General features: G+C 38.5%; 4 protein-coding genes across 4 annotated transcripts in view; 1 reads left to right on the top strand and 3 right to left on the bottom strand.

Annotated features, from left to right (window-relative positions):
- rnf34b (ring finger protein 34b) overlaps nucleotides 1–1,812 on the bottom strand; it is a 22,886-nt gene extending 21,074 nt beyond the window's left edge. Inside the window, exon 1 of the mRNA XM_059357313.1 lies at nucleotides 1,722–1,812. Within this exon, the coding sequence (XP_059213296.1) occupies nucleotides 1,722–1,727 (6 nt within the window). The 5' untranslated portion in view covers nucleotides 1,728–1,812. The remainder of the gene's footprint in view (nucleotides 1–1,721) is intronic.
- A 10,745-nt stretch (nucleotides 1,813–12,557) lies between these two features.
- On the bottom strand, nucleotides 12,558–42,304 carry lrrc75bb (leucine rich repeat containing 75Bb). The gene is made up of 4 exons (XM_059358607.1): nucleotides 41,714–42,304; nucleotides 34,609–34,737; nucleotides 30,685–30,797; nucleotides 12,558–14,609 (listed from the first exon to the last, which is right to left on the bottom strand). The coding sequence occupies exons 1-4, from the start codon at nucleotides 42,002–42,004 to the stop codon at nucleotides 14,006–14,008; spliced, it is 1,137 nt and encodes a 378-aa protein (XP_059214590.1). The 5' UTR covers nucleotides 42,005–42,304; the 3' UTR covers nucleotides 12,558–14,005.
- Nucleotides 42,305–49,006: 6,702 nt separating this feature from the next.
- ggt1b (gamma-glutamyltransferase 1b) lies at nucleotides 49,007–60,211 on the top strand. Its single transcript, XM_059358241.1, has 13 exons — nucleotides 49,007–49,220; nucleotides 51,082–51,286; nucleotides 51,512–51,642; nucleotides 51,760–51,849; nucleotides 52,125–52,317; nucleotides 52,420–52,580; nucleotides 53,426–53,575; nucleotides 55,692–55,828; nucleotides 57,010–57,200; nucleotides 57,303–57,430; nucleotides 57,945–58,057; nucleotides 58,177–58,290; nucleotides 59,128–60,211. Exons 2-13 carry the CDS (start codon nucleotides 51,120–51,122, stop codon nucleotides 59,272–59,274), a joined length of 1,722 nt encoding a protein of 573 aa, XP_059214224.1. The 5' UTR covers nucleotides 49,007–49,220; nucleotides 51,082–51,119; the 3' UTR covers nucleotides 59,275–60,211.
- Nucleotides 60,212–62,328: 2,117 nt separating this feature from the next.
- On the bottom strand, nucleotides 62,329–71,131 carry ggt5b (gamma-glutamyltransferase 5b). The gene is made up of 12 exons (XM_059358667.1): nucleotides 70,882–71,131; nucleotides 69,177–69,304; nucleotides 69,001–69,099; nucleotides 67,966–68,161; nucleotides 67,088–67,248; nucleotides 66,718–66,864; nucleotides 66,432–66,565; nucleotides 64,972–65,159; nucleotides 64,773–64,864; nucleotides 64,547–64,659; nucleotides 64,353–64,463; nucleotides 62,329–64,079 (listed from the first exon to the last, which is right to left on the bottom strand). Exons 1-12 carry the CDS (start codon nucleotides 71,058–71,060, stop codon nucleotides 63,933–63,935), a joined length of 1,695 nt encoding a protein of 564 aa, XP_059214650.1. The 5' UTR covers nucleotides 71,061–71,131; the 3' UTR covers nucleotides 62,329–63,932.
- Between the last annotated feature and the right edge of the window lie 958 nt (nucleotides 71,132–72,089).

The raw sequence follows: 72,089 nt of genomic DNA, 5'->3' as shown, positions 1-72,089 counted from the left end.
TCATTTGTAGGCAGTGTTGAAGGAGTTTTGCAAATGCCATAAGAAGCCAGTGGGATGAGATGTTTTTTGATTCATTTTAAAGAATATGCAAACCTTAAAGGGATAGATTACTACCAAATGTTTCCTTTGAATCTAATCTGCAGTACTGTTTATCGGTCTGGATTGTTTTGGTGCTAGTTGCCGAGTGTTGGAGATATCAGTTGCAGAGATGTCTGCCTTCAATCAAATATAATGGCACTGGATGGCACTTAGCTTGTGGCACGCAAAGCTCGCTGTGAGCAGTTTCATGCAAGAACTATACTTGAAAGAAAATATATGAAATTGGTCAGAATAAAATCTTTGGGTTATCTTGAGTAACCAGGTCATGATGTCTGCAAAGAGACATTGCTAGAGTTTTTTAAAATGTCTTTTTGGGAGCTTTAGCACTACAAGCAGAATACCATTATATACAGAAGACGGACATCTCTACGGCTGATATCTCCAACTCACACCAAAACAATCTAGATTGGTACACAGCACGACAAGCAAGAGGGAAAAATATGTATTTTTGAATTCTGGGTAAACTGTCTCTTTAACTCCATGTCATATTGTGACAATAAGGTATAAAAAGGCACCTGACCAGTCGGAGCTGAGTAACTGGCTATTCAGCTTGCAGCAGCAGCAGCAGCAGCTGCTGCTTGGGGAAACCCTCTAGCCTGGCACACAGATCTCAATATTTCACTGTGAAATGTAGCACGGTCTCGCAGTAAAAACAGTGTTTATGATAAGTATTTGCAAATAAATGTAATTAGCTACTTTGCAACTCCTCATCGATGCATGCAGTCACCTTTAAAGAAGATTCAATGTGACTGCAACAACATGTGATTAGCCTTCTTCATATTAAGTGCACACAGCACTAATGATGATGATGATGATGATGATGATGATGGTGCTGGTGCTGGTGGTGGTGGTGGTAAGGCAGTCCAGCTCTCACCGTGACTGTCCCCACAAACCTGCCGCCACCAGAGCAGCACCAATGACATCATCGCCATCATCTTCATCATTATCCGTCCTGAGCTCGAGCTGCCAGACAGCATCATCACCTTTTCCCTCCCTGTGCTGCTGCTGCAGCCTCCCTCTCTCTCTCTCCCTCTCTCTCTCTCTCACACACACACACACACACACACACACACACACACACATACAACACACAACACACACAGAGGAAGGAGACTCCTGACACAGCTCGGACCTGAGAGGTGAATCTCTCTCTCCCTCTCTGTCTCCCAAACAAACATCCCCTGCACTCACTCTCTCTCTGGCCGCAGTCTCTATCTCATTAGACCGGATTAAAAGCCTTGACGATGAATGGACGTCGCTCCAGCGGCTTTAGTCCACTGAACTATCACTCTGGGGTCAAAGCAGGCTCATTAAAAGGCTACACACTGTACCTACTGTTTATCAAGGGATGCAGGAAAACCGTTTCCAGGTTTGCAAGCTAGTCGGGGAATCCATAAAGCAGACTGACAGATCCGGAAGGGCAGCGGCGAGATTAATATTAAGCAGTGAATGGTGCATTTAAACGCAAGCCTGTTGGTGTAATTACATCTCCAAACACATCTAATTGACATTAGCACGGAGGTATTCCCTGCCTCTCGGTGCAGCATCGCGCGTAAATCACAATAAAAATCTGCATCGTAAGTAAATCCGGATCGTGAGCGAGCTGCAGGTTGATCACGTACCTTCATTGCACCTCCCGTTAGAGGAATTTGCCGAGTAATGTCAGATTGAAGACCATTGCAAGTGCACAGGGAATCAAACCATTACGTCTTCCCTCTCTCCAGCTGCCTGTGTGTGTGGAGTAAGCATAACGTAATGGCCAAGAGAGCCGCAGCCAACCACAGCGCGCACACAGGCGCTGGTATCTATAGCAGCCAATCCGCATTAACACATCAGCGGAGTGGGCGGTCGGTGGCGTGCGTACAGACGCATGTGAGAGCCTGACAGACGCATCATGCTATTTTCACAGCTTCGGTTTATTCCAATGAATTGGCTTTTTTTTTTTTTTTATAACCCCCACCAACACTTAAATGAATAAAACAAGGTGCTCTGCTGCATCAGACTTGAATCAGATTCTGTAATCAAGTTATTTTTTATTCTATAACACTAAAGTGTTCTGCAGTATTGATTTAGTTGCAAAAATGTTTTAAAAAACGACTACAGGAATAATTTAATTAGTAATTATATTTTATATCACTAAAATATTCTGCAGTATTGATTTAGTTGCAAAAGATGTTTATTTAATCAACTTGAGGAATAATCTATAATAAGAATAATATGTTATATCACTACATTTTCTGCATTATTGATTTAGGTGCATAAAATGTTTTATTTTAAATGAACTTAATAAATAATATAATAGAAATTATATTTTATGTCAATTAAATTATTCTGCAGTATTGATTTAGTTGCAAAAGATGTTTATTTAATCAACTTGAGGAATAATCTATAATAAGAATAATATTTTATATCACTATATTTTTTGTATTATTGATTTAGTTGCATACAATGTGTTTTATTTTAAATCAACTGATGAAATAATTTAATATAAATAATATTTAATGTCAATAAGATATGCAGTATTTATTTAATTGCAGCAACTTAAGGAATAATTTATAGGAATTATATTCTATATCACTAAAATAACCTGTGTAATTAATTTTATTTTTCAAAAATTCGTTTTTTAATCAAATTGAGGAAAAATATATTATAAGAATAAGGAATATTTTAATTATTAATTATATTTTATATCACTAAAATATTCTGCAGTATTGATTTAGTTGCAAAATATGTTTATTTAATCAACTTGAGGAATAATATATTATAAGAATAATATGTTATATCACTACATTTTCTACATTATTGATTTAGGTGCATAAAATGTTTTATTTTAAATGAACTTAATAAATAATATAATATAAATAATATTTTATGTCAATTAAATTATTCTGCAGTATTAAGTTACTTGCAAAAAATGTTTTGAAAAAAGTCAACTACAGTAATAATTTGATAGTATCATTTAAATAGTCTACACGATTAATTTAGTTTTTAAAATTTAGTTTTTTTATAAATCAACTTGAGGAAAAATGTAATCTGAATAATATTTAAGATCAATAACATATTCTGCACTATTGATTTAGTTCAAAAAAAGTTTTTTTTTATCAACTTGAGGAATAATTTATAATAACAATAATATTTTATATCATTATTATTATATCTTTAAAAATCAACTTAAGAAATAATATAATATAAATTATATTATTTGTCAATAAAATATTCTTCAGTATTGATTTAATTAAAAAAAATGTTGGAATCATATTCTATGTCACTAAAATAGTCTGCACGTTTAATGTAGTTTAAAAAATGTGTGTGGTTTAAAAAAAAAATCAATTTGAGGAAAAACGTTTATGTCACAAAAATATTCTGCACAATTGAATTAGTTGCAAAAATGTGTTATTAATCATCCTGAGGAATACTTATAAAATAAATAAGATTTTATATCAATAAATTATTCTGCACTATTGATTTAGCTGCAAGAAATATGTTTATTTGATTTGATAAAATAATAGGAATGAGAGTTTGTTTCACTAAAATATTCTACACTATTGATTTAGTTGCAAAAAAGAAAAAGATTTTTATTTATTTTATTTAAAAAAACAACTTTATTTTTGTCATGCTCTTACTTCAGTCACAGGAGCCAGAACCTGAGATTATCGTGGCACCCACAGTGTTATTTCTGTTTGTTTTGTACCAAAAGTAAATGCGTCTACAATCTTATTTACCGCCATATTTAGCCTGTGTGTGTGCATGTGTGCATGCCTGTGACGGTGCGCGCGCGTGTGAATGTGCACGCGCACGACTGCTGTCTGCAGTAAGGAGATTAGAGGGTTTTTTTCTCTTCCATTACATGGCCGGTACCGCTGGAAACCCGCAGGGGGCAGCAGATAGCGCTGCCACATCATTATTATCATCCAGACATAACTGAGCCTCAGGGGAGGAAGGCTGCTCATGCTGTCCATTATGTTCTAACTGTATAATGCTGCTGAAATCATGCACAACGTATAAGTTATGCAGCTGTTGCAGCAGTACAGCAGGAAACAAAAAGTGTATTAAAGTTGTCTGCAAATACAGTATTATGCTGCAGCCTGCAGAGTCGCTTTAAATTCTCTGCCATTTCCAGTACATCAAACAGTGACCCTACTATGTTGATTTTATTTCACACAACCACATTAAAAGATCTGTGCAGGCCCTCGGGCCACCAGTGACACACTTTAGAGCTTTAGACTTGGCCTGAATATTCCTCCAGTGTTAAAACATCAAAGTTGTATTGGAGGGTGGAAATGTGCTAAGTGCTAACTCTTTTTCACATTGAAAAATGCAGACAAATTAGAGAGACATTACCTTAAAGGGCCAGTTCACCCAATTTACAGCGTATATTTTTACCTATCTTTAGTGCTGCTGAGCAATGCAGATACTTAGCTTATTTTTAAAGGTGAATTCTTAAATTTCACTGACAGGGAATTAAGTTATATTTGTGGTGCTAACAGCTTTGAAAGAAAAAAATCAACATTAACATCTTTATTTTCTTCTTTCCATAAACAGTGTCCTCATTTCTCTGGATAATCCACATAGCTGACTGCCAACAGTTTTCATACAGGACTATTTTTCCTCAGTAGAAAGTAGATCCAATGAAAACTCTCAGCGGATAATCTCTAGTAACTAGGACACTGTTTCTCAAAAGATACCTTGCTGCTGATTTTCATAACTGCATGAAATCCTTTTAACGTGACCCCTTTCCTTCCGTTTAACCACGATTTAAGACTCAGTCTATATGACACTGAATAAATAAACATTTTACATAATTATAGAGAAACATTTAAGTCTTGATGCTTGATGGGAAACTCAGTTTTCAGTGAAATCATTATTGACATTCTTCTCTCCAGATGTTTGTAGTTTAGTTGTAAGAATTCCAGTAAATTGTTTGCAGGTTGCATTAAACAGAGGAAATCAGGTACTCTGGTGTTTATGACTCTTTGGAAAGAAGAAGATTATGATAGCAGACCTGAAGTGAGAAACAAACGGAAGAGGCTGGTGTATGAAGCCACATCATAAAAAAAAACAACACGATAATGATCATTATTTATCTCTCTGCCAAAATATAAACAGAGAGTACAAACATCTGTCTCACTAAATAAAAATAACACTACTGTCCATGTCTCCACTCTGTCTCTTGTCTAGTCTTGACCTTCCACTAGAGTGGGAGTTTTGTTTGTGTTAACTCTTCATTTTCTTCCACATTTGTTTGTTTTCTTCAGCTGTGCAGACAGAGTTGCAGTTTTCTCTCAGGCTTCATAGAAAATGTAATCTTGTTCTACATTGCTGGCTTTTTAACAACACATTCAATGTGTTGGCTTTTCTTTTTCAGCTAACAGGAATGTTTGAGAGCATGTTTCAGTCAGCTGCGACAGAAAGGCTGAAATCAATGACTGATTAGTCTGTTGTTGTTGTTGTTGAAATAATTGATTAAAGGTCCCCTCCAGACATGTTTTGTAAGGCATAGAAAAAGACTCTGCTTGTAATAATAGTTTGTGTCCAGTGTACCTTAAAAACAAGTGATTAGAACTGATTAGAGAAGTGCACTCAGTACAATGCAGATCTCCTCCAGGTGTGTCTCCCTTTCCCCTCTCCCTGAACAGCAAAGATGGCAGCAGAGATAACAAAAACAGGGATTTATTTACTCCAATTTTAGTGAAAATATTGTAGCAGTAAAGTGTAGCATCTACAGATTAATTCCATACTTTCACTGGAATTAATCTGTAGATGCGACACTTTACTGTGGATGTTTTAAGCAACGACAAATGACAAAATATAGCCTACAACAGACTAGGAAAGGCTTATTTTTAGTCTAAATAATTGCCAAAAGTATCTTTAGCAAACTGAAGCAGTTGTTGATCACCTGCAGTCACCGCTGGCCAATTAAGAGGAGTTAGCAGTCAATTTTGGTATATTAATTAATTAATTTTCCTTAACTGCCTATCCGCACTCGGGTCGTAGGGGCCTGGAGCCTATCCCAGATGACCTTAGGCGAGAGGCGGGGTACAGTCTATTGCAGGGCAGACACATAGTGACAGACAACCAGTCACGCTCTCATTCACTCCTACGGACAATTTAGAGTCACCTATTAAACCTAAGTGCATGTTTTTGGACTATGGGAGGAAAACAGAGAACCCGGAGAGAACCCACGCTGACACGTCATAAATGTCTAGAAGAGATCTAAATAAGGCAAATTTTGTAGAGGAAAATCTCTCTCAACTCAAAATATCTGAATGAAAATGGGTTCTATGGTTCTATGGATCCAGTGGCAAAAACAAGTTATTACAAGCTAAGGTTTTTTAGACATAAAAAGGTGAATAATTGTGATTATTGTACAACTAATTTGTTAAATTTAGAAAAAAAAATTAGACCATTGCTTTCTTCAATTTCTTGTTCATTTTAATGCCTGGTACAACTAAAAGTACATTTGTTTGGACAATTATAATGATAACAACAAACATAATTCATAAGAGTTTAATTTAGGAGATGATATCTAACCATCTTCCGTGGGTTTCTTGATAATGATTTTGGTTATTAAGAAATCCATGGAAAAAGGCTCGATATTATGAGCTATTTGTGTTGTTATCATTATATATGTGTTGTACCAGGCATTAAAATGAACAAAAATTGAATAAAACAATGGTAGTCTAATACATTTTTCCATGACATTATGTAATATTCATTTGAAAAATGTTTGACACAAGATGTCTCTGTCTTTCCTGAAAGGTCCATTCTCAATTTATAGGCAATGAAAAGCAACAAATATGCACAGAATCTTTGTCAGTTTTGCTTAATCAATTTTTGAGACACATCAGCATTGTTATTGAATAATTTTCTAATTATGGCCCACTGAAGTGTGTCATCTCCATACACCATTCAAGGCCTCAGATTTTTCTTTGCATACTGAGTGAACATGCACTTTTGAATATTCATTTTCTTTCCCACAGTCTCCTGTCAGCATCTGTGCTTTGTTCTCACAGCTGCCTCCCATCTTCTTCCTGTTGCACAACTCTGTATTATTCAGCTTTCACTCAGCTTCAAATTATGCAGTTTCTGACGAAGCGACTATGTCATGGAAACTACACTAGTATTCCCGGAAAATTTTCTGTGGGAAAATAAATGCTGCAGTAAAAAGGAAACCAAAACCAAAACCTGACACCTTATTGGGGATGATTCTGGGCCCCCCACACTTCTGGGGGTGGCTTACGGTCAGTTGGCTTCACAAACAAGTTTTGGATAAAAACCAGAAGACAAGTTTAAACTGTGTAAAGATTATTAGCGTCTCTGGGAGAGAGTCCAACACACATGTCCCTGCAGGATTGCGAAACTTGAGCAATAAAACACACAAAGAGCCTGAAGGATTACCCCCACTCACCTCACAGCCCCCGTCTCTCTATCTCCCCCACACACACATATAGAAATAAACACATGCAGGATGCATGGGCAAACACATGAACTAACTTGTAAACTTATGCTATTCCTCCGTAAATATTTTATTCACTTGGCTGCCTATGAACAGCTCATTACAACAACAATCTTCTTGGGAAGTCTCAGCGATGTGCTTTGAATTCATGATAAAAGAAAAACCCTGCAGCTCAGTGTTTCTCATGATTAGAGCAAACACAGCTACGAAATTTCCTCCAAATACTCTTCTCTTCTGTGCTCCCGCTGGGGTCAGGGATGCAGTCAGTGCAGATGAATGGAGATATTAATACAACTTTATAAAAACAGCTGCTTCTTGTTGAGACAAGCCCCCACTCTGTGCTGCCCTGCAGAGCCACTAGATGGAGCGTGTGTTTCAAAAAGAGCATCTGCTGCTCATTGTGTGTCTGATGGAAGCAGTTAAATCTTATTTCATTACTGGCTCATCTGCACACTACTGAGTGCATTACAATATAGGCCATACGAATAAGATATGAGGGGTGGAAGAAGAGTATTAAGATATGTTACTAAAGTAAAAGCAGTAATACGACAGTGTTGAAATATACCTCCAAATATACTAAAAGTAAAAGTAGTTATTATGCAGATGTCCAGTTTTAGAAAAACATTAATTATATTATTGGATTATAATTATATAATAATATATTACTGCATTCATTTGTTCAGCATTTAAATTTTGCAGCTGGTAAAAGGGAAGTTAATTTTAAGTCAATTTAATTTAAACTTATTTACAGCTGGGTAGTTTGTGTATTTTCTTCCCTGAGTATCAACAAAGTCTTATCGTTAACGATAATACATGGTAACTTAGAATATCTGAATCTATAATGTAACTAGTAACTAATTTTTATGTAACTAATTGAGTAATTACAGTTTTTGATACTTTTACTTGACTAGAAAAAGTTGTATTTATATATATATATTTTACTATTATAAGATTTAACATGAATAAATGTATACAAATAAATAATGACAAAAAGAAGAAGAAATAAACACAAATAAAACATACAATGTGTTGTTAAAGATTAAGCCAATTCTCACAGCCTGTTTGGCTTGATGTCATTTACTACACAGAGAGAGAAAAAAAGAGAAAAAGAAAAGAAAAAGAAAAAGAAAAAACCCCTGTGTGGGCTCCCCATCACTTCTCAGAAGTGAGTTGTTTGCAAACTTCTCGGATGGTTTCATTAAAAAAATTGTTTGAGGCTCAGAGAGTTCAAATAGTCACATTTTTCTCAAGAAAGCAAAGATTAGAGAAATGTCCAAAAAATGAAGATAAATTATTTGTAGTATAACTATTTTCTTCTTTCCTTTCCAATTAATCATCCCACAACCCCTGATCTTGTGACCCTTCAGAGGGGGCGAACTCTTCTTCTTCCATCTCTGCTACCGGGCCTGAGCAGCATTATGAGCTCCGGCTGTGGCAGAGCTTCTGTCATTAACAGGAAGATGTTTGTGTTGGGGTCAAACCACAGGAAGGAAGAAACAGTAGGGCAAATGAATGAAAACATTTCCTCTGCTCTGACATCTCTGCAGCACTGTGTGTGCTTTCCTGTGGCCTGTTACTGCACACATCTCAAAATAACCCGGTCACTGACTAATGACTGGACTGTTGCTTTCGTAACCGGGGAGTTTCATCTTTTAAAAAAAATAACTTTAGATGATCAATTTGGTAGTAATGCTAATTCGATTCTGCTGTGCCTTTTGTCTTGTGGCTTATGTCAATAAAAAGTTGTCTTTTAAACTATTTAGCAGTGTCACTATAACAAATGCTTGTATAGTATTTAGATCCTATTCAGTAAAAGTACTAATTCCACACTATAAAATTACTCTGTTCCAAGTAAAATGCATTGATTCCAGTAAATAATACAAATAAGTACATAAAAGGAGAAAATTAAAGCAGAAATATCAATTTATGTTACATTATCAATTAATGAATGTATTTAATGGCACATTCTACGGAAGCCGAGAACGGCCATGAATTGTTTTTTATTTTTATGCACTGTTATCTCGTGATAACGACTTATTATCTCGTTATAGCGATATAACAAAGATCTTTTTCTCGTGATAACGAATAAGATAAACTTAGGTTTTGAGGCATAATTAGGCTGTTTTGAGGGATGTGCCTGACAAAATGCAGCATAAACAGGCTTTCGTAATATTCACTTACTATTTTAATCATCTATTATTATTATTATTATTATTATTATTATTTTGGCTTCTTTTCTCTATATTGTTTCAGTTCAACACAACTGTCCTGCAATAAATTCTACTTTAAATGGAGGTTAGAATAACTTTTTGTTGAAAATAAAAAAGGCCTCTTTCTTACATTTGCTGTTCTGAAGGTTTTGATGACATCACAATCTTCCTCAGAGTTTGTTTAATTGGCATGAAACTGCTGTTTCTGAGCATTTACAGACTTCTCGCTCATGTCTCTAATGATGCAGATCATCTTATGCCTGAAAGCTCTGGGACTTAAGCCACTAAATGGACCTTGTGGTGAGACTGATTTCTTATCTGCTGTTTCCAAATCTGCTTTAATGGGCTGTACAGTCACCTTTATGCTCATTGTGGAGGCTGTAGTTTGTGGTACCTTAAAGCTGAACTCACTGTAATTGTATTACAGTATGAAAAGCGCTTTGTTACTCCCGAATGCTGCACATTGGACTGTTTATATCTGTGAAACAGCACAGACATGAGGTGCTTAAACTGCTAAATGTCTGCAGGGTATTTCAGTGTTGGCTACGAACCAGAAGAGATCCTCTGTTATCCGACACTCCTCCGTTTCTTTCACAGGGACGAGCAGGGATCGAAGATGGATGGCCTCAGGCTCTCCCCCTGTTAACATGAAAATGCCTCGCTAGCAGAGCAGCTACAAGTCAGCAGGATGTTGATATTATTCTGCCCCCGACAGGTCCATACAGGGCTCCGCTCTCATCCACATATTAAAATGCTGACATGGAAACCAGCTTCTGAAAAACCCCAGAGTCATCAGACCGTCTCTAATGTTTCCCTGAAGTATGAGAGCAATTACTAACTTTCAGAGCTTTATATATTGTTCAAACAATGTGTGATGGAGATATACAGGAGCATCTTTATCAGTATAAAATGTAATATCAACTCCCAACTCTTTAGTTTTTCATAGAAGATAATACAATATTAACATGTAATATATGAACTGGACTCGTGGTGCTCATTCAAAAGAACGGCACCTTGTTGATGCACAACAGATTAACAATTAAAACCTTAAACTATGACATCAGAAGTGCTAAATGTAGATTCAGCCTGGTTTCCTAAAAATTACATTTTCTTTCAACAAACTGCATTGCCAATTACATTTTGAGGGAAACATATTTTCCTCCAGGAGTTGGTAGAGACCAAAAACAGAGCTGAAAGAGAACTCCGACTTACATTCATCAGGTGGACAAACACGACTCTAAAATCAATATTAATGTTGCTTCGTATCTGCTGGATGTGTTAATAAGCAACTGTGGTGTTCACAGCTTATTGTGCTGCCAAAATATAATTTATGCAGTTTTACATTTATATCAGTAGATTTCAAGGTAAAATATTTTATCTTTTTTATATATAATGACTATTTACCATTATCAACATATTCTAAAGTACTTTTAGGTATTTTGGTATATATATATATATATATATATATATATATATATATATATATATATATATATGGCAGAAGGTTATAAAATTGATCTCTAATACTTGACATTTTCTCTTTGAAGAAACTCATAAAATCATTTCTAGTGAGGACTATAGGAGAACATGGCTCAGAGCTGTGACTCTCTGACAGCCTGGCTACAGTGTTGAAGTGAAACCTGAGGTTGTTCTTATTTTCCTCTATTAACATTGAACAATAGGCTGCTCTGGCATTACAGAGCCTTTCTTATATGCTTGAAGGCTGACTTGCCAGGCTAAATGAGATTCCTGGGACGCCATTTCTTTCAAGCGTGCTTGCTTGCTTCAGTTCTTGGGTTTGGGCGTTATAACATGGAGCTAACTTTCTGTGTTTTATTATTTTCTTTTTTAGGGGGTCAAAAGAGTCAAGTGTGCATTTTCTAGCATGATACTGAAGGTGTTGCGCAAAACAATTTTTACCTCGGACTTGCCAATTACAAAAACTCCACAAAAGGCAAATGTTATTCAAATAATGTTTATTTGGGAAGCAACAGCAGGCAAACATCACTTTCACTTTAAAAGCGAGCTATGATGGAATGGGCCAAAAGTCAAAATTAAGTAAATTTACAACTCATTTTATCATGGCGGTGATTTGCATGAAGGTTGATGATTTATCTATCAAATGAAACAGTTAAGATAAAACATGTGTTTTAGGATGTGGGTAACTCAGCGAGTTGTTTTTATATCAACAACAACAACAACAACCCATGAAAACAAAGCTTGTGCATTCAGGGACGCATTCGTCCTTAAAGTGCAAATGAGTAAACATTTCATTTCTGCGATCAAAGGTAGTAATTTACTCTGCATGTCCACAACACAGCACACGCTTAATTATGCTTTCATAGACACACACATGCACACACGCACAGACACACACAAACACACACACGCACACGCACACACCCACACACACCAACCAAGCATCCTGTTCATTATCCCACATCCCTGTAAACACAAATAAACAGATTTTCCTGAATAAAAGCATGGAAAGAGAACAGACCACATTATCTGTAGGCCGGATAAAGTGTGGGTAGTTGTGTTCACATGCAGCATTTTATTTTTTTTTACCAAATCCTCCCTAAAATAATCTGTAATTTATTGGAATATTGATGTACATGTAAACATGCTCTCTGTCTGTGGGATCTGATGCTGCGCTACAGTAAACAGTAATGCCCATTTTTAAAAAACAATACAAAAGGATGAGAACTATACATAAAAAAACAAGCTGTTGTAGTTTACTCATGCCACAACAAAGATTTAGCACCACAGAAGAAAAGATAAAAGCAGAGCTGTTTGTAATCGTTTCATTATCTGTGTTCGCCTTTAAAAACAGTGTGGGCATCTCTCCTGTTGCTTATGGTCTGATTCATAAATGGAATCATTCACACACCACCAGTGGACGAAATTATCTGGGGCTAGTCCCATTTGCTGGGGAAAAATAGATCCTCTGCTCACCATCTGTGACTCAAGTGGCCTAACAAGACCTGAGAGAGGCAGCAGTCGGTTCATCGGCAGCTCCTGCCCAAACTCTGTCTGTGTGTGTGTGTCAGGCCGAGGTTTTTCTCCACACAGCTGCAGCATCAGTGTACTGAAGCATCAGCGCTGGAAGTCTAAATTAAAATAGATTCAGTATGCTTCCCTTTAAAAATTGGAACTAACCAATTTAACTAATACAATTTATTTCAAATAAATTCCTGGATAAATACTAAAAAAGTAAGCATCTTTTATGTGAACCTAACCACTCTGCAGCTGAGTAATATATATGTCATAGCAAAAATGTCAGTTGAAATTAAACTTTTTTTCAAAGCAACTAATAGAAACTTGTATTTTCTGTTGAGTCTGGGAGAAAAGCAAGTTTTTCCATGTGTACCATTACCTCTCATTTTCCTGAAGCATGGTCTGATAGTTTGCCCTGCTCAATCCAAGTCCTGCCTCTTCCATGCCTCCCTTCCTTACAGCGAGCCCGGCAAAATGGCGTGGGACTGCAGCAGCGTGGTGTAAATGTTGGCTCCCAGGAAGCCGGCAAAGCAATGAGGCTAAGCTCCGCTGCTGAGTCTGATTTGAGAGAGAGTTTATGATGAACCTGCATTATTTTCTCTGATTTCATTGTGGCGGACATTAGGAATAACTACATAGAAATAGCCAGTCTCTGATGATCTTGTTTGCTTATGTGGATCATATAGAGGCATCAGTATTAACTTGAGACTGTTTCATAACCAGTTAAAACTCCCCGTGGTTGCTTTAAATAGGATATTTACTTATTCAGACTTCTCACAGAAATGGGGCAGCAGGGGTGAAGTTGTTGCAGGAACCTTCTGGTGTAAATGTGTTCTGGTGAATGTGAATTAGTAATGCTTTCCCTTCCTCAGCAGCTACTGTTGAAGTGCCAATGTGCAAGGCACTTAACCCCCAGCTGCTCGAGTAAACAATGGCAAATAATGGGAAACAACAGGCTACAAAACTTTAGGAACTGGAAAACAGCATGTTCAGTAAAAGTGAAGGTTAAATAAATCCATGAACAAATCCTTAGTGTCTGTACAACCACAGAACTGCCTGCCTCTCAGTAGTCAGAGCATCCACACAGCACAGTTACTTATTTTTAAGTTATTTTAAGAAACATGTGGGTCAGTGAAAGCATCTGCCACAATGGCAGCTGCTAACAGAGGAGGCTAGACTTAGGGCGAGGTGATACTGAGGGATATACGGGGCAGCCGGTCTAAAAGAAAGCAGCTCGGGGCGATCACCTCCCACAGAAGTGCACTGGCACATTTTTTGACATGTTTTCTCCTCCGAAGCCCCAGGCTCGAAGCTCCAGCCTGTCCTCCTCCTCCTCTTTATCATCTTCCTCTGCATCCCCCTCCTCGTACAGACTTGGCTCCTCCACAGATGTCTCCATGTTTGGGTTGTAGCCACCGAATGCCTGCGCTTCCCTGTACTCATAAATCGTTGGGAGGCTGCTGCGCAAACCGAAGCGACGCCGCAGGGCCACAAGCAGCGGCTGAGGCACGGTGAAGATATCCACGTTGTTGCCCAGGTCGACCCAGGCCAGACTGGGGAACTTTTTAGGATCCTTTACTGCGTCTGTCAGGTCTTTCATGATGCCCACCGTCAGGCGGTTGCCATTGATGGCTAGTATGGTGAGTTTCGGCAGGCAGCCGAGGTGGGGCAGCAGCAGACGAAAGCTCTCGTCCTGCAGCTCGGTAAAACTCAAGTCCACGGCGGACACGGCGTCACTGCTGCCCTGGAGGTAGAAGGCCACGCGGTGGACGTCGCGGCCGGACAGCGGGATGCCTGACAGGTTGACGACATCACCGGACAGTTTCTTCTTCAGGGTGGTTTTCAGGCTGTTTGAAAAAGAAGAAAACTTTGGTTACGAGTTGGATCTCTGAGTGGTCATTTGTTACAGACAGAATAAAGGCGTGGTAATTCCTCAGCAATGGCAGTTCATTTTCTAAAAGTGTGTAAAGACAAACGATCTTTACTTAACCATACAGGGGTCATTGATTTAAAGAGCTCAGTAATGGGGTGCCACTGTCCCACAAGTACAGGTGAATTGCAAAGTATGCAAAAAAAGAAAACAACATCCAAAAGTAGAGTCTGGAGAGTGTATCAATCAATAATGTAAAGAAGAGAATTTGCATTTAAATGTGTCTCAGTCTGAGGCTCTCAAGCCACAAATTCTGTCTCCTGGGCTGAATGTCCATTGAAAAGAACCAGCTGGTTTCAGTTTCGGGCGTCAATTCTTTCCGTAAAGCCATCTCTACGCCAGCTCTCTTAGTCTTTCAGATCGAAACAACCATCAAAGAAACTACATAAATCAGTGAACAGGCCAAAAAAAAAGAAAGAAAAGAAAATGTCTGTCCTTCTGTCAGGGCCAATTAGTAACAAATATGTCACCTTGTTTGAGCTGGTTGTCATTTTGGGATTCAGGGATTCAGGAGAGAGGCGCATCTTTTTCTTTGGATTTTTAAAAATCAGGTCAGGTGTGTCTGATGTATTGTAGGTGACACATGAATTAAGCCACTTGAGCTGTTGAGCAAGTCTGAAAAAACATGAGAACCCACTGGTGTGATCCCCTTCTCTAATGATGTGTTCACACCGCTGGACTATATTGGGAACACTTGTGTTTGATCACGTCTGGTGAAGTTTCAAATGTATCTTTTACCATTTCCCTCTGTCATGAACCATGGCCAAAGTAACCACTATTGCTGTTTTTGTACCTGGAAGTCCAAAATATGTTGAAAAATTGCAATTTAATGGCAATAACCAGGTTAAAACTATGTCAAAATAACCACATCCTGATGCAGATTTGTGAAAAGTCATGCTTTGTCACGTTCACAAGATGACAAACAAATAACTTTTAAAATGCTTGTTTTCTGAATGGACTTTGGATCAATCAGGGCTATGCTATATGTAGGAGAATATCAATGCCAGTCTGTTTCGTGATCTAGTGCCTGCAAATTTTGAAAATATGGTAATGGAGTGAATTTAGCATATTTGCATAATTCGTGTTGCTTTTGGCGTGAACTCACCATAATGTTGCAGCCAGTCAGTATCGACTCATACAACATTGTCCGACTATGATGAACAGTTTAAAACTTACTTAGTTTTAACTCCAAGCATCCAGATTTTTTTCATTTTCTAAAGAATCATCCATTCATTCATTCATTATCCTTAACCGCTTATCCGCACTCGGGTCTCGGGGGGCTGGACATTATCCCAGCTCACGTTGGGCGAGAGGTGGGTACACCCTGGACAGGTCTCCAGACTATCACAGGTCTGACACATAGAGACAGGCAATCACGTTGTCATTCACACCTATGGGCAATTTAGAGTCACCAGTTAAATCTAAGTGCATGTTTTTGGACTGTGGGAGGAAGCCGGAGTACCCGGTAAGAACCCACGCTGACACGGGGAGAACATGAAAATTCCACACAGAATCGTTAACTAACTAACTTTAGCTTGGAAGAGAAAGATCAAATTTCCCCAAAATATTAAACTCTTCCTTTAAATTTTGTCACAATTTGATAAATGTCTTCTGAGATATTGTGCGGAACAGACAGGAGGATAAAGGTGTGGATGACCGATGGACGAACACACTATAAAAGGGACGATAATGGGTGAAAAAAAGGAGTGATAAAGGTGAATGATCATCTATTTAAGTCTGAATGACCTCAGACAACAGGTGTGAGGTGAGTCCATCTAAAAGAAAAATACTACTATAACTATCGCACTTGTCAGGTTGGATCATTGTATTCCTCATTGCCCCTGAAAGCACACTGCAATCTGAAACTAAATGTTCTCCGTATACCAGAGTGCGGTTAAATATGCATAGGAGAGCTATAAGGAAGCTGCATGCATGTCATGATAGCACTGGAGAGTAAAGCAGAGCTGCAGTGCATTTAGTTTTTCTGGCATTTTGACTCAGAGGGAAGACATCTGCCTAACTAAAGGACAAAGGTGGATATGCAAGAGACTGTTTAAATAAGCAGACAAACAGGAGAAAACTGTTATGTTTAACTGGCCTCTGGTTTATCCTCCCTTTGTCTTAGTCCTGTTTGCATTTGCTCGTCCCCCTGCCTCCTCAGGCACAGCGAGGATTACCCCGCAGCTCTCTCAGCTCTCTGGTCTGCCTAGCAGCCTTAAAAATCGCCAGGCTTTGCTCTTAACATCTGTCACCATTTCTGCTCAGTTAAGGGAAAGAAAAAGATCTGTAGCATGCTGGGGCTGTGATTCACAAGATTATTGATTCCAGGAGTAGGCTATAATTCACCTCTCCCTCCTTCACATCCTCACTACTGCTCACTGCCTCTCACTTTCTTGCTCTTTCTATTACTTGGCCTATTTTCTTTTCTCTTCCTCTCTCTTACAATTTCCCTGTCTTTCTAGTTCTAAATTTGTTCCCCTGAAGCACCTGTACCGACTCTTTCATTTTTCTCCTTTGAATGGCTTACTGTATTTGTAAGTTTATTAAAATTCTCATCCGGCCACATAGTAGTCTACAAATTATTTACAGATTCAAATGTCAAGATAATTTATCATGTGGAAATGCTGAACCTACACTATTTATTAAACATTATTAGGGTGCAAATACCAATTGTTTTCATTATTCATTTTTCTGTTTAGCTCGATGATTTCATTGTTTATTCCAATGGTTCCCCTGCTGCATCTGAGGGGTTGTGGGATGATTAACAGGATAGAGAAGCAGAGGTCTTTTCTTTTTGCCTGTGAATTAAGGGATAACTTTTACAGCTTCAGGGTCTTTAAAAGTATGAATAAAACAGTCTAAGGCTAACAAAAAGACTGTAATCAGGAGTCACGAGTAGATGTAAGGTAGCGATCAAAGTCCTGAAGTTGTTTGACCCATCCACCTTCGTCGCTTCCTATAGTGCTATAGTATAGTCCTGTAGTATAGTAGTTAAAGTCCTAATTTCTATTGCCACTAGAGGCCGTCACCTAGTGATTAACATAAATATGGGTTGTATTAAGACGTATAACTATAAACGACCTAGTGTGTGGTCTTATGGGGGAGGACAGTCTCCAACAGACAAAACCTATAGATATATAATTTACAATCCTCGTACTCAGAAGCTGAAACCACTAAGTGTTTGACCTGTATTGCTTGACAAATTCCTTAAATGATTTAATGCATAATAAATTGATGTTGATAAATTTTATGTGGATTCGACTAATGTATTCATTGACCACTCTTTTCAGCACTCAAACATTATTGACTTTGACTGTAGCATCTAAAAATGCCAGGAAAGTCTGACAGCATCTGAAGCTTCTTGGCACACTCGAGCACTCCGGTGACTTCAGAGGGTTTACTGTACCGCCATGCAGCTTCTGCACTTTACTGTAATGAAACTGATTATGGACATCGACTTCTGTTCTCTTGGACTTATTTATAGGAGGGTTTTTCCTGCTTGTCCTGGAGCCCTCCACTCTCACCTGCATGCCTATTTTCGTGTAGAAAGAGCTGCTCCATGAGACACAGTGAGGAACTGTAGCTGAGTGGGTGGTGCAGGGGGAGGGTGGGCTCTAATATGCTTTTAATGAGACGGAGTAAAGACGACTTCAGACTTCCTTCCAAATCCTTTGCCTCCCGGCTCCGTGGGCAGAGTTCCACCCACAGGCTGCTCGGCTGGCCTCATGCCCAGGGGCACAGCTAGCGTTTACAAAGCCACATTGTACAGTGTAGTCCATCACCATGAAATGATAACAACATAAACAAAATGTCTCATCTCGCTTCCTCTGATGTGGCTGCCATGCTCGTAGGCAGTGGTGCATTTCCTCTTGGACCAGCTCAGACACAAACAACTTCAAAGGATAATGTACCCGCATAAACATGATGCGAATCAACATCGTCCCCTGCATCGGGACTCATTTAAAAGCAAACAACTGAGGGAAATCCATTTATTGACATCCTCAGGAGCAACTGATACAACAGTGCAGGGATCTAATAAGAGCAGACTCATATGTCAAACTATTGGCTGCTTAAATGTGGGTTCAGGCAGACTGTCTAATTGCTTTTCATAGCCCGTTTTTCCTCTGGGATGTTGTTAACTTTTACGTACTGAACAAGGGTCCTTGCTGTTCTATAGTTACGTAAACCCCAAAGGTGAGAAATAAAACATCTGGGGATTGTGCTGTTGAAATGGAGTGCAGGCAAAGAGACCGAGCTTCCAGGAAAGGTCATAACAAATCCAGAGAATGTGTCTTTTTAATGAATCCTCTTAATAAAACGGTGTTTTGAGATATGCAGCTGAAGAAGAGATTCAATCTGTATTTAAACTGCAGTGGATAGAGTTCAGTGGATAACAAACCTACAGTGGCTTGATCTATCTCGCAGTCTGCGAGTGTTGATACAGAGATTTACTCAGACAGCCCCAGCTGCCCAGCTACTAATGCAACAACTGCACACAAAACACTTCTGCAGCAGCGGTCCATTTCTACAGCAGAAGTGAAACTCTGTACCCCTCTAATTTCTCATTTCTAAACTGTAGATTCACACATTTACAATGTAAAATATGCAGCATTTATTTAAAGAACATTGTATAAACAAACTCTGAAATCTGAACTTCTGCTAAAGAAGAAAAAGTTGCCTGAAACTGCTCTGACTACTGTGACCAATGATCCCCTCCTCACTGCTTTGCCAATTTTCCTGTAATCTCAGACTTTTGTCAAGGAGCTCCATAAACAGTCAGCAAGTGGAAAATCAGCACGGTTAGTATTAACAACACATAAGCGACACTGTCGGACTTGCAAACACAGATCTCAAGTGGTTTATTTCCTACCTCACTCCTGCTAATTTTGCCTCATCTACTGCCTTTCTTAACTTTGGAGGACCTCAAGGCTCTATCATAGATCCCCTTCTATTTCTTATTTACATGCGTCCACTTATATTATACGTAACTAGATAATTTATTTTCAGTGCTATGCTGACATACAACTCTGTATCCATAAAATCAGGGACTACCAGCCATTTGATTTCATTAAAGCACTTCCAGACTGACATCCTCCAAGAAATAATAATACTATAATCCTGTTAAGGCCATTTAACTCATTAGAATTTAATGATACATTTGATACCCTGACACCCTCATTCAAGCCTAGTGTAAGCAGTTCATGGCCCAGCTTCGTATCTATATGCTTTTGTGCCCCACCAAACTAAAAATAAAGAAAGGTTGGTGGTTGATGGTTTCCTTTACTAAAAACATTATAAACTTGCATTTCTGCACTGAAAAGTATACCAATTACAGTAATTACTATTATCATTATTCTTCTGTTATTCCATCTTTATTATTCTGTGCCATATATCCACAGACAAGACGATAGCTTCTTCATTAAAGGTCATGGCAGGCTCATTGATTTCTGTATTCATTCATTTTCTAACCTACGTCTGGTGCCACTCTGTGTCAGGTTTGTCTCCACTCAGTCTAGTTTTCTCTCCTGATATTACAAAAGTGAAGTGCTCATCATTAGCGTTAGTCTGCACCTTTCCTACTTCACAACTTCCACTCGAAAGCATCCTAACACTAACTCTACACCCTAAAGAGACGGAAGGCTGGAGAGGTGAATATTTTAAAGAGGGCTGAGAGGGGCGAGCCAACATGTTTTGTTCTTCCTGATTAAAAGACAGCGACATCTTTACAGGGGGAATTGTAAAGCCCTTCAATATGCCACCAGGGTAAGATTTAAAAGGAAATGGCAGGAGAAACTTGTACACCCACATAGAATACATGTTCCCCTTCATTTACTCTCATGAATCTGTAATTCATCAACAGATAGGGGGAGTGTTGGAAGCCATTCTTTCCCTCATGTTCATTCACTGTGGAATTTAATATAACAATGAATTAAAAAACTAAAAATGAATCTAGTTTAACTCAGCTCTGTTACCGATTGTGCTGGTTACCTTCGTTGGTTTAGATTTTAATCATGCAGAGTGAGGTCAGGGTAAGAATTTAAGCCAATCAGAGGCAGAGTCGGGCTGGACATGCCTTTGTCCTTCTAGGAAGGAGGAGGCTTCCTGTAGAGAGGGCTACAAAGCACACTGGGTCATTAGCCTTGGTTTGCGCCATAATGAAGCACAACTTAATTATTTATTAGACATTTGTTAATCATTAATGCATATTTAACAACTTATTAACTTGAACTTGATAGTAATGAGTGAGAAAATAATAATATCTTTATCATTTGAATGTGCATTTTTCTTGCTGGTCTGGTTGCAACATCAATTGCCAACTGTCAGCTTGTTACTGATGAGATCAGAGATATATCCAATAGTATCTCAGCCAGGAGGACAAACTGTGTAATACAAATTCAAATTTACTTTCCGCTGAGCATGCAGAGAAACACTTGACTTATTTCAGGGGAATGAAATAAAAGCACTTGAGAAACATTGGATGTGGATGCTGTTCCAGGGACCCGTGGGATTGGTCAGATCAATGTCTGCTTCATCAACGCTTTGGTCTTGACCTGTTTATTCCTCAGATCGATCTAAGCTGTTTTGCCTCCAGGCATCTGTATAATACATGCGCAGCTCAGCCGTGGGAGAGCCTACGAGGGTCTGGTGTAAAAACTCATCCTTGAAAAGTGAACTGGTAAAGAACTGCTCATGTATTTCTGTGCTTCTGTGTTATCTGAGAGTGCCTTCAGGCCTGTGACTGCGTGCTACAGTGCTGAACATTTCCTGAACCAGTTTGTTTAACTCTACTCAGTTTTAGCATCAAATTTGGCCCGGTTAATGAGAATCCTTTACAGTCACTCTGAGCATAAAAAATGTAGTTAAATTTGCCTATACTTATATGACTGTCACACTGATACTACAGTTCTGCAGAAGATGTACTGGGAGACATGGAAATGGTGATTGCACACACCATCCAGTGTCCTCCGGTTTCATGGGGATAATGGCACATTTTCTGTGAAGGAAAAAATAGCCCCAAAGCTCATTTGGATTTGGATTAAATTTCAGTGAAACATTTAGCGGATGGGCTGATAAAGGCTTCCTCTATTGTACGTTGTGAATGCAGCAGCTCCGGGCCGTGCAGTGTTTTGACATCTCAGATCAGTCACTGGGTTCTTTGAAACTTTGAATTCGAAGTTTTCGGGGAAAATGTTGATGTCAAAACAACTGACAGCAGTGACGGGAACAGCACATGTGCCCTTAAAAAGAGAAAAGGAAAAAAACACAATACAAAATCTGACACAAGTCATTAAAAACATGGACCAAATCCCCAACTTGCAAACAGCTGAGGCAAAAAAAAAAGCTTGAAGACATCGCACCGTTATTCTCATCAGTTTGGCGGTTACAGCTGCTGCATCAAACAACTCTCATGGGATGTTGGACATGGCTGTGGGAAACATGTTTTTGTGAGAGAAAAAAAGATGAAAAGGAAGATTTCCTTTTCTTTTTTCCGTTTTATTTAAAGATCTCACTTACCACTCTCAGTTGACACAATCAGCCCAACATGGATGTGACATAACATGTGACATATAACAACATATTTGCGCTGTTGCCACCGATTATAAAACCTCTTCGTACAGAATGTACCATAATGCAACTGTGCAGCGTATAAAATGCAAAATGTACTCCATGGCTGAGCTATAAATTCACCCATGATTTGATTCGATGTGACAGACTGGATGCTTAGGAGAAAAGAATACTGCGACAGAACACAGAAAGCAGTTTGCGTTACATAACTGTATAGCATGGAGGAGTACGCCTGTGTCTGCTATACTATGTCAAGGCAGAGTTATGAAATGAGCATTAAAATGCAGGGCTCCGAACACAGACTGAGGGGCTTGATCATTGGGGACTGATCCGTATCAGCATTAAAGAAACGAGACCCACAGATCATCTGAAGCACAACAACCCTTGTTGCTGTTTTCCTCAAGCAGCAGCAGCCTTATCGCAGATTTACAGTTAAAATCCAATCAATGAGAGGTTAAGAGAGGTTCAATCCCTGGATAAAAACCTAAGAAGTCTTGAAATGGTGTAATTTAAAGCAGTGCTGCTCAAGTTTTTTTTTAAACACCTCGTGTTTACTGATCAACACATTGAATCAGTAATGGTTTCATTATGGCCCTATGCCCTGAAGATCGGAGCTATGGATACTGAGCGTCTATTCCTCCTCCCCCTCATCCTCCAGGATCTCCGTCTGTACCGCGGGAAGCCCTCAATTATTCATGGACGAGGATGGTGGCTGGATCTTTAAGTCTCTATTAAAAGTGGAGGTCAACTAGCAAGCAGATTGAGCAGACTGAGTGCAGCGTGCAGTCAAGTGGAATACTTTATCTCGGAATGGAAATATGAGGCAGAGAAAGCAAGACCTTTCAAAAAACAGACATCTGTGATTATGTACTCAGAAACTAATAGTTTTCAAATATTCTTTCCCGTGTTGTCAGATTTTTTGCCTTAAGGAGACGACCTTGTAGGGAAGTTGGAGGTCAGGCCCGCTGAGTCAGAGCCTGTTCGGCCTTCCAGTGCACACCTCAGGGGGTGACTGGCCTCCAAAAATAGGTCATGCACGTGTCAAAAGGCAGATACCACATGACTCAGTGGACGGAGGCTGCATGTACAGTAAATGCATTAAAGAAGAATTATCTGCTCCATTTTTCAGACACGGCACAGCAGCTATGTGACAGAGAGCAGATTTAATCAGATTATAGGTGACAGCTTATTATTAATATTATTATTATGGGGACATCACCTCAAGGTAATACTGAGTGGTCCACTGGCTCAATGTATTTTCTGCAGTTAACTGTTTTAAATAGTCAAACGCTTTGATGCCTCGAAGGTCATATTTTTCAGTGATATAAATGGATTTTGTCATTTAAATTTTCATGCTTTTCATGTTTCTCTAATGAATCTCAAGAGCCTGCCTTGATATAAATAAATAAATAAATATCTTATCCCTCTTATTAATTTTATTTTCTTGTTTTTTTAATTTTATCTATTTCATTAGTTAATTAATTCATTGATTATTTATTTATTGATATTACTTCTATAGCTTTTAAATGTATTTTATTGTTATATTTTTATATTTTCATTTATTTTTATTCTTGTTTTCTCCTTTTATCTATTTCTTTAATACAGATTTTATTTCACTCTGTCTTACCACTATTAATTTTATTATAGCTTTCAAATCTATTTTATTACACTTCCATCATCTTTATTGACTCATGTATTGGTCTCTAGTTGTTAAATTGTTTTTATCAGTTTTATGGTTTTTATGGTCGCCACTTTTTTTGTATTATTATTACCTTGTCAGTCATCTGTGAGGTGATTTGAACTGCACTAAACTGTGTGAAAGGTGCTAAACAAATAAAGTTTAAAAATTTTAAACAGGAATAGGAGTCTACAGCCGTTCTAGCGGCTGTGTGAGGCTGTTTATATCATTAGCACAGTGGTGCATTGAGCTATATGCTAATGTCAGTATACTAACATGCTCACAATTCCAAAATGTTTTCTTTCGAGCTGGGATAATGTTTAGCAGGTTCAACATCTGTCAGCATGCTAACATTCGAGGCGAGGCTGATGGTCTTAAGTTTTGCAGGTATTTGGCATAAACCAAAATATAGGACACATTAATGTTAAGAAATCAACTAATCTTATTACAATTAATTCTAAAAAGAATATAAATGTCTGTACCAAATTTTAATGCCAATCCATTCAGTTCATCCATTTCCAGTCATTTCACTCTGAGTCACAAATATCAGCCTCAAGCTGGCGTCAGCAATGTCGGAAAGATATAACGTCTGGAAAATTTGAATGTTTGTACAAAATTTCATGGCAATCCATTCAATAGCTGTTGAAGTATTTTAGTCGAGACCAACCGACAGGATGTCCCTGCCATCCTCGGAGGCTCACAGAGCTCGAGATCTCCCCCACAGTATAAAAAGTACATTCTTGTCTCTTGTTCATACTGTATGTAGGCCACTTGAGACAACAACTTTCCCATCTTGGTTTTGCAGCTCATGACCATTTTGAAGTGCTGCTGGTTTGTCCAGAATCTTAATAAGTTTCACCTCCATTTAATTATATTCACTATTATTATAATTGTACATTATATATTCCCAAGGACTCTAAACACTTTCATCTTCTCCTACTAAAATAATTTTCTTATTCTGTATTGTCAAGAAGGTTATGTTTTTGGTCTGGTTTGTGTCTTTGTTTGTCTGTTTGTTGGAAAAACTACTGGCCTGATTTGCCTGAAACATGGTGGAAAGGTGTCAAAAAATATGGTTTCACCAACATGCATCAAAAAGATTAATTTGAAGGAAAGGAATATGTCTGCTTGTTGTGGTTAGAAGACTAAAACAAATAAATAAATAATAGATTTTCTCATATATTTTAAATTATATCAATGTGGACATGCCCTTGATGGCCTGGACAGCAGAAAAAGCTTAAATTCACTGGTTATCAACAGGTATAATATTTAGGTCTGCAAAGGTGGAAGGTGGAGTGTGCCTTGGCAATATTGCTGTGGCTCTGGGAGGATCATGTAAGGGAGAAGGGCTCAAAATAACAGCGAGGAAGAGAGGTAGAGGGGATTTCTTCAAAGATTAGAGCAAATTAGCATGAGCAGAGCTGAGGAGAAACTGGAGAGAGAATCCCAGAGAGCACTTCTCCGGTGATTAGCCCGTGAAAAGCCGTCTAGGGATCTGGACTAGAAATACAGTTGTTGAAATGCAGTTAAAAAAGTGGTCAAAAGCACATGTATAAAAAACTTTCACTGCTCAGAAAATATAGTCATAGGCAAGATGTCTGGATGACTGTTGCTTGCTGGGTATGATTCAGAAGTGAGAGAAGGTGTCACTTGAGGAATGAGTTTTTTCTGCCTATGAGTAAACAGGAAAAAGTCCGTTATCTTGTTGAAGTGGGAAGAAAATCCCAACACTGCAGATAAAGGAGAAATAGATGCATTTGTAAACATCTTGATGCAGGTCACAGGTTGGTGTGTAGGACAGGCAATGGCCTGTAGGTGTTGAGTTGTGGTTACTGCAGAAGCCTCGTACTGCTCGTCAGCATCGTGGAATTTGAAAATCTGAGTAGCCACAGGAAACCACTGGAGGCAGCAAGAGGATGATTCAATGTAGGAAAATCTTGGGAGGCTGAGGAGTCAGACTGCAAAGTTCTGGATGAGCCAACGGCTGAGGAGAGTATTTCGAGAGCAGAGCGAGACAGGAGATGATTTAAAGAGTAACCACACAGTGGATTTTGGAAGGAGAAAAAAACATGGCAGCACTGGCCTCTATTGCTTGAAAGATAAAACTGTGTTCAGAGATGCAGTATGGTTCTACAGGGTGTGGAAAAAGCATTTGCCAGTGCTACCAGGGCAGGACAGATTATTAAACTGGGTGGAATTACTGTAAAATTGGATAATGAAAAGAGCAGAATCTGTCGAAGAAGTGAAGAAAGCTGGGATCTTATATATGTAAATTAGTGCAAACCAGCAAGTTTGGGCTTCAGCTGCAACACAGAAGATGGGCAATATGTAAACAAATTTCCTCTTATTTTGTATGGTCAAGTGCACTCTTACCAAGTTTGAAAAAAAACATCTTCTTTCTACAATCCATAAATTCTTTGTCCAACGAATATGTATTGTTTAGGGATCCCAACCTATTCTAATAAACACTTATGATCAAATGGGATTCATCATTCAGCACACTTGTGCAAGAGCAGATTTGAAGGGTTAAGAACATTTTGTGCATCCAAGAGAAATTTGATGGTGTTTGACAATACGACAAGCCCATTTGAAGCGTACTGATGCCTTTTGAAGTCTACAAAGGAATCAATGTGTTGCTTTCACTGCTGATGGAGAAGACAGGAGCATCTTTGCCGTGACCGGGTTTCAAGTCCAATCAAGAAGTCAAGCATCAGTTCGGCAGAATCAGGCAAAAATTGCGAACCCTTTTTTCACTCAAACATTCTCATCACCCTGCTTTTGTAACAGCTGTTTGTGCAATGAATATGATGAGGACAGGATATGATGAAATGGTTATTTAAAAAGTTGAAGACACAAGCCATGTTTTTCTTCTTCTCTGTCAGTATTGCTGTTGTATTTCAGCAACATAAATATGACGCGTAAACAGACTTGAATCATGCAGTTGAATGTTACCAGATGTTGTTACTGACGGTGAGATCAGCAGAACAGTCTGTTTTAGCCTCTGACTGTTATCGGAGGAATTTGTTTGTCATCTCACTATAATAAAGTCTTAAGATTGGCAGATTAGCATGTATGCAAACTACTTATATTTTTGGCAGGTAAACACGGAAGTCATGCCAAATAATAAATCAGGAAATGTACTGTTAGGACTGTTGGGACTAGCCTGTATAAAAAAGCTTTTTATGCAGATAAATAAAAGCAATGAAATGACTTTTGAACAGCTTTCGCAGTGTGAGTTGTGGGAGGAAAGGCACTTTAGTCCGAACAGTGTGAGGTCTGGGTCAAAGTTCAAGACTCAGACAGACTATCAAAGCTCACCCACTGCTGTTTACACCTGCCCAAACAGCTGTCTCGTTTCACTCTCATCATCAGTCGGCACGACCTGCACGACTGCATATTAGCACTTAACTGAATCCTATCAGCTATTCTGCTGAGCCGTATATTCTATGCTGACTCAAATAAAGCAAAAAAAAAAAAAAAAAAGCCAGATGCACTTAGAATTCCCTAAATACTTAAAGTGTCTTAACTCTACAAAGCTTAACTCTGAATACAAAAATTCAGTCATCTTCTTGAACCACAGTAATTTCTTTAAATGTACTGAAGATGTCTGTAATAGCTGCGGTAAGAGCCTCGCATCAATTACTGCCTCGCAGTAAAGACAAGCAATGAAATAGCATCTACAATCAGAGTCCAATCTCTTCAAAATGTGCTGGAAGGGCAATTTTAGCGTCATAAAAAATATGAGCTTGATTAATCTGAAATTCAATACCAATTACAATAACATTAAAAACTCCTCCGGGGACACAGCAATACTGTGCTTCTCAGAAACCTGGCACATGAAGCTGCAGAGAAAAAAAATGAAATTGCCTTGATAATATATAAAGTGTGACACACTTGCTTTGCAGTTACAGTGTTAGAAAAGCAAAGCAGGGGGGAGTAATAAAGCTTGAATCATGATTTATGTGCTATCTCTTGAAGATTTGCAACCAATTGCATATATTCCGTGAATTCAATTTGAGCCCGGCAGGCTGCAGCACATTTCTAGATTGATCAAATAAACGTTTCAATATCACTTGAAGAAAATAAGAATGTAATAACGGTTATGTGATATGATGCCTTTTCGTTCCCTAAATATGAAGAGATCAAATTCCCGATCGATTCCGAGCGAGGCGGGAAGGAAGAGGGAAATGCGCGACTTCTAATCGGCAACCTTGCAGTGATTCCACCTCCCCCCTTTCTCTCTCTCTCTGTCTGACAGAGCGTTTCCCCAGAGCCTCAGCTCAAACTGCAGAACCGCTCTGTGTGGCAACTGTTGAACAAAATGGACTCTCACAAGAAGGAGAGAAATCCCACAGGAAAAGGAGGAGAGGAAGAAAATCAATGCAAGGAAAGGGGGTTTTAAAATAGGAAAAATGGAGGGGCTGGGGGGGGGGAAGAGAGAGCAGAAAGGTGAGGAGAAGGAGACAGACTGAGAGGTAGAGAGAAATAACGAAAGGATCAACAATATAAAAGCATTTGACATCATGATAACTGCATCCTGATGCTTTATTCAATCCAAAGACATTCATTTCTGCTTGTTTTAGTGGGCGTCATATACAAAGAGAGAAGAAACAGTCTGGTTTGAGTCCCACAGTCGAGGCTGCTGCCTGGATGCTTGCAGAGGCTGGGAGAGAGACAGAGCTTGCTAATGAGCACACTGGGAGAGTCTGCCTTGTTGTTCTGTTGAGTGTTATTTCGAAATACTGCAACCAAGAGACTGGGGCGGGAAGTTAACTCAAGCTGTCAAAAAAATCTTTCAATCTGGGTTAATTGCTCAGGGAGAAGGAGCCTCGTGATCATCATTAGAGATGTTTTTTCTTCTTTCATAACGTCTCCACAAATGTACCTGTTACTTAATTTGAATTGGAGAGCATTTTTTATTCTATTTACACTCCACACTGCACTGCAATTAGCGTCTTTCTGTTGCTCTTTCTTTATTGCAGTAATGCGTGGTCGATCAGTATGATTGACCTCCAATGGCTGGCAGGTTAGTGACAGTTGGACATTATGCATCTTATAAGTTTCTATATTAGTTTCGGCTCCAGATCATTCTTACAGACAGTTTGCAGCAGTAGAAAAAAACATATTAAAATCTCTGCAAACACATCACACTTATGATGGCTGGTGTTTAAGATGGTGTGAGGCTGTTTTCTCACAATAGTGTCAGGCAGGAAACAGTTTTTACAGCAGAAGGCAAGTGTGAAAATAGACGGGTCACACCAGCGAAACGCATGGTGGATTTCATTTAAAATCAAAATCTGACTACTAGTTTGGTTTGAAGGATAAACTGATATATTGAGAAAGTTACATTAATAAGTGAAAAGTAAATTTTTCAGATTGAACTACAAGGAGTTGTCTTTTTTTGTGTTCATTTTGGCGCCCCCTGTGGACAAATGTGGTACTTTTCCATGAGCACTTCTGCCTTGTGTCGAAAAGATCTTGATCTGGCTAGCGTGTGCATTTGTTTTGGAAGCGACTAAAAGAACAATGAAACTTTCTTTTTTACTTTTTTAAAAAGATTTTTGTGAGATGCATTGCGTTGAGGTAATGTATCTATTTATGGCTTAGATAAATAACTGTAATATGACGATGGTGAAACAAAGTCAACTTTGTTAATTCATATATTGATGTAAAACCATGTCATGCAATGTATTTCATTGAAAAAAATAGATTGTACTTTTGAATTCCTGGTAATAATTCTCACTAAAATTAGCAGCTTTGTCCATGCAAAAAACCCAATCTTGTTTTTTTTAGCATGCGTGTGCCCTGTGTACAGACAATAAAGTATGTACTGAAGCATGAACTAAAGGGTGTCCTCTGCAACTGTTATAAATATAGTCTGACCTTACATTAACATTAATACAGTAATATAGCTGGATCACTTTATTATCTGCAGTATTATCCAGTTTAAGGTACATAGAATGACAGTTTACAGCTCTGCTCTGTTTACAAATAGCAAAGTTGAAATAAGTCAATGATGCAGACTGTTCAAGAAGAGACTTGAAATGAAACTTCAAACCAGCTTTATGTCATTGCAGTGTGGGTAGTATATATTATGCAGATGAACAGTGTTTGGCTTCTCTCCATGTTGCCAGCACCCGCAGCTCCCCCCTCATTTGCCAGCAAAAGTTCAATAGATGACGCGAAATCCAACTGACTTTTGCACGCAGATGAGCATGCAACTTTCTATTTAACTAGATATGCAGACCTCAAATTAAATTCTCAGATTAAAAGCACTCAGGCATAAAACTGATGATACACTGAAAAACAGAAGGTCAATAATTCTGTATGGTTGGCATTGCATTGTGTTCACCTCCAATATATGAGGAGGAATTGTTGTTCTAATAAAAAAATATTACCACATAATCAAATAAAAATGAGCATGAACTCTATTTTATGATTATTATTAATCCACAAAATCAATTTCCATTTGTGGCTAGAAATCCTGAAGAAATCTGCAAAAAAGGAGAGCTATATTCCCACAAAGGAGCACAAACCTTCAACTCTAATTAACACACTATCAGATATAACCTTGTAGGCTAATACTCATCTCCCCAGAAACTGACAAGAGGGTTTCTCCCAAACTTCCTCTCTGCCAGACAAAGAGGCTTTATACAGATTTATGAGTTGCACTTGTGCTGATGGTGAGAGTGTGTTTCTTTAGACTGATGGTTAAAGCATCAGGCAGCAGCAAAGAGGACACACTCACCAGGCCTGAGACTTCCTCCTGGGCACGCTCTGTCTCGTCCACTTGGAGTGAGGGGTCAGGTGGTAAATCAGCTGGCGGCAGATCTTGTTGGTGGCCTTGAATGAGTCGGTCTCCTGTGACACATACAAAGGACGAATGACGGACAAAAAACAGTTGCTGTTCATGAATAATTACAACTAAACCATTACATGTTGGAAGAATCTCTCAAACAAACCCAGAAACTGTTTATTGGGCTCAATTTTACAGTTGCCTGGTTTCCATTGGGGACCGATTTGAGAAATTGGCAACTGTTTCTTAGTCTTTGGTTGTCCTCAGTGTCAACCACTTATTAACATATACAAAACAAAAGACAACAACCAGTAAAATGTGCACCCCAAAACAAATTTTAGACATCAGGAAAAATTGGAAGAATCAGGTTTCACATCTTGGGCTCTGTAAATATTAACAACCAATCACCAAATTTGTTGTTGCATTGTTGCCTGCATATAAGTGGCTTTCTTGTACATCTACTGTACTAAAAAGTGTACCAAATGACCTGACATCAGCCTTATTGTTGAATACTTCTTGGATTAGTGACAAGGCTGCACGTACATCGATGTGTTTACTCATGCTTGTGCGGGCATCTGTTTAAATAATACTGTATGTACAGCACTTTGATGAGCAACACATCAAATTTACTAGTTGATTTAAGTAAGTGTTAAATCTGTATATTTGCATTTGGCAAAGTAGAAAAGGAGCTGTTACTGTATAAGTCACTTATAAATGATTGATGTCTGATCTCCCTATTTGCCCCGGTGGAAACTACAGATGTACTGATTTTCCCACAGTCACAGTGTTTCTTTCTAGTCCTTTGAAAACAGCAGCTTCAAACATTTCCTACATCGAAACATTCATTTATTTCCCTTTTGCCTCCCTCATGCTCCACGTCTCTTCTCCCCCTCCTCTCTCTCTGCCGTCTCTTTTCTCTCTCCCACCTCCGTCAAAGTCTTTAAATGGAATGGGTTGTGCTGAGCAGGGCAAATCTAATTAATGGTACAACACGACAACAAGAAAGAGCCAATGTGGCGAGAGGGAAAGAAGAGACAGGGGCAATTTACCTTAAGGCGATTAACCATTCCCGCTGCCACTTCTTTTCTTGGGCGGCAAACAAACATGCCTCATACTTCAAAACATTCAGTGCTGCTGTTTCAGCCCCTTGGATGACTGAACATGGCGTTACAGCTGCGCATACTGATTCGCAAAGTATTCTTAGAAAATGTGAATCTGCGGACTACAGGCACTACATTCTATAGACATACCTAATCATCTGTAAAGCTGAGTGCCTCATAACATACATTAAATTAACTGTCTAGAAGAGGTGACCATGAGCTTCAAAACATTCACAATGATTCATCTATTAGCCCTCAATATGTCCTTGAATGTATAATCTAAATAAATCTCAGTGCAGTGGATAATACTGGGCACAGAAGCAGCTGCCAGGCCTTAAATCCAGCACATTGCCTCTCTACATCCTCGTCACGTCTGACACAGTATCCTGCCACGGGTCGCCAGCCAGTCAGGAGAACGCTGCCAGCTCCTCACTTTCCCTCCCGTCCTCCTCAGCTTTCCCCGCCAAAGCAAACAGCGATAAGATTTGAGTTTCTCACAGGTGGTTATCATCCGGACTTGGTAAGTAAAAACTAGACCACAGTGACTTTATCTTAAGGCAACCCATCTCTTCCTAAAAGAGATAACGGCAGACTTTAGATAACCGTAATGGCTGCTGGGTTTGTGTTTTACAGCCACTCTGGGCTGCTTCTGTAGTGTCTTCACCCTCATAGCCTAGTTTGAAATGTAATTTGAATTTTAATATCTCTGGATTTGTATGCTGTGCTACAACTGGATGAGCCGACTACCAGTCTAGATAAATCACGATTTATATCCAGCCCTTTATTTTATTGAACACATAAATCTGAATTTACTTCATATACGTAATTGAAGAGTTTGTCAAATTTATTGACAAGTAAACATTGTCAACTGAATGTTTCTGATGCTGTAAAAGTTTTTTTTCTTTCCCTCTCCTCTAATAATTTTGGTACAGTCCCTTACAGACAGTGAGAGGTGTCTGTTACCTGGGACACAACAGACTTCACAACAATCAGTGGACTTCAGTTTGATCCCACTGGCCGCCTGCCACCTGTCAGAGCCCTCAAAGTGCACTCACTGTTAGTGCCAGAGCCACGCTGCCACACAAACCTTGCTGCCACACTGACCGTGGCCGCTGGCCCTGTTGACCTCAAGCTGAAGCAACATAAGGAGGCGCTCTCGTACACCTACAGGTCCTGGAGCACTGCTGCTGCTATTCATCAATGAGCTGAAAGAGCACATGAGCAGCAGGGAAGACAGACCGCACGGTGCCACTGCAGAGCCAGACCCTGACCCAGTGCCACCCTTCATCCCTTCTCTCCCTGCAGCATGCAGGTGTCCCTTTTGTACCTGACAGTGAATGGTAACTGTCATATCCACCTCCAGATTTTCCTCCAAGTGCAGCTTTTCCAAATGCAAACTGTATTCAGATTAGCACTCTAACATACTGCCCACTACATACTCAATCAGTATGCACACCATACTGCCTGCTTAATTAGCTATTAATTATATTATTACCAACAGGCTGTTCACACTGAAATATGCACGAGCAAGTCATGACACAGCTGATCTGATCCAAACAGGCATTATGAGGGTCATTTTCACATATATTTGGAATGTAAATGAAAATATATTAAAGACTGACATATCAACAGCTTTTCCAATGGCATATACTCATATAGACATACTCTAGTATACATTGGGGCATTTCTTGTGTACAGAAAGTATTTGAAAGGCAGTGGGAGTAGCCTCCCAGAATTAATTATGAAGTGTGGTTGATAAAGGCTGAAATCCTGCCCATGAAGACATTATCAAATGTAACCAATATTTTGATAATGATAATAAAGCATTTTTTTCAAATGAGTTGTTATATCTAAATTCAATAAAATATAATTTAATTTTTTATGTTTATTTAAAAATGTTTGTATCTTACTGAACTCTCTGGGTGCTACATCAAATATGATTTGGGGCTACATAAATAAAACAAAACTTGACTTGTCTTAAACTTTATAAAACTTTAGGGACATTATTGGCTGTGTTAATGCAAATGGCATAAATGTTGGCAAGTATTCCCTCTAGCCTTTAGTATATAACATTTTTTTCCATTAAAAAAAGACACCATGGCTTTATGTAAAAAAAATAATAAAATAAAATAAATAAATAAAAAAGATATTTGACGGGTTGAAATTCTGAAAATGAACCTATGAATGGTAGTTTGATTCAGGACTGATGTTGGTAAAAATATTAATTCAGTGCAAGCCGAAAATGATATTAATATATGGTTTTATAGCAGTTTCTATGACATTTTTGTCCTTTAAGTCAATGAGAGGGAGTTTTTCTCGAAGAGAAGTCACGAGGGTTGAAATGTGCAAAGCCACTCACGTTTCCATTGTAAAACATGAGCCAGACACTTATGCAGAATCTGTGTACAGTATGCAAGAACTCTACGTAATAAAAGTTAATATGTCACTAATATTTAACTCTTTTAGAGCTACAAGAGGTACCTAGTGATCCATTGTGTTAATGGCTAAACATTTAAAGTATCATTTCCTACGCTTCCTAGCTTCTGCACTTTGTTTGGATAAAGCAAACTGGCAGTTCATTGTTGTCACAACAGCATGACAACAAATATGACACATGCACTTGGGCATGGCTAATAAATGCCGACATGTTGCAGCTTGCCTTTCCTCTGTTTACAATTGGAGCCCTTGCCCTGTTAATTAATGTGACGTGTGTGGAGATTCTGCTTCATAATTCACGAGTGTAAACAAAACAAACTGGATGGTTCTGGATTCTCACCCTTTTCGGACACTGCAGGTCCCGTGCGAGACTGAGAAGCAGTTCATGGGAGATGGGGTCCACCAGGTTGAGAAAAGCTGCGTTCTTGTACAAAATGTCATTGAGTGACGTTCCCTGGAGTCCCAGATCCTGAGAGAGAAGAGAAGAGAGGAAAGTATTCTGGTGAACTCTTAGCAAAACTAACTAACAGATATACAGTTGATTAAAACAGCCATGTCTCAACCACACTTAGTTTAATATTCAAGTAACATTTCATGGACACTTAAATGGAAACGGAGTCAGTGTTTAAGAACTTTGTTTACCATCCCCTTTCATCTTGACATCTTATCACACTGTGAGCTGATAAGGTTTTGTTATCGTAGTCGTAAAGTAACAGCCACTGCGGTTGATTAGAAGCAGCGAGGGCGTCTATATGTATTTATATATGTGTGTGTTTGGTGTGTGTGTGTGTGTGTGTGTGTGTGAGAGGGACGTGGGGAGTACAGTGTAACTAAGCTAAGATAAAAGTGGTGTAGTCTTTCTTCAAATATTAGTTATACTCTTGAGTGAAGAGAATAAGACTCCTTCTGGTTCCTCTTATCTCATATGCAGGTTTCAGTTGTAGTTTTAGCTCACGGGACTTTCTATCATTTTCACAAGACTCTAAACCATCTGAGGAAAATAATTTCTGATAGTAACTATAGACCTAAGGTATCAACTGGAACCAACCACGATATAATATCTTCTTGTCAAAGATGTGAACTAACACTCTAAAATTTTGGTGAGGGAAAAACTGACATGGCCATTTTCAAAGCGGCCCCTTGACCTCTGACCTCAAGATCTCTGAATGTAAATGGTTTCTATTGGTTCTCACAAGTCTTCCCCTTAACAGACATGCCCACGCTAAAATAATCCCATAAAGTGTTTGTTCACCCATTGTATTTGAAGTTTTCTGCATATTGAGGTCCCTAAATAGTCTTGAAGTTGACTTAATTGGATATAACTGGAAAGCTGGTAGCCATTTAATAGCTATGACAGCATGTTTTGAAACTTGACCTTGCTGTATAAAATGACCTTTGGTGACCTCTAGTATAATCACAGCCTCATGAAACTTTACAACATCTTTCCTAGGTATGTTGACAATAAGGGGTTTTATCAGCAGTTTCCAGAACAGAAGTTCTCACCATCCAACGGCATAAAAAATCCAATAATTGCAGAAGTCTCCAAAATGTCAAAGGTTTTGATACCAAATCACAGAATGGATTTTTCAATGGTTTTTCTCAAAGTCCTGGTGTCTAAAACTGGCTGTTTGGAGGGATTTTTGACAATTTTGATTAATTCACAAATGTTCAAATATGATCAAATTTAGCACAAAATCTGTGTTATAAATGGTATCAACCTAAAGATTGCTGCAACAACCTATGAGACATACTTGATCATTGGGATGGCAATCATTTATTTCAGTCATAATGTTCTCTGCACTTATACAATTTTACAATTTATCTTAATTAATGATTTATTATTTCTGATTCATGACAAGAACAAGTTGGCACAATGTGCTGAGCTGCATCTCAATTAATCTTCAGGTTCCCAGCTTTTAGAGGATGTATATCACTTCTAAAAGGCGTCTACTGCTGACCTGCTATCTCCCCTTAATTTTTCCTGTCCCTCCACTCCAATAAAAAATGGTGGGCAGAATGATTAGGTTAGATTATTGATTATTAGATGATTAATAAAGCTAGGAACCAGCACACATGTCCATGTATATGGGACTGATGAGACTTGTATCATCTTCAGGCTGTTTCTATTTGCAGTGATAATGTAAATATGCTGCATCTTCAGGTAATGCTCTAAGTGCTAATGTGTCATTAACAGCCGGTTTTTAAGCCTTACAAGCATGTGGCACCCACCGCTTTTTCAGGAAAGAGAGAGAGAGACACACACACACACACACACGGAGATAAAATCAACAACAAAACAGCGGGGGAGACGTGAAACTGAGCAGCTGAAACAAAATGAGCAGAAGATGAAAGGTGGGAGTAAGACAGTGAAAGGAAATCTCTTCCTTTTAAGCATAAAGATGCATTTCGCTCTTAATCCATAACAACTGTTAAAAGATGATTTCCTCTCCTCAAACATGCTGTTATATCAGTAACAATACTGCTGCGACTGACTAACAAACACGTGTCACAGGACCACCATCCTCTTGTAAAACTGCAACCAGAAGCTGTGCAGCTGAGGAGTAAACACTGTCAGCTCTATTCGAACTGAAAAGCTTTTCAAAAAGCAGGCTGGAGGTTGAAGCTGTGTTAAACATGCTGTATACGCTCTGACAGCCCTAACACTTTGGGGCACAGTGGAAGCAAAGAGGAAAACTCCCATCAGCATTTTCTCCTCCTCCAGCTTTTGAGTTGATTTATTACAGCGGAGCTCTGTGGGATTCCCTGACGCTGGACTATTCTCCAGACCAGCTCTCCCTTCAATAAACCTCATTTAGCACGGACTGAGTGTACCACATGTGTCCATAAATTGAGGCACAGAGGAATTTGAAGCTTATTTTATGATGATGATGCGTGTTAACTACGTAGTGCAGCTGCAGCATCAGATGAGGGGGATTCACAGCTGAAAAGACGCACATTCTTTAAATACACACAGAGATCTGATCCTGTGGATTAATTTGACTGATTTCTAATCACGAAAGCATGAAATGTTTTCCTTTTTGCTTATGTGCATGCCCTCAGATCCCACTACAAACGTCCTTGTGAAAGCTGCATATCTAATCTGACGTCTGTCTTGTCACAAAAACCCTGAATAAAGCGACAAGCTTGAACCGCAGTACATCATCCCACTCATGCAGTTCATTAGAATCCAATTAAATATATTGCACAGTGTCACAAATCCAGTTCCACAGTTTTTATGCTTCACTGTAGGAAACATGTCGCAGCTGTCAGGTGTCCAGTTCGGTTTATTTACTTTTGTTGTGACCTTTTATCACAATCCAAGGTAAATTCAAAACTGTATGGTTGTCATGTGAAAAAAAGTGATGGAAAGCTGGGGATTCAAAGACACAAATGCTTGGCCAGCAGCAACTGTGCTTTGGCAAGGATATCTGACAAGTAAGACGGGGTCAATATGTCAGCTTAGTCAAATATGACAGGAATAGTCACAACATCAACAACACAGTGAGCATACTGCACTTGACAGGGATTTTTGCTTATATTGCTGCAGTCACATTAGAAATCTGACCCTCAGATGAAGTGGAACTTTATACACACATTGCACTTCTATCCAGTTTTCCAATCTAAATAAATCAGTATTTTATTGAAATTCACTATTTACAAAGTGAATGTGCAGAATTTAAGTCTATAGTCGCTTTTTAGAAATAAAGCTGCTAAAAGGGTCTGAAAAAGTCTTCTGAGAAAGAGTTGGCACCAATGCTCAAGCATACCCTGCCCTATTGTACTCTAAATGGGACCATAATTTATAAAATCAACATCATGCTGTATTTAAGAAGACTTAAACTAATGATTGAAGACATAAACCTATTATGCAAATGTTTATTAAGGTTATGAATCATGTGAAAAGTAAGGTAATTTTCTCATAGACTTTCGTACAAGCAGACTTCCCCCACTGGCTTCACTTTTCAGACCCTGAGTTTGCTGCTTGGCTCCATATAAAACTCAACAATTAACAAGTTCTGTCTTTTTCGTCAAGCTGTACAAAAACCAACCTGCAAAAACATTTTCCTGGGGCCCAATGTCACTTCAAGGTTGCCAGACAACCAGCAGAAATAGTCCGGCACATGTCCCCAAATATAACAATTTTTTGCTTTCACATGTTTCAAACAAGCTTTAGAGATTTGACAGTTTGCTCTTTTAAGCACAGCCAGGCTACCAGTTTTTATGCTCATCCCAGCAAGAAAACAGATAATCTTGCCTCCGAAAATGTTGAATTTTTCCATTAATGTTGGTCTGTGCCAAAGTTGCATTTATTCAGACATTTTGGGGGGAATTTTGCCTTTATTTTAAAGGGCACAGAGGCGCACAGACAGGAAATGCGAGGAAAGAGAAAACATTTATTTTGTTTTTTAAATTCCTAACAAAAGATAGGCTACAAATAGTCATGGAAAAAAATATTCTGCCTTTGCTTTCTTCAATTTCTTGTTCATTTGAATGCCTGGTACAACTAAAGGTACATTTGTTTGGACACATATAATGATAACAAAAATAGCTCAAAATAGTTTCATTTAAGAGCTAATATCTAGCCATTTTCCATGGTTTTCCTGATAATAATCAAAATCATTATCAAGAAAAACATGGAAAATGGCTAGATATCCGCTCTTAAATTAAACTTTTATGAGCTATTTTTGTTTTTATCATTACATTTGTCCAAACAAATGTACCTTTAGTTGTATCAGGCATTAAAATGAACAAGAAAACAAGGGTGGTCCAATAATTTTTTTCCATGACTGATATGACCATCAATGCAAGAAAATGGAAAAGAAGTTTTGTATGGATGCATTTAAAGTTGAATAAAATAAACAAATGAACTGTGTGTTGTGACAGCGAACCTCGGACTTCAGGATGGTCTTCATACACAACAGAGATCACCTTAATTAATGTCTTCTCCATCGCTGCACATTGGTTGCTTCGTGTGCATGTTGTGGAGCATAATTGATATGAGTACTTGCTGATTCTTTGTTTACTAATGAATATGTAGAAGATCCCAAACTAATTAACTTAATGGCCCAGAAGGCAGATCTGCGATGGAGATAGAGCGTGGGGCCGGCGTTATTGGTTCCCCCTTGTAATGACTTCGTCTATGAGAAAGAAACGTGTTCCAGCATCCATCATCTCAAGGTGATTATCTCCAAATCCATCCGTCTCTGAGAGGTTAAGCTGCTTTGCTGCTGAAGAACAACAACAGGAGATCTACTGCTTTTTTCTTCTCCTTTTCCCGTCTTGAACTATTGTTAGTCAGACACTTGGCTTCGGCCCCAACGACAAGCAACAGTAGCAGCGCTCTGGCTTCACCTCGGTGAGTGATGGAGAGCGTATTCGTGCTTCGTGAGCAGTTTAAATGCCGAGCTATGGAGAAAGCTGCCCCTGCTCTCGACCGACAAATGTACAAGTTGATCTTTAAAATCTTTTTTCTTAGAAGATGTGACGGACTGCTGGGCTGCTTTAACACACTCATGAGTCACATCCCTCCTGCTCCACACAAATATGCAGCTTTGACAAAGTTTAAATTCACCCCATACCTATTACTGCTCAGTTAATGCATTCTGTGCAGAGCGGAAGAGATACCTACAAATCTGTCTTCACTTCAGACTTCTCAGACACCCGTAGCTTCCTCCTCAGCATTGTTTCCTGCTTTAATCTGCACACATCTGTGCAATTTATTCCACGGCACCGTACAGATGGGCAGGGAGTTTGCATGACAGGGGGGCCCTCTTGATCAGAACTGCTTTTGTCTTCAACTTCAAAACTGTTATCCTTTGATCAACACACAGCAACCACAAGGCAGCTGAAAGCTCAAGCTGAGCTCTAAAAACTATTTCTTTTTTTCTCTCCTCTCTAGTTTGGATAATTCTTTAGAAAGTGAGGATTAGAGCAGAGAAGGTGTTACACAGGAAGGTCTAACAGATAAGACTTGAATGCAAGAATGAAACATACCTTACGTATGGTTGGGGGCTACGAGGCTGACAACAAAGCAGCGTTTGCACATTGCCATGCAACAGGAGACAGATTATTTAAAGAGCTATTTAACAATGCCACATTAGAGTATTTACTCTGTTTGTATAAAGTGCTGCTTCCTACATGGATTTGTATATTTAAAATTCTCCCTTATGTGTGCTTCAACCTGTTTCACACAGGAAACAGTGAACAATGGCAGAAAAACAGAACATATATATCTTTCCATTCACTTATCTTATATATTTTCTTTTGCAGCCTTAAAGGGACAGTTACATATTTTTCCTGTTACCTGTAAAGCTATTTTATAGATTGTTTTAGAGTGAGTGTTGGAGATATCGGCCAAAGAGTTTGGCGTTTCGGTTAAATATGGTGCTGAGCTTGTGAGCTCAAAGTGCCAAAATCATAGATTTGAAAATCTTCTCTTTCCAGAAATCATGACCCCGTTACTTAAAATAATCCACACCCTGTTGTGAGGAGTTTCATGTAGGAGCTGTGGTAGAAATAAAGAAAATAGTCCCTTTATATTTAACAGAAGGCCGAAATCACTACGGCTGTTATCTGCAACACTCAGCAACTCACAACAAAAACAGTCAGTAAGAGGAAATGTATGTGTTTTGATTGTGGGGCTAAACTGTCTCTTTAACCCTAAAAAAGGCATGTGTATAATTTAAAAAAGAGCTATATATTCCAGTCTTCACTTAAGATCACAAAGGTTGTCACATAGAAAATGAGAACAACCAAGTCTTGGTGTATTTTAACGGGCTAACATATAATACATCCAGTGTTCTGTGTTGTTTGGAGCTGATTGAATATTCAGAACATGAACTCGCTGGCTTCCTAGCCATTCAGACTAAACAGGTGGTTGATTTAAACCGCCGTCTCATTATAAGTGCTTGTTCTTTTCCTCAGGAGCGTTAAGAGAAGGCAACAGAGTACAGCTTTATGTCTTTCAGGTTTGAAAGAATTTATAAGAACTTGCAACAAGTAGATGATTAAACAACTTTCACTTTGAAAAAAATGATGCTAACACACTGACACCTGCAGAAACACTTTTCAATGAAAAGTGAGAATTTCTCCAGTGGGTGCCATCACCTAAAATCTAGCAGTCTTTTTGCTGAATTTACAGCAAGTTCAGTAGCTAACACAGACAAAACATTTCAGATTGATTGAAATGTGGACATCACAGAAGAAACAGCTGTTATATAATACATATTTTCCAGCATCTGAATTTATCAGAAACTTCTCAGTAAAATCAATATATGACTTGCAGATTAAAAAATATATATAAATGTAAATACAAACTTTTTGCCCACGTGCTCCTAAACAAAACCCACTTAAAGCGTCAATTAAACCACATTTCCTGATTTAATGCAACAGCATAAGAATAAAGTACGCTGCAGGAGAAACTCGTGATCCAAAATCATGTTTACCTTTCTGAGCAGTTTGAGCACTTCGGCTGCTTGCTCCATCTTCTGCTCCCGGAGCAGCCTCTGGATATCCCGGATCCACGCCACCCGTCTGACATATGGGCTGTGGTTGGTTTTCCGCAGCATCCCCGGGAGCTTGTCGGACTTGAGCATCAAGGAGGTAAACAAGAAGTCTCCGCCGCCTCTGCCGCCACTTCTCTCGCTCTCCCCCTGGGTGTCATTCCTCTGGCGTCTCCTCTTGGACACTTTAGTTTCAAAATCTAGACTTCTCTGTCTGGTCAACTTAGAACCCATCACTCCTGAGAGGATGTATCGGCGGTGGTGGTGAGAGGGATTTTACAACATGCAGCCAAAACATCACACTAAACTTGCAACCCCGCTTTAGTGCGTCAAAGTTGGAAGGCTACCCTGAACTGTGAAGCAGCATCATAATAATAACAACAACAACGTGTGCCCGGTCTCGCTGTCGTCCCCCTGCTCGCATCCGTCCATGCACTGCCTGAGCACTCTGGCATCCTTTGCCTTACTCAGAGCTGGTGCACTCCTCAGCCAATCAGATCACGATGCTCCACACAGCCTGAGAGTGAGAGTCACGTCGGAGACTGATCTGACTGGACCCCGCATCATAACGCACAGGTTGTTTATTTGACTCTGAGTCAATCAGAGAAAGTAGAGCTGTTTAATCCTGCGTTATTACACTGAGAAGGGTCTTATGTAACGATGCGTTAATCTGGAAAATGTGACAGACTGCCTACACTGTAAAAATTCACTGTAGCCTATTATACAGTTTTTTCTTTTTCTTTTTTTCTACATTTAGTGCAAATGCCATAAAGTAAAGTAAATTACTTTTATTACAAATATTAACAATAAAATGTTTTATTATTCAATTGCTTGATGGTCTTGAATGTTTAATAACAGTACATTCACATCTCATTGCTGAATTAAAAATGAATGCAACTTTCTGTTTTCTTACAGTAGCCTAAAATTTAAATTTTATGTTTAAAATATCTCATAGCAAAAGTTGCCAAACAATTACGGTCATTTAAAAGTAAAAAAACAACAACAACAAATTGAGTAATTCTGCATATATATATACACACAGATAATTACTGTATATTATCTGTATTTTTATAGAATTATCTGTAAAATAGCTTACAGCTGTTTTCTACAGGAAATGTTTCGCAACTTTTTGCTGCCAGACTTTTTACAAATTTGTGTTTTTACAGTTTGTTTTTTTACAGTGTAGTTGTAGCTGAAGTCTGCTGATGCTGAGTAATAAGGCAAAAAAAAAAAAACTGTTTAAATTGCAAAAAAGTCTCTCATTTAAAATTGGATCCATCAGCGATGGCAACTGCATGAGCTAAACTTTCGGGTGTCTATTAAACGAGCAACAGTATTGATCAAGCCCAGACAGATGGGCTGGTAGACAGATTTAATCCAATACTGAGAAACATGACCTGTGAGTCTGAGTAGCAGACTCGCTTTAAAATTTAAGAGAAATGGATTAGTAGTGATACATCTCTGAAGAGCAACAAACCAGCATGCAGACCAGACCTCCACTGGTTTAACCTCTCCACCCTGCAGCACTGAGGTAGATGTGTACTCCAGGTTGTGTCAGTGCACTGTGACATCACATCAGACTTTAAACTTCAACCAAAGAGGATATTAAACACTGCTTTTCAGCGTAACGTTAAAGGAACACCATTAAAATGAACATTTGTATATCAGTTACTCACTCCCTGCTACCTTGAATTCCTGAATAAAAACATTCTTTTTCTCACATGCCTCCACTGTGAATAGAGAATCCTAAAAAGCAGTAAATACGTAATAAATGAATGTGCATGGAGCCCAACAGTAAAGCTACATTAAAACATCCATTCACAAACTCTCACACAACTCATGCCGTATGATCCATGTTTCTTAGAACTTCCCAATCACCTACAAAATCTTAAGAACAGCTGAAAATCATATATATATATTTTTACCTCCTGTTATTTATTTCTCACCTTGCTGCAGTGTACTCCACACAGACTGTATAAAAGAAGACACCGTCATGTCACCAATTTGGATGAGAGGGTGGATCTGACTGAGAACCTGCGGATGCATGTCCACCTGTACCAGCAGCCTGACTGCTCCTGGCTCCTGGCTACCCCATACTGCCAACAAAGGTAAACCGAAAACAAGTTCACGACTACTTTACTGTAAATGTACACGATGCCATGCTTAAGGATTTCTACACACCTGATTTCCAGGTTGCCGTTGTAGCAACTTGTCATTTACTACTTTACTCTAAAAAGACCATCATTTACAAAATGAACATCATGGTGTATTGAAGAAAACTTTAGACCTTTAGACAATGAACACAGTAGGAAGATGTTTACTGGGGTAATAGATCAAGGGAGAGGTAGGGTCATTTTCTCATAGACTTATATACAACTGGACTTATTTCTGCAGCCAGTGGAATCCCCACCTGTTGGTCATTAGGAAGAATACATGTTGAAGGCACTTCTGCATTGGCTTCACTTTCTCAGATGTGAAGGTCACTTCTCGCTCTTTTTCAGAGAGTCTATGACTCCACAGTGTGTAAGCATGCTGTGACATCACTGTTGGGTGTGGTTAGAGGTGCAACAGACTTAAATCTCTCGAGGAAATGGTGAAACATATAAGCAGTGGTGGAAAAAGTATTTAGATCTATTACTTAAGTAGAAGTACTACTACCACCACTGTGAAATTACTCCACTACAAGTAAAAGTCCTGCATTCAGAACTTACTGAAGTAAAAATTCAAAATTATCAACATCAAAATAATGTACTTAAAGTATCACAACTAAAAGTACTCAGATTGTTTTATATAATACAAATATATTATTGTATTCTTATCTTTGATTCATTTATGTAAATAGCATTTCAATTATGTAAAGATAGGGCTCATTTTAACAACTTAATATACTGTTATGAGGTTTAATGAAAAAAATGGCTAATCACTTCAAATGTATCATGCTTTTTATGTTAAATCTTGACCATGAAAAGTAACTAAAGCTGTCTGCTAAATGTAGAGGAGTAAAAAGTACACTATTTGCCTCAAAATGTAGTGAAGTAGAGGTATAAAGTTACATAAAAAGGAAATACTCAAGTTAAGTCAAACATCAAAAATTGTATTTAAGTTTAGTACTTCAGTAAATGTATGTAGTTACATTCCACCACTGCATATAAGTTACTCTTTGAGACTAAAACTCCCAACAAGCTCGGGATAACTTAACATTTAGCATCTTGATAAGCACAATCTTGATGAAAGCAGAAGCAGCACATAAAATTGGTGAAAATGCTGAGTGAGAATTTACTCCAGACACTGGCATGTCCACATCAGAGTGAGGTCATTTAGAGAATTTGTATTGCCACTTACTTCAACCTCTAAAAACGGCATTCACTGTGTTTGACATGGACGCATTTTGTCACCAACTAAAAGCATGTCTGTGTCTCTCTGGACAGTGAGAGCTGAGTTAGGGCCTGAGCTTTCAAAACGTAATCCACTGTCAGCCCCGTATCATATAACAGTGGCTATAAGCTCATACATTAGGAAACAACCCCCCGTGGGATTGAGTTAATAAGTTGTATCACCTCCCTGTCTAAATGCAAAGCCTTGGAATCAGTATTGAACTCAATGCTGGAGAATAGAGTGATTTAGCAGTGCCTTGATGCGCTAGGCCCATCATGCTGATGTAAAGTCTAATGGCTCTCTGTCTGGATTTCAGGATTTCACTGCCAACCTCATTCTCAGTCTCAGTGATCTACTGGATTGTCCAGGTTCTTGTTTTTTTGTCTTGACATTGGATTTGAGCTGGTAGCAGATTCATCTTTTACCAGAGTCTAAGAGAAAACAGCATTCTCTACACAACAAGGTTTGTGCCAATTTACTCCGTGTCTCCTTGTGTTTCATGGAGCCCCGGCCTCTGTCAGGCCCCTGATGGGCAGGGTCATGATCCTCCCTGTGAGGGACTCAGCTGAAAGGAGCCACAGTTGGATTTTCAAAGAGAGGGTTTTATTTACCCCAAAATGAAGCAAACAATTAACAAAAGTAACAAAGTTCAGGGCCCATAAAAGAGAACGTAACTTAACTAACTTAACATGAACAGAACAAAACAGTCTGGTGTACTGCTGCGCGATCTGTTAGTTTGTCTGTGTCATATATATATATATATATATATATATATTTAGTGTTTTAAAGGGTTAGTTTGGATTCACCAAAGTCACACAATTTCACAAAAAAACGCCTGTATTCTGCAACGTAAAATTACATTTTTTCTCAAAGGAGTCTGGTGGCTTTGACCAGAGCACAGAACATCTTCAGTACCCTTAAACCTGACATTTAGGTAAAGCAATGAAAATACTCTTTATATAGCGTACACTTAAATTTAATTCAATTTTAAAACATGGATGTTGTGGTGCAGGAGGGGTTATGGTTGGAGAATTCATGAGAATTCATGGTATTTAGTATCACTTTCTGGGCTGCTCGGTCTCCTTCTGTTCTGCTTCTCACTGTATGAGAGACATCAGTGTCACTCTTTGATTTATGAGTTTACAACTATTTAAATTCAAGGTGAATTATGTGAAAATAACTGTGACTGAATTTGTCTTTTTACTCTTCATGGTGGTGGGCTGAGGTGGTCCTCCATTACACAGTGTCAAGCCAAAAGTACATCTCCATTGAGGTGTTTCCACTTGCCTCTAGCATCAGAAATGATTTACAGCCTGTTGATTGTCATAGCACCGACAGCACAGATGTGTCGTATATTACCAGGCTCTGACATGCATTCTTAATAAACCCAAAGTAAATGTTTACAGGAGAGGAAGAAAGGCACAAAAATGATGTAGAAGAAGTAGAAGACAAACATGGCAGTGCAAATCATAAAGGCGCTTTGTCAGCAGTAGCAGACAACTTTTTTTTGCAAGAAAACAAAAGAATGAAAAAAACAGTAGATGTGTTTTGTTCTGTGTTCACTGAATAATGGAAGAAAATACAGCATGCTGCAGCTGCTGGTTGAGCACATAGAGTCCACTGCACAGATCTACATTTTCAGTTTGAATAGTGGCTTCAAATTACAAAATGTTAAACCTTTTTTAAACCAAACTTTTGTCATTAATGTTTGTGGACAGTCGGCCAGCTGTGTTGGCCTGCTCACAGTCCTAGGTCTCATCTTGTGAAATAGAAGAAGAAGAAGAAAAAAAGCTATTTAAAGAAGTCCTCCGGATGATTGACCATGTTTTGTCAGCTTGTAGGTGATCGGATAAGTGCATACCATGCCCTCCTATAAGTTTCTGTTTGAAATGGAGCTATGTAACTAACTTTGGATATTTAGAACAGCTGATGGGCTACAGCTGTGGAAACACAAACATTAAGTGTTATCACAGCTGTAACTAAATATGCAATGCAGGGACCAAATGAAGGAAAAATTAGACTGCATTCATGTTTCTTGAACGTCATAAATCATGCACATTTAAAGTGACGGGGACGTATCCTAGAATGTTAAAAATTCACCCCTCACATGTTCACTAATTCGTTTGTGCTGTCATTGTCTGGGGCTGTCACTTATCTCATCAGCTGTTTCATCAGCTGATCACATTTACCCAATAGCACTGTGACACACCCACATTGTTAGCCATTCTTCTTGCCGCTGCCTCTTTTTAAAACACGATTCTCTCTCAGTCTTTGCAGATTATTAACCTGATCATTCCATTAGCCTAACAGTCTGCAGGATCTTCAGCCACCACCAGCGTCTGGATTCCAGTGGGGGATTTATCTTGCTGCTGCTCAGGACAGATGCCCCTTCCAGATCTCCTAGCAACAAAGACATTATTTTGAGACCTAATCATCTCATATCATCTGTTATAATCACAAATAAACTTTCAACTTTTTACAATATGGGGCCTTTAAGAATAAATATCTGTTAATTTATAACTAGTGGTGGAATGTAACTAAGTATAATTTTGAGGGACGAGTACTTTTTTTCCCTTGTATGTATCTACCCATTTCCCTTGTATGTAACTTTATACTTCTACTTCACCACATTTTGAGGCAAATATTGTATTTTTTACTCCACTACTTTTAGCTGACAGCTTTAGTTACTTTTCCGGTTGAGATTTAACATGAAAAACATGATCAATTTAAAGTGATTTTTTTAAAATTAAACTATCTTTACTAAACAAAAACACTGCTTACATAAATGCATCAATAATAATAATAGACTTAGACTACCGGTACATTCAGAATATAACAATCTGAGTGGGTCCAATCTGCATAACAAGTACTTTTACTTTTGATACTTTAAGTACATTTTAATGTTGATACTTTTGCACTTTAACTTTAGTAAGTTTTGAATGCAGGACTTTTACTTGTGGTGGAGTGATTTCACAATGTGCTATCAGTATTTACTTAAGTAAGAGATCTGAATACTTCTTCCACCACTGCTTATAACTTGAACTTTGCAATGTGATTAGGAATCAAATTAAAGGCTGGCTGGTGGGGTATATGTACCTCCTTGAGTGCCCTCAGGCCACCTGTAGCTTTACCAAATTAGATTTTTGAGCACTTTATTTTTTTTCTCTCCAATTTTCCCATTGAACCATTTTATTGGGGGAGCTTCACAGGGGTGGTGCAGTCTGGAATTTAAGCAGAACCTTACAAGGTCAAGGGGTCTTTAATCTGTGAGAGTGGGTTTTCTGGGATATGGGGGATAGCTGTTTCCAAGGTCCCTGTGTCAAACATTAGAAAGCCATCTCTCTTGTCCCCGTTGGCCTCCACCTATTGGCCCTGCTGCTTATTTAGCTGACCCCTCTCATCCAGCTCTGCACCCCTTCACACTGTTCCCTGCAGTTTGTTCTTTCCTCCCCTCATGGCAGATGTGTTCTTCTCCCTCGCAGCCCTGAAAGCCTTCATTTTTCCTGGTGAGGAGGCACTTTATTTAAAACTTAAATATCAAAAGTTTTGTGAGCTGTCATGCAAAGGAAAAAAAACAATATTTACTCTGCGTTGCATCAGAGCTGTGAGGCAGGTCCCTACGTAATCATTTTGTGAAAGTGTCGACTACCTAGAGTCATATGTCATCTATTTGAAATGAACCACCAGCAGACTACTATTAGTTAACCTTTGTCGCAGATAGTAGCACTGCAGATAAAGAGCCATTCATCCAGTGAATTGTTGTGTCCTCTCAGTTTCAGGGTCATGCAATTGCTCCGTGGTATTTTAGAAAGTTATGTGCAGATTGAGTACAGATGACTAATGATATGAGCGATAACTTGAAAGTCTCAGGTTGTTTCTTCTGAGTGAGTCTGGATGTTTTTTTTCTCCCTTAACACAAGATAGGTGTTTTTTATGGTGGGGTGGGTTAAAGTTTAATGACTTTGTGATAGTTACACATTGAGAACCCCAGTAAGCCCATTACCTATCAACTGCTGCAGACCGTGGCGAACATATACAGCGAGCAGGCTGTCGCTGAGGGCCGAGAGAGATCCAGGTAAGACAAAGAAATTGTTTAACATGTCTGGGAAGGTTTATCTCAGTAAACCAGGAGGTACAATGTTGAATCCAAACGGCTTGAATTCAAATTCCTCCATGTTGTTGTTTTATCTTTAAAAAAATGTCTTTTTAGTTTTAATTTCTGAAGCAACTTTAATCTTAGAGATGAAATAGGCAGGAGAAAATGTTGTATAAATGGTTTGTGTGCTATAATGTTCAACAGAAACTCTTGTGCCGTGCAACTAAATCAGTTCACTTGCCTGTTATGTAATTTGGTTTCATTCCTCTGACAGACCAAAGAATCTGCATGACAGTAGGCTTTAGGGTTTGGAGCAAATGGGGAGAATTTTTAAGCTAAAATACTCCTGGCTTTTTTCTTTTTTGTCTTATTGGCTGCTGAAAGCACAGCCAAGAGGAAATGCTGCCTCACAGTCAGATCAGCTCAGATAGACAACATTGTATATGTATCTATTTGAGTGGATTTATTGTCAGCCAGGGAGTTAAATATCAAGTCAACTCACCAGCTTCTGCTTTACTTCTTATTTTGTTCAGCATTTATAGCGTTTGTAGAGACATAAAATGAAGTTGCCAGTGTCACCAAACATTACGATGAACAACAATATATTTTGCAGGCTACTTTATTACAGCTGCACCGATTTGTTTAAAGGGGAGCACTTATTTTGCATCAATGTCTGTTGTACGTGTCTTGGGAAGTAATTTGTTAGTGCTTATGTGACAATAGTTGTGTCCATTATGGCTCCAAAGGGATCTGCGTGAAATCTGATATATTGCCCCAAGTAATGTCACCTGAGTTATTTTGGGCTGAAACTACAAGTTTGAAAATGGTGTGGTGTTTGTTCAGAACAAAGGTCAAGTGATTATTTTGCCAAGAAGCCGGAATGGAAGACAATCTCTTTTATACTCTCAAATGTTGAGTTGCATTGTGGTTGATGTAGGTACCAGGCATGACAAGGAGGAAGAATAAATGGAATTAAATTTGTAAAGTGTCCATTGTGAGTCCAGCAGTGTCATGGGGTTCAGTGCTAAAATGATGGAGTACTTTTTAACTCTTTTTTTTTTTAAGTAAAGTGAGTCTGAAAACTAAAAGTAATTGGGTACTTGAAAAAAAAAAAAAGAGGTGGTATTATGGCTCAGTAGGTGCAGCTCCACTATAATTTAAATTTTCATTCTCCGTCACAGTAGCAGAGACGAGCAGTGAGCTGTGACTGTGCGTCAACCAATGAGTCCCCATGTCACTTCTGTCTTACTTGGTCCGTTTACCATTGTAGTTATTTAGTTACTCACATTTAACATTATTCACCTGTTGGCACAGAACATGCAATGCAGTACTAAACTGATGTTAAGTTTCAGTCCGGGTAGAGGATTTTTTTTAAATCACTGTGGTTAAAGATGTTAAATTGATCATTCCAGACAGTAATGACAATGTAAATTATAGTGCATAGAGTAATACCTGACTGTTAGCAGAGGGGAGATGCTCAGCAGTTCTGGTGTGTCCTCAAGTTTCCTGGTTTTGATCTGTAAATACATATAAAGTCTACATGAACTGAACAAAAATCTGAACATATATTTGACACAAATTGACATATTGCTGTGAGCAAACTTAGTTGTATCCACATAGGAAATATTCTGTATGACCTATTTCATAATAATATCACTTTGAACTATCATGTAAGTTAGATCAATTAATTCTGCTGATAATGGAATATTATCTATCATTTATGTGGTGTGAAATTTGAGTTTGCGTGTTTCTGATTTAAAGCTCTTTGCAGCTGATTTTTTTCCACATTTCAAATTGACAGACATATAAATGTATATAACTCATATTTCTCTATTGACAGGTATTAAATAAGGCAGGTGTTGTTCCTCCACTGCAAAAATGGTGAAGAAGACAATCATTTTGGCACTGCTGATGCTGGTGCTGGCATGCGTCGCCACATTTGTGGGTGTCTTTTTTGGTGTCGGGAGAAGGAAGCATCCGGATGAGAATGTGTACTTGAAGGCAGCTGTGGCAGCAGATGCTGGGCCGTGTTCAGAGGTTGGCAGGTGAGAGCTTAGACTCTGAAACATTAGTCAGGACAGGCATGCTGCCCTGTTGTAAACAGACTCATACATGCATGAACACAGAGGCATGAACTTTGCTTGTACGTGCAGTCATGCCCATGCAAATCCCTGAGAACTGGCTTCATACTTATGCCAACTGAGACTTAAGATCTTAAGAGTAGAAACTAACCCTTCCCTCTGATCGTGCTTTCATTTATTTTACTGCAGAGACATGCTGATTAAAGGGGGGTCTGCAGTGGATGCCTCTATAGCTGCTTTACTGTGTGTTGGACTTATGAACGCTCACAGTATGGGCATTGGAGGAGGACATTTCTTTACCATCTACAACGCCACAACTGGTACACCTTTACTCTCACATGCCACCACAAAATCCTCTGCTGTTTACTTTCCCACTGATTAAAACAAGCAATTTCCTGGATCCTAAAATCTTTTCCTGATTTGTGACTTAATCACAGGGACGGTTGAAACCATTGATGCAAGGGAGACGGCACCAAGGAATGCAACACAGAATATGTTCGGGAACAGTACAGATTTATCACAGAGAGGTAATATTTAACCAGCCTGATCATACAAGGAAATACGCTGATGGAAGTTGCAGTATACATTATTATGAAAGAGCATGACCTTGTGATAGTGACAAACAAAAGAGAGAGTGTATTTTCTTTGAGAGCTTTAACCTCAGAGATAAAAATCAACAAAAGTTTGGGTCTTAGAAGTCGAATCCCACAACAGCACGAGTACCAGTGCACAAAAATACTGTCTAAATAACTTATGAGGTAATAATCCAAGTTTTTGTTACCTTGGGTTCTATGACTGGTAGGAGGGCTGGCTATCGCTGTACCGGGGGAGATTCGAGGTTATGAGATGGCACACAGACGACATGGCAAACTGCCTTGGAAAGACCTGTTCCAGCCGAGCATTGACCTTGCAATAAATGGTTTTCCTCTGGGCAGGGCACTTGCCTCTGCTTTGAAAAGTCACAAGAAAACCATCATCGCAGATGAAGCCCTATGGTGAGAGACATCGGCCTCAAGAGTGTAAATCCAGTGTCTGATTATTTAAAAAGTTAAAGCATGTTATCTTGCCAACCTTAATTATTTTTTCCTCTGTTTCAGTGAGGTGTTTTGTGGGGAAAAAGGTGACGTCCTGAAAGAAAATGACACAATCAAATTCACCAAGCTTGCAGAAACCTATAGAAAAATAGCAGAAGAAGGTCCGAATGCATTCTATGAGGGACCACTGGCTCAGAAACTTGTGACAGATATTCAGGCAGCAGGTAGTATTTTTATTTGTGTATTTTTCATGAGCATAAACTGTACAACCAAATTGTCAAATGTCATAAATCTTAGTTTAAAGAAAAGCTGTTTTTTTGTTAGATGAAAAATTCTTCTACAGTAACCCATTTTCATTCCTAACTTGTCACATATGCTTGGTCAGGACTTCTCCTTGGCATCACTTTGTAAAATGCAAAAGCTTTTTAGTCAATGTCCTGTGTTATGGTATGCCAAGAATAAATATAATATAACATAATATAATGGTGACACAACATGAAACCTTGTACAGCATTTTTTTGTTTTATAAAACAGGGTTGAAATCTGACATATTTTGACAGCTTCGGCTTGCTATACCATGTTTGCATGACCCATCCATCCACCCACTCAACCTCCCTACGTGGACCTTTTATTCTTGATACTAAGTCAGCATTTAATATTGCTGCTGATGGGTTTACATTAGAGTTCCTTTTACGATGCTAAAGGATGCCTTGTGTGTCGTGACAAAGCACTGGTATTTGACGAACTGGGAATGAAAACAGTTGGACTATAAAGTTTACACTTGTTTCATTTACAGTTAAAAAGTTGCAAAATTAAGACATCTTTAAACTTATTTTATAATGCAAACATCTATTTCTGCAGATGAGATAATTTCCCTCACACACAGTGTCATTATCGTTATCAATATCATTGCCATTATCACATAAAATCCTATGCTAAAAAGACTTCCTGACATAAAATAAAATATATTTACATACACCTCTCTGCACAGCTAATTTCCATGTTAAGGAGGATTTAAATTTCCAGTTTTATCCGAGTGTGCATTCAGTGTGTGTCAATCCATGTTTAGGCGGTATCATCACAATGGAGGATCTGAAGGATTACGTGCCTGTCTTGGATGAGAAACCTTTAAGGGTGAATGTGGGGGAGTACACCATGGCTGTTCCCAATGCCCCCGCTAGCGGCCCTGTGCTCTCGCTGATATTAAACATCTTGAATGGTAAGCCTTGATGCTTTGTCCAAAAACATCCCGAGTGGGAGTGCTTTAATGTGAGCTGCATTCACTTTGACAGTCACTCTCTCAGACTCCTCAGTGTGCAGCATGTTGATCTACTGTACAGTAAATCTGCTCTTAAAATAAAAAAAAAGCTTTGTTGACTTAAAGTTACCTAATAGGACCTTGAACTACTTTGTAAAACACCGACCCACATTTGTAATGTAGATCTGTGTTTTACAAAGTAGTAACATGCACTACTACAATATGCCACATAAAATTTAACATTTGACTGCACAGATATGCCTTATGATGTAAATAAACCCCAGATACATGACTTCTCATGAAGAACCAAAGGCAGATGATGTGTGAAAGTGCTATAGAGCCACATAACCTCCCATCTTACATCTACTTCTTTTCATTTACATTGAAAGCTTCAGATAAAGTTTTGAATACATTTTTGCACAGAATGATGACTGGATTTTGCCCCTGACATTAAAAACACACTAGAATAGGACCTTTCAATAGCAGTATGAACAGGAGGAATCATAACGTTATAAGTTATAAAACCTGTTTCAATGTTTATATGGAAATCGGACTATTGTTTAAAAATTAGAAACCTCTCCTTTAATGACTTTACTGAGCCATGGCTTCTCACGGAGCAACCAGTAGGTGATATGTATCAATGGACACGCTGGCTTGTGATTATGTTGCAATACTTTGGTTTTATTGGCAAAAAATACAGATGTGAGGAAATAACACATCAAAAACAAAAGCAAATGTGTGTTAGATGAGAAGATTATTACCACTCATGTCTTTGTGCTCAATATAAAGCTGCTACTGGCTGACTTAGTTTTGCATAAAGAGTAGAAACAGTGGGAAACAGCTAACCTGGTTCCGTCAAAACAGACTCAATGAGGGAAATGTATTTAGTCCTGGATTATTCACAATTTTAAACATGTTAGTGTTGGGAATTGAAACAAAACTACATGGTTAGGTTTAGAAAAATGGTTTGGGTTACTATAATTACTTAAGTTATGTAGGTAATTTAAAATAAGTCAGTGTTGACTTTTGGTTTCACACAGGACACAAACTAAAGACTTGTGTTTGTTTGCCCAACCTCTGAAAGGAAATCCTGGAAAAAATACATTGAGAACCACAATGAACAGGAATGTGTCTGAAAACTAAATTATTCCAACTTTATGTGCGACATGTAATTTTTAAGAGATAGGACTGATTGTTGATACTGCAACACTAACAGATGGTGCCTCGAAATTACATAGAGCAATAATCTACTGAAACAATATCATGTTTATATTTGACTTCCTCCAATTTAGAGAATGAAGTTAAAACACCTGAGGGAATGAGTCTGTAACCCTGACAGGAGGGCTTTTGTTTGATTGAAGTTATTAAGATCCAAAGATAATTGCGGTCTGGGTCTTCACACCTGACAGCCTCAGAGTCTAATCAGCAAAGTCTATGAGCATGTTGCAAATCAAATCATTGCAACCTTAGTCTATCATATGTCTGTATTCACCACAATCTGCCTGATTTTACTCTCTGCTCTCTTGGCTGGCCTTTGCAGGAAATCCAAACTGTTGAAGACACTGTTTCTGTGCTGCTTTCAGTACAGTGACAGTGTCTGCCTCAGAGGATTAGAGGAGAAACTTCCTTCTAAAGTAATTAATCTCTCTGAACCTTTCCTTTCCTCTGACTGGCCACCCACTCGCTGCGGCCCCCTGCCTCACACGCTAACACTAATCTCACCAATTTACCTCTAATTGGACACAGTCGAGTGGTGGAGGCTTCACACACACATTTCACTGACTGCCCAAAACTTTCATCCTGCTGATTTACCGTGACTCCTGCCTCTGTCTGACAGCTGAAACCCATCAAACCAAAACTCTCGGCTTCCCTCAGCCGCTCCTCCTGTTTCCCCCTGTGGCTGTCAGCTCAGGCTAATACCCGTGGTCTGGTCACAGCAGCTTTTAGACTAAATAAAAACACAGGAACAGGCCGGGTCAAGTCCATTTTGGCTGTCTCCTGTCCTACCTGAACAGCCATGTGAATGAAGACAGATGAGTGAAGCATGAGCGACTGATGATTGTTATATTTTCTACAGGCTACAACTTCACAGCAGATAGTATGGCAAGCACTGAAAAAAAGATCCTGACCTACCATCGCATCGTGGAGGCTTTCCGTTTTGCTTATGCAAAGAGGACCTTACTTGGAGATCCCAAGTTTCTGAACATCACAAATGTAAGGTCATGGTCCTTAAATTCTGCATAAACAATGTAACAAGTTTGCAGGTTTTTCTTAAACATCAGAAAACCTGCGAAAAAAATGGCGATACAATCCTCTCCCCTTGCCAGTAGGAAAGTATGCACATGTATACATGTTCAATGCCACAAAAGTGTCAGTAAACAGGGCTAGTGCACAGTAGAAGGCATAGAGACCAGTAAAAGGTTATGGTGGTTATTTTTCTTTTTTTATATCTTACATATTCAGTCTTTCTTTCAAACTTGGAGCCAAATCATTTTTTAACAATTTTGAGTTTTCTCAGATGCAGATAGGCAAAATTTGTGAGTTGACAAAGAGTCATACAAACCTTAAAATTAGTGCGTCCACCCCGGTGTCATGTTTCCATCACTGCCAATTGGAGTTGGAGCAAACACAACCAGAACAGGTAAATTACCCTTACCATTACTCTATTATATTTTAAAGGTATTTACTGCTATATTAATGTTTTATATGTCGTGTACAGCCCTTAAACTGAGTGCTGTGAACGGCTAAATAAATATAACCATACAAATAGTTTCATCATGCTTTAGTTGCAGCAAGCAGAAATTGTAATATCATAGAAAAAACATCAATTGGATTCTAGTCAAGTAAAGTTTAAAGTTTATTTATAGAGCACATTTAAAAATACAATAAAAATCATACACAAATATAGAAGTTGATAAAAACAATGAAAACAATACTAAAACAACAAAAAAATTATAAAAACTCAATTTAAAAACAGAGTCAGAGTTAAAAAGGAAATAAAATAATAAAAAGTAGAATTTTTTAACAACCATCCATATAATGATAATTATATAAATATATGTATATATAATCTAAGTGGCATCATGTTTCTCCCAAAAAGTATTTGTAGTAAATTAGTATAATTTTTAAGGACCAGTTTAAAGAATATCATTCTTACTGTAATAAGAAAAGTAAATATCTAAATTATTATATGTAGTACAATTACATATGTCTTTAATCGTTGGACAAATCTGTAAATCTCTGCTACTTCATCACAAACACATGATTGACTTTGCCTGTCTTGGATTAGTAGGAACACTCCCCAGAACTTGAATCAGTACTTATTTAGAAGCATGAAGCAATCTCTAAATATCTGGCAGATGAATCATTTTCCTCTCCCACTTTCTCCACCAAAGCTCATCCAGAATATGACTTCAAACCACTTTGCCGATGACCTCCGTGCAAAGATCTCAGATAGTACCACACATCACATGAACTACTACGAGCCAGAGTTTTACCTGCCCGTAAAAAACCAGGGCACCTCACACCTCTCTGTCGTAGCAGAGGATGGAAGCGCTGTGGCCGTCACCAGCACCATCAACCAATAGTACGACCCCCTAACTGACCTTTACACAAGTTTTTACCAACATTATATAAGCATTTTTGTGCCTCCTACCCTGATATCTTAACGGTGATTGTTTCCCTGCAGTTTGGGCTCCAAAGTCATGTCAAACTCAACGGGGATACTTCTCAACAATGAGATGGACGACTTCAGCTCTCCGCTCATCACAAACGGCTTCGGAGTGCCTCCTTCACCCAACAACTTCATCAGGCCAGGTTTGATTAAAACACACACACACACACTTCTCAAAACCAGTTAAATTGTAATATAGATTGGCTGTTTAACAGAAGGTTGATAAAAGGTCAACCTGTCCTTCTTGAAACTCTATATGATGTTTTGGGCTTCTGAGTAATGTTTCTTTTGTGCATTAACAATACATAATTAATCTTCACCTCCTTTGGATGTTTTCATCATTAATTTTATTAAAACCTTAAATTAAAGTACATTTAATGTGGATTCTTTGACACTGATCAACAGAAAAAAGGCCATTTAATGTCAAAAATAGGTTTAGATTACAGGTAAAGCTAATTATTCCAAATATAAAGTCCACAATATGCTTATTTATGTTCACAGACAAAATGTACATCTTTTTATAGATAAATATATAGATAAATCTACTTTGATCCAATTTTGTGCGATAATTAAACATGAATACTTTTATAGACACTGCAAATGACCTACACTTCTTATTTGGCCTTAACTTAAACTACCCTTAAATTCTGTTAATAGGAAAAAGGCCACTGTCTTCTATGTGTCCAACCATCCTCTTCGATAAAAACAACAAAGTTAAGATGGTGGTTGGAGGTTCGGGAGGAACGAAAATCACCACTTCTATCGCTCAGGTATGACTCAAAACTTATGACTCATGTAGCATATAATTTAATTAAGTGTTCTGTTGTAGCTAGTTAATTACTTCTTGGCTATTAAATCATCCTTGTCTAAAACGTTTGCTGTTTTGTAGGTGATTCTGAATGCACTGTTCTTCGACTACGACTTGAAGAAAGCTGTGTCAGATCCAAGACTCCACAACCAGCTGAGTCCCAACACCACTGTAGCAGAGCCCGGCTTTGACAAAGTGAGTGTCACAAACAGCGAACAATACTGATGTATGTGACTACTGGCAGGGTGGTGTAGTGTGTGGAGACAATCCTTCAACTAAAAACACAGCTAACACTGAGCCCTTTTACTGCACCTCAGTCATGGCTGACACCTGGAACACTGTTCACGATATTTACCTTCAGGGATGTGTAGAATGTCAGGAGAAAAGATATAGTGTAATAGTATAATTTGTAGTTTGGCTAAAAAAAGGCATATAATCTAAAATACTATATGGTTTCAGTACAGCTTGCACATCAGGTGTTTTCTCTGATTTCCTGCTCATTGAAAAAGTTGTTGTCACAGACTTAAAGGGATAGTTCAGATTTTTTGAAGCGGTTTTGCATGAAATATGTATCTACAGTATAGTCAGTGTATAACCTACAGCAGTGAAGCAAGAAGGGGTACCAGCATGTAAGCTAAACAATGTAGTCGTGGAAAAAATTATTAGACCACCCTTGTTTTCTACTTGCTTTCTTGTTCATTTAATGCCTGGTACAACTAAAGGTACATTTTTTGGACAAATATAAAGACAACAAAACATATTCAAAATAACAACAAAAATAGCTCATAAGAGTTTAATTTAAGAGCTGATATCTAGACATTTTCCATGGTTTTCTTGATATGATTTTGGTAATATCAAGGAAAATGGCTAGATATTAACACTTAAATTAAACTCTTATGAGCTACGTGTCTTAGCCTCCTACAGCACTGTTGATCCATGCTGTGTGATAAAAAAAAATATTTGTCATTAACAGCACACAGCATCTCTTCAGTTTTCCTTAGTTTGAGTCTTCATATATGCTTGTGTTTGCAGGACGTCCTGGATGGTTTGGCAGAAAAGAACCACGAGACTGAGTTCCTGAAATCAACAGGAGCCGTGGTGCAGGCGGTGGTTCGCTATGACGACGGACTCCACGCTCAGTCAGATCCTCGCAAGTGGGCGTACGCCGCAGGGTACTGAGGTCATAAACACACCTCTGATTATGCAGAGAGACTGTAGCTGTGTGAACCTTGACACCAGAGCTGAGAGATTAGAGATTTAATGAAGAACCAGGAACCATTGTTGGCACCAAGTGTTTTTCCAAGTTAGAAAAACATTCATAACACGCAACTCATTGAGTCTTGTGTCCAATGCTGCATTTATGTCAGATCATTTAATGTAATTAAGACTATGGATGTTTCTTTAAAGGACAGCTTTACTATCAGCGTTTTTCTTTAACACTGCCTCAGTCATTAATGTGTACACCTATTTATGAAGCATTTTTGTGAATCATTAGCAGTATGAAGCCATTTCCTGTTGCTGTTGTCCATAAAACATATGATATGTCACATCTGCAGTAATTACTAATGACTGAACTATTAACTAAGGAAATATCCACCAATCAAGACTAACAGAGACCTCAAATATTCACATTTTAAAGATATTCCACCAGGACTGTTCATATGAAGTGACGGGAAACAAAAGGAGAGCAGGAATATGCTATTCAAACTAACGACTATAACACCTCAGGGACAAACAGTCCCATCTTTATGACTTACACTAATTTCCCACAACCAAGAGTGCAACGGCCTGTAAATGGCCCCACAACAACATTACAGCTGTTGCTACTCACAGGATTCAGGGCTCTTCTGTTCTCAGCTGGAATGTAAATGTGTTACATAATTACTTTAAAGTGTAAAATGATTGTGCCTTTATCAAGTTTTGCAACAAATGACTGGTTCATATCATGTAGATAGTGTTGTAGCACAGAGGGGTTTATTATTCACAATGCTTACTAGACACATATTTATTAAAAAAATAAATGATGGATGATCTCAGTGCGAATGGATATTTTGTTTTCAGCATTAATGTTTTTATTGTTTTCATCAAATTGGTACAATAGACATTGTAGATATTTTAGTTTTTTAAATGTACACTTAAAATGAACATATTGTAATTATTAAAGGCACACTTGCTGTATAAAAGTATTTTGTGGCTTGATTGACAGACTCATAGAAGAGTACCTGACCTAATGGTTAACAATAGTTTAGCTAACTCAGACAAAGATGTAAAGGTGTTGCTAAGCAACTATGTTAAAATTTAGTGTGTTTGCATGCAAAACTCCACAGCTGAGGTTTATGTTATTAGTTTTATGGTCATAAACTATACAGTATGGGACAAAACTAAGGATTTCACCTGATGGTGATCCTAAACTAAAAGTAAGAGGATCAACAAAGTCAGTATGATGCAGGGATTGGGGACTTTGACTATCTGCACAATATTTTATGGGATTCAGTTTGCATCAAAGTGGTTGAGCAAACAATCGACAGACTGACACCTTGAGCTAAAATGTTATTGTTGATATGTTTGATTTGTTAACAAAGAAATGAAGCACATAGACTGCTGTTGCCATCTTGTTTCCTTTTTGTCTTTTAAAGCCAGAAGTGACCATATTTGGAGGAGACGGTGGAGCAGGATGCTAAGTTACCTGCCAAAACTATCGATAGTTGATGGATCCGTAATTCAAAATAAACAGCTGACTACTTCATTGTCTTCAAGTAAAACCAAATGCAACAGATATTTTTAGATGACCGAAATGTTTCCATTTACTTTGATTATTTGAAAACACACTAGCCTTGTTTTTGAAATTTTGAAGCTAAACTTTGAAATGCCGTATTAAAGAAAATGCAAATTAGGGACGTTTCCATCAACTGATCTAGAGCAAATAAGCAAAGCTGCATAAACGTGCTTTGGTCAGAAGATGGCACTGTAATGTGTTGCTGAAGGCCAATCTGTCAGTAAACAGTAGTAGAATTAGAGATTGCGCAAGAGAGAAAAAACAACAGCAAAAAAGCGGTTGCTAATCAGACAACTTTGGCCACCAACGAGAGAAAATAGAGAGAAGTCTTTAGGAATTAGATTCAGTTGGACACGTGACTACTGTGAAAGGGTCAAAGGTCTAAGACACACGTGCACTGTAGTCAGAACCAGCCAATCACAAGGTAGCCATGTCCTAAAACATACTCTGCTTTACACTAAATGGGATCATAATTTACATTATGATCCCATACATTAATTTACAATTACCATCATGCTGTATTGAAGAAGACTTGAAACTAGCAATTGAAACCATAAACTCATTCGGAAAATGTTTACTGAGGCAATAAAGTAATATCAAATATCTTCAGCTGCATCACCTGGTGTGGTTACAGTTCTTTTCAAGGAGATGATGAATGCAGAAATGAATCACACTAGAATTTTCCTTTAAGGCCCAATTAAGCACAACCTCACTCTCACAGAGTTACAAAGAACTTCAGAGTTATGCAACTCAGACAGCAAACTTTCCCTTTAGGCATGAAAAGAATCTCTGTATATCAATGTCTATGTGGTTTTAATGCAACTACTGCCTTGCGTGGTATTATGACAGTTAGAAAATAGTGATGAACACAAACAGAATACATCTAAAATAACTAATTGTTGGGATAATTTGCTTCATCAGGGGACTTTGTGAGTCAAAGTAAAAGTCAGAGGCTTCACTGGATTATTTAACTGTGCCTGCTTTGAGTGAAATATAACTTCTGCATAGTGTAAAGTGATGCTCTAAATGGCACAAAAGAGGGTCATATCATGAAGCTATGAAGTCACAACTTATCCAGATTAACTCATTTGTCATACAACAAAGACAGCAGTGCTTCACACGGACCAGAATTTGCATGTTCTCATAAGTCACATCGAGCGCCTCAAAGGAAAACGGAGCAGAATCCACTTAAGAAATCATTACTAATTCATAGGCCTCTCTACTGAAATGTATCTCATTACTGCTTCCTTTGTCTCAGAGCAAAAGTGCTGCTCTGACACAAGGCAAACAGGAAAACATGAAGCAGATTATTGCTGATCATACTATACCAACACAAAGGATAAATGTTTAAAGAGTTGCAGTTAACAGTGAAAAGCGAGTTGATGTTTTTTGGGGGGGGTTGAACAAAGTATGAGCTAAAGCAATGGTCGGGTAAAGATCAGAGACTCAGCTGTCACTTGTTTTTGTTTAGTTTTATTGTGACAACACAGTTACAAATGCATAATTCATTTACAAAATATTTAGACATTAAAAAAACAGAGAAAATACAAAGTTAATTAAAAATGTTGGTTGTTTCAAAAAATACACTTTTGAATAATTTTGCTCATTGTAAATCAACTTGTTACTTTTTTTGAATGAAATTCTACAGCATTTGCTTAATCTTTCAACAAAGATCACAGTATGCTCAGGGACATGAATGGAGTTGTTTCACATACAGCAAAATCTTTAAAGTCACAGTAAAAAGGTCCCCATTTGGGCAGCTGCCAGTTTTTAACTCACATGTCAGCCAGGATGTCACTTTGAAAGGGTTACATGGCTCATCTACAATAAACAGTTCTTAGACAGGGTTGCAAAGTTCAGTCTGAGAAAAGTAAAACATTCATTGATATTACAAGACTAAGTACGTCATAGCGGTTGGTTTTGTTTTGTTGGACCTGAAAGATTTGCCTTTACAGTATGGCTCTCTTGCTGCAGCACATAAAAGCAGATCTTAGCTGTGATAAGAGTAGCCTCATGGTGTTCTTATTGTGCGTTAGTTTACATCATATGTGGTGTACAGTATATATCGGGTCTTGGGTCTTATTTTCATAGTTTTGTCCACCATTTCTGTTGGTCACACTCACAAAGTTAGTTACTGAGCTCTGGGAACATGACGACATAGCTAAAAAGAAAGCCGATGGGGTAAAAAGCCTGAGTAGTCAGACAATATAACAGTTTTTAGTCCTGATGGTTACTGAAATGTATTTGGCAATCAATGGGGGTAAATGTAAATGTATTAACCATATTTTGTTAATGGCTCACTTGGTAGTTCTTCCATAGATTCCAACAGTCATGACAATTTCATGAGATGCAGCTGAAAGCTAAAAAACAAGTAAGTAGACATTGAGTTTACTTCATCAAACTATTGTTCAATAGTCAAGAAGTTTCACGCTCATTAGCTGTTTGAGTGAAGAACTCAAAACAGTTCAACTTGTTTCCTCGCTGTCGATCGATACCATTTTTGACTTCAATCCTTTCTCTGAACTTTTCTGATGCTTCTTAGGATTTTTCCACCAAACTCTTGGCTGCTTACTAAAGTCTCTCCCACCTTTCTGCCCTCTTAAGCTTGAGAAAGTCACGACAGACAACACAACTCCAGTGTACTAGGAAGAAAAGAGAGCTTTCCCTGGCGGCGATAGGCTTAATTAGCATTTTATGAACTTTAGCAAGGCTCGAATGTAACAAAAGTTCATTTTTTAAGTAAAAATCCTGCACTCTAGCTTAGTAGTTTAGGTGAACTGATCCTGTGATTACTTGGGTTTCTTGCCCCATCTGACTTCTTTTACGCCACACTGCCTATTTAAAGAGCTTTGCTTTTACTTTGATGAGAACGAAGTTGTTTAACTAATAGGAACACAGAAAAAGAAGACCTAAGGCATAATACAATTTAGAAGTTCCATGATTGATTTTGTTGCAAGAGCGACCAAAATCTTCACATTTTGTTTTCAGCATTGTTCTTAAGGCTAAAGGTTCAGTCAGTCTTTAGGGCAGATTTTAGTGGAAAGACAGTGCTTCTGTATGGTCAGTATCCAGCAGACATCCCGATCTTCCTGCCGTCCGATACGGCCACAATAAATCCATTTTCCTTTTCCACGGCATTGACTACATTAAAGTAGTACGGCATGTTGCCAGGTACGTGTCCACGAGCTACGAGGCCATCTTTAACAGTCTGAGGGTACACAAAACACACACACACACACACACACACACACACACACACACACACACACACACACACACACACAAATGAATACCTCTTTTCCTTCCAACTACACATTTCAAAACTGATTACAGTTAAACTGAAGCAGAGGATTATGTTCTGGTAATCTCCGTCAGAACCCATTAACATAAATAAAAATGTTTTTCATTAGATAGACGGTCACAGTCTGGTGAATTTGAAGGCCGTTAATGGACAGTGAGGATGAGAACTTTAGTATCTTACCTTGTCAAATTTGGGTTCAAAATTCACATTGTTATTGGAATCAACAAACACTATGCGTGCATCAATGGCGTCTTTCAGTTTCATCCCCAGCCACACACGGTTTATTATAGACTGTAAGAATAGAAGAGAGTCATGTAAGCAAACAAATGAGGAAGCAGACAAACAACTTCACAAGCAGAGTTCAATCGAGTTACCAAGGCCACTGCTGAGGTAATCATGCTTCCTCCAGATCCACCAATCACAAGGAGTCCTCCAGACTTTGTATTCTCCAGTATTACAGGAGTCATTGAGGAAGGAGGCTGTTCACCTGTGGCAACAATAACACTCCATATCAGACTGAAAAGAGACTAAATGACTGCATTAAGTAATGTCTTTAATTCGATTGTGTGAGGTTGAAAGTCCATGTGTCTGTGACTTTACCTGGCCTCACTGTGTCTGCTCTGTCACAGAAGTCAGACAGCTCATTGTTGAGGATGATTCCTGTTTGTCGGGAGTAAATGCCTCCGCCGAATCTAGAAAACAAAACATAGTAGACTTAGCTGGTAATTATATTATAATAGATTTGGTTTAATATAAAGAAGATAAATGACTCTTCAGATTGAAGAGGCTTCCTGCTCACAGGTGGTTTATGGTGCTGGTGGCGGAGACAGCCAGTCCATCTTCATCCAGGACGGACACGTGTGTCGTCCCAACGTGATCCCGGGAAGGCTTGGTGTTGAAGTAGTAGGCGTTGTCATGTGTGCGGTTTGACATAATCATGCCCTTAATGCGTTGAATGAAGGAGGGATCAATCAAATGATCCGCACTCTGAAAAAAGAATATCGTGATGAGACTGGAAAAGGGTATAATGCCAGGAGGAGATGTAACTATTTGCACGCTGTATCTATTTTTCTTCCTTTCCCCTCTGGGGTTTGTTTTGACTCTTATGTGTTTTGATGTTTTTTTTGTTGTTGTCATTTTGCCTTAATTGGACAGCTTACAGCATTTTAGATAAAGACAGGAAGCATGGGGAGAGCGAGTGGGGTAAGGCACGCAACACAGGTTTCCAGCCAGAATCAAATGAGAAAAAACTGCAGTGATATGCAGTACATATTAAAGGAAAAGTTAAATGAAAAGATTGGCAGACAGAGAGCAAATTTTTCACATGGCTTCATCACATACAGTGCAAAGTCAATGCAAAAATGTCAGTAGATTTGTGTCAGCTGTCTTGATTGATGTGAATTCTACAATATGCGTGTATTCACGCAAGTTAAAATGTATCAACTCAAGCAAGAGCTTTGTGTGTGTTGTTCTGAAATTCTGCTGCATAGCACAGCCCTGATCCTTCCAAACTCCATTAAGAAAACCGGCATTTTAAAAGTTGTTTGCTTTTTCGTCTTGCAGACAAACCTGACAAAGCATGGATACAGACTACTTGCAAATCAGCATCATGATGTACTTATTTCTGCATCCTCTTAATCCGTTTATTGCAATTAAATCTGTTTATTTTGGGTTGCAGTAGCGTCGTAGCAGCAGCAATCCAGATACAGTTCCTGGAGAAGGCGGTGAAAGTCACTGAGCTGTGTGCATTTCCCTTGGTGATGTTTTGAACCCAGAATTTCTGATGTATCTGGGGCTTCCACAACAGTTACAAAGCAGCAACATTATTTTAATACAATGTTATTTTAGCCATTATTGTTGATTGGAAAGAAATGGCTATGTTGTTTACACCGGCGTGTCTTGGGCGTGTAGCATGTCTCTTTGTATGAGACGAGTGCTTTTTGTACATGGTTCCTGACAAATAAATGCAATAAACTAAATTAAACTAATAACACACCCAGCCGACATAGAATAACACTTCTTTGAGTGCGTGTTTCTGTCTATCTGGCACATGTAAGGGTTTATCAGTGCTTTGGAACAAGCTTAACAAGAAGTCTCAGGACATCAAACCAAAACAATGAGCTAAAAAACACTAAAACGCTGCATATTGATACTATGATAAGTGCAGCTTAAACAACTGTAATGAAGCAAGCTATTTTCTCAGACATTTGAACTTTATTTTCTTTTTCTTTTGTCCTAAGAGTAATCTCAGACTCTTACCTTTCCGTTATCAAAGGCAGGATCACGAATGCTCCTCTTTTGTCCATTAGCAAATTTATTTGCCTCTATATAACGATGGTACATCAGTATCTTCTCGTGGTCACTGTCCAGGGTGTTTGGAGACAAGGGGAACTCTGCAGGAGAAGGAGAACCACAACCAACTTTAAAACTCCTGCACTACAATCTTTTTTATAATTCTTACTGTAGGCAAATAAGCTATTTATTCAACTGCTACAGTAGATCAGTTTAAGGGATCATAAGAGAGTCATCATGTGGTACATCATACCTGTCATCAATTCAAGAATGAAGGCAAGCAGGGCGCCCCCTGCAGGTGGTGGAGGGATGTGCATCTGAATATGTCCCAAAGGAACTGTCCATGCAGCGCTTTCCCGCACCTTGAAGGATTTCAGATCTGCCATTGTCAAAGTCCCGCCTTGGAGAAACATAAAGGATATACAGTTGTATTAACACACATTATGTCAATAATAATGTAGGTGAATGCTGACCCTGTAAGGTAGTTGGTCATGTGTTTCACTGCCCCATGCACACCAATTTGGGGTTGCGGCATCACAAGATAGTCCTTAATTTATCTTAAATTCTTTTTACCTGTTCTTTTTTTTATTACATGCAATTATACCCTCCCAGATTGCACCAACCTGCAGCTTTTATGTCTTGTATTAAGGCATGTCCTATCTTGCCAGTGTAGAAGGCCTCTGCCCCTTGCTCTGCAATTGTTTCCATGGTTTCTGCAAGTTTAGGAAACTTCAGGGTGTCTCCAAGTCTCAGAACCGTATTGTTCTTGTCACAGAAAACTTCACTAGAAAAGAAAATCATTGCAAAAGAACATGTTATATCACAGGAAGTATAAACAGAATACACTGACAGATACTAAGGCTGCACATTATCGTGTGGGCCATTTGTGGCCTCTCTGAGATACTTTGTTAACAAAAAGTGACATTCATTTCATGCAATTCATAACACATCACATTCTTATCATGAATATTCTCAAATGTTGTACCAGAATTTGTTTTTGCATCTGTGCGCACGCTTTTTTCAGAGGGAGACAAGAAGCAAACTCTCCGTCAGGCTTTTCACACCACACTTAACTCCCAGCTAACCCCCCCCCCTTTTTAAAAGGGGGGCTTAGCTGGGAGTTAAGTGTGGGGAAAAGCAACATTTCACACAAATGTTTTTGAAAGAAGGTGAGCACTGCTTTTATCTCTGGATCAGTAAATCCTGCTCTTGAAATGTAATGCTCAAAACTAATAGTGTGCACCCTTCCGCTAACAGACTATAACAATCGTTTCCACTAATCCAATATGTGTTCAAATGAGCGTGTCAGCTGGGTGAAATTATTATGCAACATGAAATCCTGGAAGTTAAATACTCTGAGTCAATTGTTAACCCAGGGGTTACGTAAAACTAACCTGAATTGAGTTAAGCCAAATATTTATAGGAGAGCCCTTTGCTCCATGAAAGGCTCAGTGACCTTTAAAGCTCTCCATCACTATAAGCAGTTAGTGAGATGTCTTACCAGATAGATGTGCTTTCCACATGTGATTTCAATAGGGGATATTTCAAGATTTTTCCCAGAAACTGTGGCATAGGGATGCCCTCCTTGGCCAGTCTGATTGTTGGCTCAAACAGCTTGGCCCACGGCAGCTTCCCATAATGTTTGTGCATTGCCTCGTAGCCCCGCAACTCTCCAGGGACGCCGATCCACTGAGGGCCTAGAATATACAGGTGCAAAACAGTATAATAAGAACCAATGATCAAAACTTCCAGCGGACTGACTGTATGTAGAAAAGAAAAGAGGAGCAATAGAGATATGGTGATATTGTTTGTTCGGGTCAACAAATGTGGTTAAATTGTTTATTGTTTCTCTTAATTGACATGTGGTGATTTCAATAAAATGTAAAAACTATAACAAACACTTTACACTTTTAATGTCAACTTAAAACATCTAGTTAGTCAGGCATTTGATTGATTAAGAATAATTTACATTAATAATTTACTTTATTCACTTTTTTTGTAATTATGTTGTACATTTTAGTCTGCCTTTATCATTTTGTTATATATTTTTTCCTATTTTTTGTTGCTATTTATCAATTGTATCTAGTTTTTAGTCCAGCTTTTATTTTCATTATCTTTATAGCTTTCAATTGTATATTATTATATTTTAATGTAATGATTTGTTTTTTGTCTTTTTACCTGGTTCTTTAATCTAGTTTTTAGTTCACTGTTTTACCATTTTATGACATTTTCATTAGTTGAATTGTCTAACATAAACCTGTCTCTGATAATGAAACTGTGTTTTTTCTATGGTTTTACTGTTTATACATTTTCTGTCTTATTATAGGCTTTTCAGTAATCTGTGAAGCTATTTTAACTGCACTAACCTGTACGAAAAGTGTTACATGAATATAGTTTGATTTGATTTACGTGACTGGTTAATTAAAAATGGCCATATCTGCTTACAACTACATTTCAGTGTTTTATTAACCATTTAAAAAAAAGGAGTTAGTGGGATGACCCTGCAAAGATGGGAGCATGGGGAGGAGCAGCTTACCTGTGATCAATCCCATTTTTTTCTTGGGACAGTCTTTTAACAGGTTTCTTTTGAAAGTTTGTGGGACGGTCTCTCTGAAGTTGTACACTGTGACATTTCCTGTAAAGAGATCAATAATAGCAGTCATCAAATAATAAATAATTATCATTTGAGGTCACACAAATGAGAAGACCCACCATTTTTATTTCTAATGGTGACAATAGATCCTCCTCCAATTCCCATGCTATGAGGGTTGACCACAGATGTGCACAGAAGAGCTGCAATGGCGCCATCTACTGCTGACCCCCCCTTCTTGAGGATGTCCCTGGAAAACAGTCATTTTCACAGGGTTTATGGGAAATATATGAACCCACAGTCAGTCACAGACACGGACTTCTCACTACAAATTTCCCCGCACCCACAAGTCCACATTTTTTTAACTGTTGCATGCATTACATCAGACATAGAGGGTTTTGTGTTTCAGGAATGCTGCCAAGAGGCAAGTTTAAATGTGCTGAAGCTTGAAAGACTTCATGTATCATACCAACAAGGCACTGGCTTGTTTTTCCCTTCTAAATCTTAACCCCATAAATCCCTTAGAAATTATAATTAATTTGTTTTAATAAGGCACATCCAACTCAATCATACTACACAACGGGGCACGTAAGCTTAAGCCTGGACTGTCTCAGAAAGTGCTGAATGGGTCTTTTCACAGGGAGGTTGGCACAGCGTCAGACGGGTTCACTGAGCAACAAGAGAAGGCAGAGTCGGGAATGCTTTGGATCCATTAAGGTCAGACCGACTCTAGTAGCTTTTGAAGGTTTTAACAGAGTATCTGGAAGAGAAATAAGAGACTAAAATCTAACTGGAAGAATCAAATTAAAGAAGTCTCATGTGAACAGTAGACAGAACAACAAATTGTTTATGTCTTTATACAGTAGAAAATTGGATGGATTGTCTACAGCGGGACAGAAATTTAGATTGTATATCTGTGTATTAAGTCTTGGCAACTATCTAGTTATTTCATTTGTATGTACTGTTTGTTTTTTGTTCTCTGTACCTTTAATGGTATTTACAGTAGGTGAGGGTGAAAATAGCATTTGGAAGAATTGGAAATTCTTTCTGACTTTGTAACCAGTGCTAATGAATTTTCCTCAGGATGCACAAGGTTCTAACATATTGCATCTTATCTGATCTTATCTTAATCCTTCAAAGTTTCTATCATCAAATGAGCGTGTTTCCTCTCATGAACATCATTTTCATTGTCTCTGCTGTGAACTGGGAATTGAGTATGCGGACACAAAAAAAAGCCTTTCTGCAACTGATTACAAAAGCAGGAAGAGCTTTGTGCACATTCCACTGCCAAAAGCAAACAAACTCACCTTTATTCTAGATTTAGATCGACTATGATGACAGATTGATGGAGCCCACATTGTGGTTTACCACTGAACAAATGACTGCATCGAAGAATAAACATAAAGATAGAAGTCTACGCATATGAGAAAGATAATCATCTGTTAGTGCGTTTGGAAACCCGATTTACTCTTTCACCGTCACAGAGTTTGGCAATAAATCAACAAGGTGAGGAGAATCAGGGCCTGTCTGCACACACTTCTGCAGGCATTATCTCTATTCTTCACACAGAGCCTATCAAATCTCTTAAACTGCTTATCCCATTGCTCAGTTCAGCTTTTTATCTCACCCACAGGAGCAGAGAGCTGCAGCCAGATAGCATATATAAAGTAATTTCTATGAATAAAGAGTATGTGATAGGAATAGAAAAAGCTAACTTAATTAACCTAAAAACAACAACAACAAAAAAAGGTTTATTTTAAGGTTTTTAATAAAGTGTAATTTTTGATTTCTTCAAAATTTAACAAAACTTTGCAGAAAGGGTCTTACCTGCCAATCTCGGAGCAGGGTCGCGAGTCTGCAGAAACAGCCGCGTGCGTAAAGGTGCCTTCGGGATACTTTTTCTCCAACAGTGACACGACGCACAGGCACACGAGAGCGACCGCGCAAAGCAAACCGACCAAGATGAGGCAGCACACCAGCCAGGGCTTGGGCTTGTATTTAGCCATTAAACTTTCTGTTGAGGAACCTTTGTGTTGCAGGAAACTTTGTGATGCAGGGAACTTGTTGCTGCTGCTGCTCCTCAGTGCGCACACACGCCCTCTGAACACTGCCTTTAATCCTGAGCGTGGGTTTACCCCTCCCCTGCATCATCAGGCTTCTGTGCTTAATGTGAAAGTGAGCAGCAGAGGGACGGAGTGACTGGACAGCATTGCTATAATAATTAAATGCATGTGTCTTTAGCATCACACTGTGAGGAAATAACCGTGACGTCAGAGGTATTCCCAGTTAACGCGGGGATATAAGTGATTGTTCGAGAAACTGTAAATGACGTGAGTATTTCAAACATAATCGCCGTTTTATCACTTACCGGCAACTTGGAAAAGGCCCCCTCTTTTTGTTCATTTCCTGCTCAATTTTCTAAGAATCAGGACAAACAGAGAGACCATTGAGACTGGAGTCTACACCACATTAGGCTGCTGTGTGTAGCGGGTTGCCTATAAAGTTATTTTGTCTTAAAGGGCCAGTTCATCCCAAAACTTAAAAATACACGTTTATCCTCTTATTAGACTTGGCATTGGAAATATCAGCCGCAGAGATGTCTGCCTTCTCTCCAGTATGATGGAACTAGATGGCACTTGGCTTGTGTTGCTCAAAAAATATACAGGTGCATCTCAATACATTAGAATATCATGGAAAAGTCAATTTCCAGTAGTTCAAGTCAAATAGCTCCAACCAAGTATTGAGTCATATAGATGGCCATACTTTCAGAGGCCATTTTTTTGAGACACTGAATTTTAAATCTTCATTAAATGCAAGCCATACTCATTATAAGTAGAAATAAATAAATAAATAAAGACTGAATATTGTATATTTTGTGTGTAAGGGCTTAGCGAAACTAATCTGGTTATTTCATTTGCATGTACTGTTTGTTTTTTCTTCTGACTCTGCAACCACTACTGATAAATGTTCCTCGTACGTTGCTTATACATACTCCTGGTAAGTACTGTCAAGTGAGTTGAGATCTCTGCTTGCCT

Source organism: Centropristis striata, chromosome 19, assembly GCF_030273125.1.
Source record: "Centropristis striata isolate RG_2023a ecotype Rhode Island chromosome 19, C.striata_1.0, whole genome shotgun sequence".
Lineage (NCBI taxonomy): Eukaryota > Metazoa > Chordata > Actinopteri > Perciformes > Serranidae > Centropristis > Centropristis striata.
This window is presented reverse-complemented; position numbering and strand designations above follow the sequence as displayed.

What these genes read in the sequence shown, in the direction of transcription:
- ggt5b (XM_059358667.1), bottom strand. Translation starts at nt 71,060, where the DNA reads ATGGCTAAATACAAGCCCAAGCCCTGGCTGGTGTGCTGCCTCATCTTG. An exon ending in CCCTGCTCCGAGATTGGCAG is followed by an intron (nt 69,305 to 70,881) that starts GTAAGACCCTTT and finishes ACTGTTTTCCAG; the next exon opens with GGACATCCTCAAGAAGGGGG. An exon ending in GTGGAAAGCACATCTATCTG is followed by an intron (nt 67,249 to 67,965) that starts GTAAGACATCTC and finishes TTTCTTTTCTAG; the next exon opens with TGAAGTTTTCTGTGACAAGA.
- ggt1b (XM_059358241.1), top strand. Translation starts at nt 51,120, where the DNA reads ATGGTGAAGAAGACAATCATTTTGGCACTGCTGATGCTGGTGCTGGCA. An exon ending in CAACAACTTCATCAGGCCAG is followed by an intron (nt 57,431 to 57,944) that starts GTTTGATTAAAA and finishes TTCTGTTAATAG; the next exon opens with GAAAAAGGCCACTGTCTTCT. An exon ending in TCACCACTTCTATCGCTCAG is followed by an intron (nt 58,058 to 58,176) that starts GTATGACTCAAA and finishes GCTGTTTTGTAG; the next exon opens with GTGATTCTGAATGCACTGTT.
- lrrc75bb (XM_059358607.1), bottom strand. Translation starts at nt 42,004, where the DNA reads ATGGGTTCTAAGTTGACCAGACAGAGAAGTCTAGATTTTGAAACTAAA. An exon ending in ACCTGCAGTGTCCGAAAAGG is followed by an intron (nt 30,798 to 34,608) that starts GTGAGAATCCAG and finishes TATGTGTCACAG; the next exon opens with GAGACCGACTCATTCAAGGC. An exon ending in AGGAGGAAGTCTCAGGCCTG is followed by an intron (nt 14,610 to 30,684) that starts GTGAGTGTGTCC and finishes TTTTTCAAACAG; the next exon opens with CCTGAAAACCACCCTGAAGA.